Genomic DNA, 72089 nt, shown 5'->3' on the forward strand with positions numbered 1-72089 from the left:
TATTTATAATAGCCAGAAGCTGTAAAGAACCCAGATGCCCTTCAACAGAGGAATGGATACAGGAAATATGGTACATCTACACAATGGAATATTACTCAGCTATCAAAAATAATGACTTTATGAAATTCGTGGGCAAATGGTTGGAACTGGAAAATATCATCCTGAGTGAGCTAACCCAGTCACAGAAAGACATACATGGTATGCACTCATTGATAAGTGGCTATTAGCCCAAATGCTTGAATTACCCTAGATGCCTAGAACAAATGAAACTCAAGACAGATGATCAAAATGTGAATGCTTCACTCCTTCTTTAAAAGGGGAACAAGAATACCCTTTGCAGGGAAGAGAGAGGCAAAGATTAAAACAGAGACTGAAGGAACACCCATTCAGAGCCTGCCCCACATGTGGCCCATACATGTACAGCCACCCAATTAGACAAGATGGATGAAGCAAAGAAGTGCAGACCGACAGGAGCCGGATGTAGATCTCTCCTGAGAGACACAGCCAGAATACAGCAAATACAGAGGCGAATGCCAGCAGTAAACCACTCAACTGAGAATAGGACCCCCGTTGAAGGAATCAGAGAAAGAACTGGAAGAGCTTGAAGGGGCTCGAGACCCCATATGTACAACAATGCCAAGCAACCAGAGCTTCCAGGGACTAAGGCACTACCTAAAGACTATACATGGACTGACCCTGGACTCTGACCTCATAGGCAGCAATGAATATCCTGGTAAGAGCACCAATGGAAGGGGAAGCCCTGGGTCCTGCTAAGACTGAACCCCCAGTGAACTAGACTGTTGTGGGGAGGGCGGCAATGGGGGGAGGGTTGGGAGGGGAACACCCATAAGGAAGGGGAGGGGGGATGGGGATGTTTGCCCGGAAACTGGGAAAGGGAATAACACTTGAAATGTATATAAGAAATACTCAAGTTTATAAAATATAAATAAATAAAAAAAACAATAAAAAAAGAGAGAACGTAGTTGTTTTGATTTCATTTGTTTGTTTGTTTATACTAATTAATCAAATAAGGCACACTTAAATAGGGTTTCTGACCTTCTCCAAGGCAGTTTATGCTATAGTTACAACTAGATACAAGTTCATACCTCTAAGCCAGTATGTTCCCCTAATTTAGAAAGTTTCTTTATTATGAAACAATTATTTTAATTACTCTGTTCTGCATACACACACACACATACACACAAACACACACAAATACTAATGACCAGCTGCTTGTTCATAATTAAATAATCACACAAGTAGAAATAAGAAAAAAGTTTGTTTTTCAACTATTTACATTTAATTTTCATAATTATTCTGTAGAAAAGAGAACGAGGTTTTCAAACTAATTCCATCATTGACTCTAATTATATGGATTATAATTACATATACTTTATCAACTGTATTATAATAAACTTTACGTTGCTATAAAAAGAAAAATGCTAAAAAGATCATTGATAGTGTTTTCTTGACACATATTTTAAATCCCTCATTCGTGATTTGGACTGAGGTAATTCAGTCTACTTTCCCTCCATTTTACATTTTACTTGTTGAACTGGTTTTCTCTCTGTAGAAGCCTGCATTGTGTTGAGCGTGCTCTCCAAGCCTAGCCGATATAACTCTATCCACAAACCTGGAAGACCTTACAGAGTCTTCAAGTTGCCCATTACCGACAGGCAGGCTGATTCTCTCCTCCCTGAGATTTTAATTGATTTCTTTACGACCTAGGGAAATCAATTTGAATACGTTTCTAGTCTATCTGAAAAATTCTTTCTTTGTTGCGAATTTGTGCTGTTTTCATGTTTATTTTGAGGCAATGACTTAACTGCCTCACACAAAAGTTCCTAGGTACGTACTTATTTTACATCTCATGAAAGTGATTTATTACCCTTTTCTAAAAAATACCTGTGGCTGTTATACATCTTAAATTCATATAATATTTGGGAAATATTTTCTCTCTTTTTGAAAACATTTTTACTGGTTATTTTATTTATTTACATTTCGAATGTTATCTCCCTTCCCAATTTCCCCTCTACAAACCTCCATCCCCTCCCCCAGCCTCTATGAGGGTACTCCCCACCTGCCTACCCACTCCCACCTTAGTGCTATAGCATTTCCCTACCGTGGGTCATTGAACCTCCACAGGACCAAGGGTCTCCCCTCCCAGGGATGCCAGACAATGCCATCCTCTGCTACATATGCAGCTGGAACCATGAGTCCCCCCATGTATACTCTTTGGTTGATAGTTTAGTCCCTGGGAGCTTTGCAGGGCGGGAGTTCTAGTAGGTTGATATTGTTGTTCTTATGAGGATGCAAAACCCTTCAGCTCTTTCAGTTCTTGCCCTAACTCCTTTAATGGGGTCCCCATGCTAAGTTTGACATTTGGCTGCCTGTATCCTCATCTGTATTGATCAGGCTCTGGTAGAGCCTCTCATGGGACAGCTATACCAGGCTCCTGTCAGCAAGTGCATCTTGACATCAGCAATAGTGTCTGGGTTTGGGGTCTGCATGTGGGATGGATCCCTAGCTGGGGCAGTCTCTGGATGGCCTTTCCTTCAGACTCTACTCTTTGTCCTTGCATTTCCTTTTGATAGGAGGAATTCAGGATTGTCATTTTTGAGGTGGGTGGGTAGCTCAATACCTCAACTGGGTGCCACGTCTGTACACTGACTATGGTCTGTACAGGTTCTATCTCACCTTTGTTGGGTATTTCTGCAAATGTACTCCCTGTTGGGTCCTGGGAACCTTTTAGGTCCCTGCCATCTGGAACTTTCTAGTGGCTTCCTGACAGGTACCCCTCTCACAATGCTGCACACCACCTTTCAAATTCCTGACCTTCTGTACTTCTCCCCCATCTTAACGGAACTGGAACCATCTTAACGGAATTCTGTACATCTCCTCCATAACGGAACCGGCCCCCCTTTTCCCCTCCCGACCCCTCCCTCCCAGATCCCTCTGTCCCTCTACCTCCTGTGATTATTTTCTAACCCCTCTGAGTAGGACTATAACATCCACACTTTGCTGTGGTCTTCCTTCTTCTTGGTTTTCATATGGTCTGTGAGTTGTATCATGGAATTCTGAGCTTGTTCTTGACTAATATCCACTTTTCAGTGAGTACACACCATGTACGTTCTTTTGTGTGGTTACTCACTCAGGATGGTATTTTCTAGTTCCGTCTATTTGTGTGCAAATTTCATGAAGTTATTGTTTTTAGTAAATGAGTAGTACTCCATTGTGTAAATGTTCTACATTTTCTATATCCATTCTCCTGTTGAGGGACATCTGGGTTTTCCAACTTCTGGCTACTATAAATAAGGTTGCAATGAACGTAATGGAGCATGCGTCCTTGTTATATGTTGGGGAATCTTTTGGGTATATGCCTAGGAATAGTATAGCTAGGTCCTCAGGTAATACAATGTCCAATTTTCTGAGGAAAGACCAGACTGATTTCCAGAGTGGTTGTATCAGCTTGAAATCCCACCAAAAATGGAGGAGTGTTCCTCTTTCTCCACATCCTTGCCAGCATCTGTTGTCACCTGAATTTTTGATCTTAGCCATTCTAAATGATGTGAGGTGGAATCTCAGGGTTGTTTTGATTTGCATTTCTCTAATGATTAAGGATGTTGAGCATTTCTTTAAGTGTTCTTCAGCCATTTGAGATTCCTCAGTTGAGAATTTTCTCTTTAGCTCTGTACCCCATTTTTAAAATAATTTTAATATTTTTTAAATAATTTAGTTGTCTGGAGTCTAACTTCCCGAGTTCTTTGTATATTTTGGATACTAATCATCTACCAGATGTAGGATTGGTAAAGATCTTTCCCCAATCTTCAGGTTGTCCTACTGACAGTGTCCTTTGTCTTACAGAAGCTTTTCAGTTTTATGAGGTCCCATTTGTTGATTGTTGATCTTAGAGCATGAGCCATTGGTGTTCTGTTCAGGAAATTTTCCCCTGTGCCAATGTGTTCAAGGTTCTTTCCTGCTTTCTCTTTTATCAGATTTAGAGTATCTGGTTTTATGTGGAAGTCCTTGATCCACTTGGACTTTGCACAATGAAATAAGAATGGATCAAATTGCATTCTTCTACATGCTGACTGCCAGTTGAACCAGCATCATTTGTTGAAAATGCTATCTTTTTTCCACTGGATGGCTTTAGCTTATTCGTCAACAATCAAGTGACCATAGGTGTGTGGATTAATTTTTGGGTCTTCACTTCTATTCCATTGATTTACCTGTTAGTCTCTGTACCAATACCATGCAGGTTTTATCACGATTGCTCTGTAGTACACCTTGAGGTCAGGGATGGTGATTCCCCCCCAGAAGTTCTTTTATTGTTGAGAATGGTTTTTGCTATCCTGAGATTTTTGTTATTCCAGATAAATTTGAGAATTGCTCTATCTTTGTGAAGAATTGAGTTGGAATATTGATGGGGATTGCATTGAATCTGTAGGTTGCTTTTGGTAAGATGACCAGTTTTACGGTATCAATCCTTCCAATTCATGAGCATGGGAGATCTTTCCATTTTTTGAGATCTTCAATTTCTTTCCTCAGAGACGTGCAGTTCTTGTCAAACAGATCTTTCACTTGCTTGGTTAGAGTCACATCAAGATATTTTATATTATTTGTGACTATTGTGAAAGGTCTCATTTCCCTCATTTCTTTCTCAGCCCATTTATCATTTGATTAGAGAAAGGCTACTGATTTGTCTGATTTGTCTGAGTTAATTTTAACTTTGATGTTTGTTTATCAGCTGTAGGAGTTCTTTAACGGATTTTTTGGGGTCACTTGTGTATACTCTCATATGATCCACAAATAGTGATATTTTGACTTCCTCCTTTCCAATTTGTATCCCTTTGATCTCCTTTTGTTGCTTAGTAGCTCTGGCTATAACTTCAAGTCCTATATTGAATAGATAGGGGGAGAGTGGGCAGTCTTGTCTTGACCCTGATTTTAGTAGGATTGCTTCAAGTTTCTCACCAGTTAGCACAATTGGTTTGCTTTATATTGTTTTTATTATGTTTAGGTGTGGGCCTTGAATTCCTGATTTCTCCAATAGTTTTAACATGAAAGGGTGTTGTATTTTATCAATGACTTTCTCAGCACCTAAGGAGATGATCATGTGGTTTTTATCCTTTGAGATATTTGTTTATATAGTGGATTACATTGATGGATTTCCATATATTGATCCATCTCTGCAATCCTGGGAAAAAGCCTACTTGATCATGGTGATCGATGGTTTTGATATGTTCTTGAATTTGGTTTGTAAAAACTTTATCGAGTATTTTTGCATCAATATTCATGAGGAAAATTGGTCTGAAGTTCTGCTTCTTTGTGTGGTTTAGGTATTAGTGTTACTGTGGCTTCAGAGAATGTATTGGGTAGTGCTTCTTTTGTTTTTATTTTGTGAAATATTTTGAGAAGTATTGGTATTAGGTCTTCTTTGGAGGTCTGATAGAATTCTGCACTAAAACCATCTGGTACTGGGAATTTTTTGGTTGGGAGAATTTTAATGACTGCTTCTATTTCCATAGAGGTCTTGGGACTGTTTAGATGTCCAGAAAATCATCCATTTTTCTCCATATTTCCAGTTTTGATGAGCATAGGCTTTTGTAATAGGATCTGATAATTTTTTGAATTTCTTCAGTTTCTATTGATACATCTCCCACTTCATTTCTGATTTTGTTAATTTGAATACTGCCTCTGTGCCCTCTGTTTAGTCTGGCTAAGAGTTTATCTACGTTTTGATTTTCTCAAAGATCAGCTCCTGGTGTTGTTGATTCTTTGTATAATTCTTTTGGTTTCTACTTGGTTGATTTCAGCCCTGAGTTTGATTATTTCCTGCTGTCTACTCCTCTTGGGTATAGTTGCTTCTTTTTGTTCTAGAGCTTTCAGATGTGATGTTAAGCTGCTAGTGTATTCTTTTTACAATTTCTTTATGGAGGCACTCAGAGTTATGAGTTTTCTTCTTAATACTGCTTTCATTGTGTCCTATAAGTTTGGGTATGTTGTCCCTTCATTTTCATTAAATTCTAAGAAGTCTTTAATTTTTTTCCTTGACCAAGTTGTCATTGAGTAGAGCATTGTTCAACTTCCATGTATACGTGGGCTTTCTGTCATTTTTGTTGTTATTGAAGACCAGCCTTAAGTCTGTGGTGATCTGCTAGGATGCATGGAATTATTTCAATCTTCTTGTATCTGTTGAGGCCTGTTTTGTGACAATTGTATGGTCAATTTTGGAGAAGATATCATGAGGTGCAGAGAAGAAGGTATAGTCTTTTGTTTTAGGATGAAACATTCTATCAATATCTATTAAGTCCATTTGGTTTATAACTTCTGTTAGTTTCACTGAGTCTGTGTTTAGTTTCTGTTTCCAGGTTCTGTCCATTTATGAGAGTGGGTTGTTAAAGTCTTCTACTATTATTGTGTGAGGTTAAATGTGTGCTTTGAGCTTCAATAATATTACTTTTACAAATGTTGGTGGCCTTGCATTTCGAGCCTAGGTGTTCAGAATTTAAAGTTTGTCTTGTTGGATTTTTCCTTTGATGAGTATGTAGTGTCCTTCTTTATCTTTTTTGATAACTTTTGATTGAGAGTCTATTTTATTGGATACTAGAATCAGTACTCCAGTTTGTTTCTTGGGACCATTTGCTTGGAATTTTTTTTTTAGCATCTTACTCTGAGGTAGTATCTGTCTTTATCACTGAGGTGTGTTTCCTGTGTGTAGCAAAATGCTGGGTCCTGTTTATGTATCCAGCCTGTTAGTCTATGTCTTTTTATTGGGGGATTGAGTCCATTGACATTGAGAGATATTAAGGAACAGTGATTGTTGCTTCTTGTTATTTTTGTTGTTAGAGGTGAAATTACATTTGTGTGGTTCTCTTCTTTTGGGTTTGTTGTGAGAAGATTAGTTTTTTGGTTTTTTTCTTGGGAGTATTTTTCACTTCTTGTTTTGGAGTTTTCCTTCTATTTTCCTCTGTAGGGCTGGATTTGTAGAAAGATATTGTTTAAAGATATTGTTTAACAAAAAGGACCATAGAAAGAATCAACAGAACCAAAAGTTGATTCTTTGAGAAAATCCACAAGATAGATAAACCCTTAGCCAGACTAACGAGAGGACACAGAGAGTGTGTCCAAATTAACAAAATCAGAAATGAAAGGGGAGACATAACTACAGATTCAGAGGAAATTCAAAAAATCATCAGCTCTTACTATAAAAGCCTATATTCAACAAAACTTGAAAATGTGCAGGAAATGGACAATTTCCTAGACAGATACCAGGTACCGAAGTTAAATCAGGAACAGATAAACCAGTTAAGCAACCCCATAACTCCTAAGGAAATAGAAGCAGTCATTAAAGGTCTCCCAACCAAAAAGAGCCCAGGTCCAGACGGGTTTAGTGCAGAATTCTATCAGACCTTCATAGAAGACCTCATACCAATATTATCCAAACTGTTCCACAAAATTGAAACAGATGGAGCACTACCGAATTCCTTCTATGAAGCCACAAGTACTCTTATACCTAAACCACACAAAGACCCAACAAAGAAAGAGAACTTCAGACCAATTTCCCTTATGAATATCGATGCAAAAATACTCAATAAAATTCTGGCAAACCGAATTCAAGAGCACATCAAAACAATCATCCCCATAACCAAGTAGGCTTCATCCCAGGCATGCAGGGATGGTTTAATATATGGAAAACCATCAACGTGATCCATTATATAAACAAACTGAAAGAACAAAACCACATGATCATTTCATTAGATGCTGAGAAAGCATTTGACAAAATTCAACACCCTTTCATGATAAAAGTCCTGGAAAGAATAAGAATTCAAGGCCCATACCTAAACATAGTAAAAGCCATATACAGCAAACCAGTTGCTAACATTAAACTAAATGGAGAGAAACTTGAAGGAATCCCACTAAAATCAGGGACTAGACAAGGCTACCCACTCTCTCCCTACTTATTCAATATAGTTCTTGAAGTTCTATCCAGAGCAATCAGACAACAAAAGGAAATCAAGGGGATACAGATTGGAAAAGAAGAAGTCAGAATGTCACTATTTGCAGATGATATGATAGTATATTTAAGTGATCCCAAAAGTTCCACCAGAGAACTACTAAAGCTGATAAACAACTTCAGCAAAGTGGCTGGGTATACAATTAACTCAAATAAATCAGTAGCCTTCCTCTACACAAAAGAGAAACAAGCCAAGAAAGAAATTAGGGAAACGACACCCTTCATAATAGACCCAAACAATATAAAGTACCTTGGTGTGACTTTAACCAAGCAAGTAAAAGATTTGTACAATAAGAACTTCAAGACACTGAAGAAAGAAACTGAAGAAGACCTCAGAAGATGGAAAGATCTCCCATGCTCATGGATTGGCAGGATTAATATAGTAAAAATGGCCATTTTACCAAAAGCGATCTACAGATTCAATGCAATCCCCATCAAAATACCAATCCAATTCTTCAAAGAGTTAGACAGAACAATTTGCAAATTCATCTGGAATAACAAAAAATCCAGGAGAGCTAAAACTATTCTCAACAATAAAAGGACTTCAGGGGGAATCACTATCCCTGAACTCAAGCAATATTACAGAGCAATAGTGATAAAAACTGCATGGTATTGGTACAGAGACAGACAGATAGACCAATGGAATAGAATTGAAGACCCAGAAATGAACCCACACACCTATGGGCACTTGATTTTTGACAAAGGAGCCAAAACCATCCAATGGAAAAAAGATAGCATTTTCAGCAAATGGTGCTGTTTCAACTGGAGGTCAACATGTAGAAGAATGCAGATCGATCCATGCCTACCACCCTGTACAAAGCTTAAGTCCAAGTGGATCAAGGACCTCCACATCAAACCAGATACACTCAAACTAATAGAAGAAAAACTAGGGCAGCATCTCGAACACATGGACACTGGAGAAAACTTCCTGAACAAAACACCAATGTCTTATGCTCTAAGATCAAGAATCGACAAATGGGATCTCATAAAACTGCAAGGCTTTTGTAAGGCAAAGGACACTGTGGTTAGGACAAAACGGCAACCAACAGATTGGGAAAAGATCTTTACCAATCCTGCAACAGATAGAGGCCTTATATCCAAAATATACAAAGAACTCAAGAAGTTAGACCACAGGGAGACAAATAACCCTATTAGAAAATGGGGTTCAGAGCTAAACAAAGAATTCACAGCTGAGGAATGCCGAATGGCTGAGAAACACCTAAGGAAATGTTCAACTTCTATAGTCATAAGGGAAATGCAAATCAAAACAACCCTGAGATTTCACCTCACACCAGTGAGAATGGCTAAGATCAAAAACTCAGGTGACAGCAAATGCTGGCGAGGATGTGGAGAAAGAGGAACACTCCTCCATTGTTGGTGGGATTGCAGACTGGTACAACCATTCTGCAAATCAGTGTGGAGATTCCTCAGAAAATTGGACATTGAACTACCTGAGGACCCAGCTATACCTCTCTTGGGCATATACCCACAAGATGCCCCAAAATATAAAAAAGACACGTGCTCCAGTATGTTCATCACAGCCTTATTTATAATAATAGCCAGAAGCTGGAAAGAACCCAGATGCCCTTCAACAGAGGAATGGATACAGAAAATGTGGTACATCTACACAATGGAATATTACTCAGCTATCCAAAACAATGACTTTATGAAATTCATAGGCAAATGGATGGAACTGGAAAATATCATCCTGAGTGAGGTAACCCAATCGCAGAAAAACACACATGATATGCACTCATTGATAAGTGGCTATTAGCCCAAATGCTTGAATTACCCTAGATGCATAGAACACATGAAACTCAAGACGGATGATCAAAATGTGAATGTTTCACTCCTTCTTTAAAAGGGGAACAAGAATACCCTTGGCAGGGAATAGAGAGGCAAAGATTAAAACAGAGACTGAAGGAACACCCATTCAGAGCCTGCCCCACATGTGGCCCATACATATACAGCCACCCAATTAGACAAGATGGATGGCGCAAAGAAGTGCAGGCCGACAGGAGCCGGATGTAGATTTCTCCTGAGAGACACAGCCAGAATACAGCAAATACAGAGGCGAATGCCAGCAGCAAACCACTGAACTGAGAATAGGTCCCCCGTTGAAGGAATCAGAAAAAGAACTGGAAGAGCTTGAAGGGGCTACAGACCCCTTATGATCAACAATGCCAAGCAACCAGAGCTTCCAGGGACTAAGCCATTACCTAAAGACTATACATGGACTGACCCTGGACTCTGACCTCATAGGTAGCAATGAATATCCTAGTAAGAGCACCAGTGGAAGGGGAAGCCCTTGGTCCTGCTAAGACTGAATCCCCAGTGAACATGATTGTTGGGTGGAGGGCGGCAATGGGGGGAGGATGGGGAGGGGAACACCCATAAGGAAGGGGAGGGGGAAGGATTAGGGGGATGTTTGTCCGGAAACCAGGAAAGGGAATAACATTCGAAATGTAAATAAGAAATACTCAAGTTAATGAAAAAAAAATAAACCCTCAATGCATAAAAGTGGCCACCCTCAACATCCTCATCATCCACACTATCCCCATTATTCCCATGTGCAAAAAAAAAAAAAGATATTGTTTAAATATTGTTTTGTCATGGAATATCTTGGTTTCTCCCTCCATGGTAAATGAGAGTTTTGCTTGGTATAGTATTCTCTCTGGCATTTTTGTTCTCTTATGCTCTGTTTAACATCTGCCCAAGATCTTCTGGCTTTTAGAGTCTCTGTTGAGATTTCTGGTGTAATTCTGATGGGTCTCCATCTATTTGTTACTTGACCTTTTTTTCCTTACAGCTTTTAATATTCTTTTTCTGTTCTGTGTATTTGATGTTTTGGTAATACGTGACAGAAGGAATTTCTTTTCTGGTCCAATTTGTTTGATGTTCCATCAGATTCTTGTATGTTCATGGGCATCTCTTTCTTCAGGTTAGGGGAGTTTTCTAGTATAACTTTGTTGAACATATTTACTGACCCTTTGAGTTGGGAGTCTTCCTTCTTTTCTATACCTATTATTCTTAGGTTTGGTCTTTCCATTGTATAGGAGCTTTTTGCTTTTTGTATTTTTTTTTTTTTTACTGTTGTGTCAATGTCTTATATGGTATCTTCTTTGCCTGAGATTCTCTCTCCTATCTCATATATTCTGTTGTTAATTCTTGCATCTGTGACTCCTGATCTCTTTCCTAGGATGGAAAAACATCTCCATCATTGTCTCCCTTTGTGTTTCCTTTAATGTTTCCATTTCCATTTCTAGATACTGAATGGCTTTGTTCAAATTACCTGTTTGTGGTTTTTTTTGTATTTCTTTAAGAGATTTGTTTCCTCTTCAAGGCCTTCTACTTGTTTACCTGTGTTCTCTTGTATTTCTTTAAGGGAGTTATTTATATCCTTCTTAAAAATTCTTTATCATATTAATGAGATGGGCTTTTAGATATGAATCTTGCTTTTTAGGTGTGCTGAGGTATCCAGGGCTTGGTGTGGTGGGAGGTCTGGGTTCTGATGTTGTCAAGTAGCATTGGTTTCTGTTGCTTACACCTTGTGCTTGCCTCTCATCATCTGGTTGTCTCTAGTGCTAACTACCCTTCCTTTCTGTATCCATTCCTCTGTTGTTGGACATCTGGGTTGTTTTCAGCTTCTGGTTATTAGAAATAAGGCTGCTATGAACATGGAGGAACACATACCCCTGTGCCATGGTAGGGTATCATTTGGGTATATGCCCAACAGTGGTATAGCTGAGTCTTCAGGTAGATCTATTTCTAATATTTGTAGAAACCTCCAGATTGATTTCCAGAGTGGTTGTACCAGTTTGCAGTCCCACCAACAATGGAGGAGTATTCCTCTTTCTCCCCGTACTTACCAACTCAGGTGCTGTCACCTGAGTTTTTGATCTTAGTCATTCTGCCTGATCATCATCAAGGACTTTGAACATTTCTTTAAGTTCTTCTCAGCCATTCAAGATTCCTCTGTTGTGAATTCTCTGTTTAATTCTATACCCCAGTTTTTTTTTGATTGGGTTGCTTGTTTTTTTGGGAATTAGCTTCTTGAGTTCTTTATATATTTTGGATATTAGCCCTCTATGGGATGTGGGGTTAGTGAAGACTTTTTTCCCAATCTGTAGATGAAATGCCCTACAGTGGGAAGAGATATCTTGTAGAGTTCATCTCCAGTAGAAGACAAGGCATTAAGTGGGAAAGAGTGTGAGGGAAAGGGGTTCCAGTGACCAGCCCAATTTATGATCCAGCTCAGGGGGGGCCCCAGGACCTGACACCATTACTGTGCTTACAGACAGGAGCCTAGCATGACTGCCCTCTGAGAGGACCAAAAGCAGCTGAAAGAGTCAGATGCAGATCCTTACACTCAACCAATGGACAGAAGCCATGGAATGAATTAGGGAAAAGCTGAAAGAAGCTGAGGAGGAGGGCGACCTCATAGGAAGACCAGCAGTCTCAATTAACCTGGACCCCTGAGATCTCTCAGGCACTGAGCCACCAACCAGGCAGCATATACCAGCTGATATGGGGTGCCCAGTACATATACAGCAGAGGACTGCCTGGTTTAGCCTCAGTGAGAGAAGATAACCATTGAGAGTCTTGAGGCTCCAGGAATTGGGGAGATTTGGTAGGGTAGGGGTTGGGGGGGGATGAGGATATCCTCTTGGAGATGGGGTGGGGGAGGTGGAATTGATTGAGGAACAGTCAGAGGGCTGACTTGGAGGGCGATAATGTCTGGACTATAAAAAACAATTAAAGAATAAAAAAGTTTGACTCATTCTCTCAGTGTGCAGTGTTATTCAAGCAGAAGTGTTGAAAATAAACTTCAACGGTTCTGTAGATTTTAAATGATCTGCTTAGTGAAAACTTTGAAATTATTCAAGAAAATCATCAAGATTGGGCACTTAACACTCTATTGAAAGGTCAGTAAGAGTTTGTATTCAGTGTGCTTGGCAATTACAATGAATGTTAAACATGGCTATTGTAACTACTTGAAAAACATGCAGCAGAGGCAACCTTGTCCTTTGGGCTACTTATTAAACTCTTCCAAATTCTTTAAGCAGCTTCCTGTGGAGACAGTTATTGGAATGCCATAAAAATGTTCTTTCTGAAAGGCCGTGATTTTCTCAGTTGTTAGAAAAAATGGGATGTGTGACAAATGTTTCTCCTGCTATAGCTTACAGCATGACTTTATTTTACTCCTGGTGGTAACTTAAATAATCATACCAGCACGATGGAATATTAATTCTAAGTATGTGCTTGAAAATATTATTTTAAGAGTATTTCATATTCTTGCTAGATTGAATTGGCATTTTAAAAAGCCATTTTCACAGCCAGCACCTGTATTTAATGGTGTGGCTGATTATAGTAAATGTTTTGGGAAACTATTTTTGTCTTTCTCTTGTATAATTTTTCTTGCATAATTTTTCTACAGTTGATTATCTGATTTGACCAAAGCTTTAGTTATATATTTTATCATATTTTATAATGAAGAATGCTATATAACCTTGAAAACTCTTTATTTCCCCAACCTTGTAGCACTCCTTTGTATTACCAATTACATGCTGTTGTGGTCTGTTTGGAAATATTAGACTTGAGTTGTCTACTCGCCTGTTCACATCGTTTCCTATATTTCATATTTGAGAAGACTAAGATGTTTCAGGGACAGGACACAAAAGCCTTGGTGGCTCTACTTCCTCTTTACGATGTAGTGATTTGTTTTATGCTATAATCCTATGATTAAAAATATATTTTGGCACAAACTGAAGCAGTTTTATAGGTATGTGCATAAGTCTCCTTACAAACACATAATCTGTCTCTGTCTACAGGGCCACAGCCTATCTAGCATGGTTATGTTTGCAAACATTTACAAGTATTATTTCTTTTGTGATAGACAGGATTTATGCAAAGTAGCTGGATATAAAGTCTGGAAATGTGTTATCCAAAGAGATGTGACTTTTTTATTAGATATATTTCTTTACTTACATTTCTTTTTTTTTTTAATTTTTTTTTTTATTAACTTGAGTATTTCTTATATACATTTCGAGTGTTATTCCCTTTCCCAGTTTCCGGGCAAACATCCCCCTCCCCCCTCCCCTTTCTTATCGGTGTTCCCCTCCCCACCCTCCCCCCATTGTCCCCCTCCCCCCAACAGTCTAGTTCACTGGGGGTTCAGTCTTAGCAGGACCCAGGGCTTCCCCTTCCACTGGTGCTCTTACTAGGATATTCATTGCTACCTATGAGGTCAGAGTCCAGGGTCAGTCCATGTATAGTCTTTAGGTAGTGGCTTAGTCCCTGGAAGCTCTGGTTGCTTGGCATTGTTGTACATATGGGGTCTCGAGCCCCTTCAAGCTCTTCCAGTTCTTTCTCTGATTCCTTCAACGGGGGTCCTATTCTCAGTTCAGTGGTTTGCTGCTGGTATTCGCCTCTGTATTTGCTGTATTCTGGCTGTGTCTCTCAGGAGCGATCTACATCCGGCTCCTGTCAGTCTGCACTTCTTTGCTTCATCCATCTTGTCTAATTGGATGGCTGTATATGCATGGGCCACAGGTGGGGCAGACTCTGCATGGGTGTTCCTTCAGTCTCTGTTTTAATCTTTGCCTCTCTCTTCAACATCTTTAGTCATAAGGGAAATGCAAATCAAAACAACCCTGAGATTTCACCTCACACCAGTGAGAATGGCTAAGATCAAAAACTCAGGTGACAACAAATGCTGGCGAGGATGTGGAGAAAGAGGAACACTCCTCCATTGTTGGTGGGATTGCAGACTGGTAAAACCATTCTGGAAATCAGTCTGGAGGTTCCTCAGAAAATTGGACATTGAACTGCCTGAGGATCCAGCCATACCTCTCTTGGGCATATACCCAAAAGATGCCTCAACATATAAAAGAGACACGTGCTCCACTATGTTCATCGCAGCCTTATTTATAATAGCCAGAAACTGGAAAGAACCCAGATGCCCTTCAACAGAGGAATGGATACAGAAAATGTGGTACATCTACACAATGGAATATTACTCAGCTATCAAAAACAATGAGTTTATGAAATTCGTAGGCAAATGGTTGGAACTGGAAAATATCATCCTGAGTGAGCTAACCCACTCACAGAAAGACATACATGGTATGCACTCATTGATAAGTGGCTATTAGCCCAAATGCTTGAATTACCCTAGATCCCTAGAACAAAGGAAACTCAAGACGGATGATCAAAATGTGAATGCTTCACTCCTTCTTTAAATGAGGAAAAAGAATACCCTTGGCAGGGAAGGGAGAGGCAAAGATTAAAACAGAGACTGAAGGAACACCCATTCAGAGCCTGCCCCACAGGTGGCCCATACATATACAGCCACCCAATTAGACAAGATGGATGAAGCAAAGAAGTGCAGACCGACAGGAGCCGGATGTAGATCGCTCCTGAGAGACACAGCCAGAATACAGCAAATACAGAGGCGAATGCCAGCAGCAAACCACTGAACTGAGAATAGGTCCCCCGTTGAAGGAATCAGAGAAAGAACTGGAAGAGCTTGAAGGTGCTCGAGACCCCAAAAGTACAACAATGTCAAGCAACCAGAGCTTCCAGGGACTAAGCCACTACCTAAAGACTATACATGGACTGACCCTGGACTCTGTCCCCATAGGTAGCAATGAATATCCTAGTAAGAGCACCAGTGGAAGGGGAAGCCCTGGGTCCTGCTAAGACTGAACCCCCAGTGAACTAGACTATGCGGGGAGGGTGGCAATGGGGGGAGGTTTGGGAGGGGAACACCCACAAGGAAGGGGAGGGGGGAGGGTGATGTCTGTCCGGAAACCGGGAAAGGGAATAACACTTGAAATATATATAAGAAATACTCAAGATAATAAAAAAAAAAAAAAGAAATACAGGGAAGCACAACCAAACAGGTGAAGGAATTGAACAAAACCATCCAGGATATAAAAATGGAAAGAAACCATAAAGGGAGACAACCCTGAAGATAGAAAACATAGGAGAGAGATCAGGAGACATAGATACAAGCATTACCAACAGAATACAAGAGAGAGAAGAGAGAATCTCAGGGGCAGAAGATACCATAGAAAATATTCACACAACAGTCAAAGAAAATGCAAAATGCAAAAGCTCCTACACAAAATCCAGGAAATCCAGGACACAATGAGAAAACCAAACCTAAGGATAATAGATATAGAAGAGAGTGAATATTCCTATCTTAAAGGGCCAGTAAATATCTTCAACAAAATAACAGAAGAAAACTTCCCTAATCCAAAGAAAGAAATGCCCATAAACATACAAGAAGCACACAGAACTCCAAATGGATTGGACCAGAAAAGAAATTCCCCCCTTTACATAATAGTCAAAACACCAAATGCACAAAACAAAGAAAGAATATTAAAAGCAGTAAGGAAAAAGGTCAAGTAACATATAAAGACAGAGCTATAAGAATTATACCAGATTTCTCACCAGAGACTATGAAAGCCAGAGGAACCTGGGCAGATGTCATACAGACCCTAAGAGAACACAAATACCAGCCCAGGATACTATATCGAGCAAAACTCAATTAATATAGATGGAGAAACCAAGATGTTCCATGAAAAACCTAATTTACACAATATCTTGTAGGACAAACCCAGTCCTACAAAGGATAACAGATGGAAAACTCCAATACAAGGTGGGAAACTGTACCCTAGAAAAAGCAAGAAAGCAATCTTCTTGCAAAAAACCCAAAAAATATAGCCACACAAACATAATTCTATCTCTAACAAGAAAAATAACAGGAAACAACAATCATTGGTCCCTAATGTCTCTCAACATCAATGAACTCAATTCCCCAATAAAAAGACACAGACTAACAGACCGGAGACATAAAGAAGACCCAGGATTTTGGTGCATACAGGAAACCTCAGTGACAAAGACAGACACTATTTTAGAGTAAAATGTTGGAAATCAACTTTCCAAGCAAGTGGTCTCAAGAAAAAAGTTGGAGTAGCCATTCTAATATTAAATAAAATCAACCTGCAACCAAAAGTTATCAAAAAAGAAAGGGAAGCACACTTCACATTCATCCAAAAAAAAAAAAAAATCCACCTCACACAATAATAGTGGGAGACTTCAACACCTCACTTTCATCAGTGAATAGATAATAGAAACAGAAATTAAACAGAGACACAGAGAAACTAACAGAAGTTATGAACCAAATGGATTTAATAAATATCTATAGAACATTTCATCCTAAAACAAAAACTTCTCAGCACATTAGGGCACCTTCTTCAAAATTGCCCATATAATTAGTCACAAAACAGGCCTCAACAAATGAAAGAAGATTGAAGTAATCCCATGCATCCTATCAGATGACCACGGGCTAAGGCTGGTCTTTAAAAACAACAAAAGCAACAGAAAGCCCCTATACCGACATCACTGGCCCAAGAGGAAACTGTATACGGCCTATGGGTTCCCATAGATAAGGACGCAGGAGCAGCAGGTCCCCTGCGTCTGAGACACCGCCAGAACCTGAAGGGACCGACCAGATAAACAATTCTCTGCACCCAAATCTTGTGGAAGGGAGAGCTAAACCTTCAGAGAGGCAGACACGCCTGGGAAACCAGAAGAGACTACACTCTGCCCACATAACTGATTCCAGAGGAAAACACCAAATGCCATCTGGAACCCTGGTGCACGGAAGCTCCCAGAAAGGGCAGCGCAGGTCCTCCTGGTTGCTGCCCTCATGGAGAGCTCATAAGAAACACCCCACGAGCAAACTTGAGCCTCGGGACCACAGATAAGACCAAACTTCCTGCTCCAAGCTACCTGCCTGGTGAACTCAGGACACAGGCCCACAGGAACAGCTGAAGACCTGTAGAGAGGAAAAACTACACGCCCGAAAGCAGAACACTCTGTTCCCATAACTGGCTGAAAGAAAACAGGAAAACAGGTCTACAGCACTCCTGACACACAGGCTTATAGGACAGTCTAGCCACTGTCAGAAATAGCAGAACAAAGTAACACTAGAGATAATCTGATGGCGAGAGGCAAGCTCAGGAACCCAAGCAACAGGAACCAAGACTACATGGCATCATCGGAGCCCAATTCTCTCACCAAAGCAAACACGGAATATCCAAACACACAAGAAAAGCAAGATCTAGATTCAAAATCATATTTGATCATGATGCTGGAGGACTTCAAGAAAGTCGTGAAGAACTCCCTTAGAGAAACGCAGGAAAACATAAATAAACAAGTAGAAGCCTACAGAGAGGAATCACAAAAATACCTGAAAGAATTCCAGGAAAACATAAATAAACAAGTAGAAGCCCATAGAGAGGAGTCACAAAAATCCCTGAAAGAATTCCAGGAAAACACAATCAAACAGTTGAAGGAATTAAAAATGGAAACAGAAGCAATCAAGAAAGAACACATGGAAACAACCCTGGATATAAAAAACCAAAGGAAGAGACAAGGAGCCATAGATACAAGCATCACCAACAGAATACAAGAGATAGAAGAGATAATCTCAGGAGCAGAAGATTCCATAGAAATCATCGACTCAACTGTCAAAGATAATGTAAAGCAGAAAAAGCTACTGGTCCAAAACATACAGGAAATCCAGGACTGAGAAGATCAAACCTAAGGATAATAGGTATAGAAGAGAGTGAAGACTCCCAGCTCAAAGGACCAGTAAATATCTTCAACAAAATCATAGAAGAAAACTTCCCTAACCTAATGAAAGAGATACCCATAAGCATACAAGAAGCCTACAGAACTCCAAATAGATTGGACCAGAAAAGAAACACCTCCTGACACATAATAGTCAAAACACCAAACGCACAAAATAAAGAAAGAATATTAAAAGCAGTAAGGGAAAAAGGTCAAGTAACATATAAAGGCAGACCTATCAGAATCACACCAGACTTCTCGCCAGAAACGATGAAAGCCAGAAGATCCTGGACAGATGTCATACAGACCCTAAGAGAACACAAATGCCAGCCCAGGTTACTGTATCCTGCAAAACTCTCAATTAACATAGATGGAGAAACCAAGATATTCCATGACAAAACCAAATTTATACAATATCTTTCTACAAATCCAGCACTACAAAGGATAATAATGGTAAAGCCCAACATAACGAGACAAGCTACACCCTAGAAAAAGCAAGAAACTAATCGTCTTGCCAACAAAACAAAGAGAAGAAAAGCACACAAACATAACCTCATATCCAAATATGAACATAACAGGAAGCAATAATCACTATTCCTTAATATCTCTCAACATCAATGGTCTTAACTCCCCAATAAAAAGACATAGATTAACAAACTGGATACACAACGAGGACCCTGCATTCTGCTGCCTACAGGAAACACACCTCAGAGACAAAGAGAGACACTACCTCAGAGTGAAAGGGTGGAAAACAACTTTCCAAGCAAATGGTCAGAAGAAGCAAGCTGGAGTAGCCATTCTAATACCAAATAAAATCAATTTTCAACTAAAAGTCATCAAAAAAGATAAGGAAGGACACTTCATATTCATCAAAGGAAAAATCCACCAAGATGAACTCTCAATCCTAAATATCTATGCCCCAAATACAAGGGCACCTACATACGTAAAAGAAACCTTACTAAAGCTCAAAACACACATTGCACCTCACACAATAATAGTAGATTTCAACACCCCACTCTCATCAATGGACAGATCATGGAGACAGAAGTTTTTTTTTTTTTTATTAACTTGAGTATTTCTTATATACATTTCGAGTGTTATTCCCTTTCCCGGTTTCCGGGCAAACATCCCCCTCCCCCCTCCCCTTCCTTATGGGTGTTCCCCTCCCAACCCTCCCCCCATTGCCGCCCTCCCCCCAACAGTCTAGTTCACTGGGGGTTCAGTCTTAGCAGGACCCAGGGCTTCCCCTTCCACCGGATGGAGACAGAAATTAAACAGAGACTTAGACAGACTAAAAGAAGTCATGAGTCAAATGGACTTAACAGATATTTATAGAACATTCTATCCTAAAGCAAAAGGATGTACCTTCTTCTCAGCTCCTCATGGTACTTTCTCCAAAATTGACCATATAATTGGTCAAAAAACAGGCCTCAACAGGTACAGAAAGATAGAAGTAATCCCATGCATGCTATCAGACCACCACGGCCTAAAGCTGGTCTTCAATAACAATAAGGGAAGAACGGCCACATATACGTGGAAGTTGAACAATGCTCTACTCAATGATAACCTGGTCAAGGAAGAAATAAAGAAAGAAATTAAAGGATTCTTAGAATTTGATGAAAATGAAGGTACAACATACCCAAACTTATGGGACACAATGAAAGCTGTGCTAAGAGGAAAACTCATAGCTCTGAGTGCCTGCAGAAAGAGACAGGAGAGAGCATATGTCACCAGCTTGACAGCATACCTAAAAGTTCTAGAACAAAAAGAAGCAAATACACCCAGGAGGAGTAGAAGACAGCAAATAATGAAATCAGAGCTGAAACCAGCCAAGTAGAAACAAAAAGGACCATAGAAAGAATCAACAGAACCAAAAGTTGGTTCTTTGAGAAAATCCACAAGATAGATAAACCCTTAGCCAGACTAACGAGAGGACACAGAGAGTGTGTCCAAATTAACAAAATCAGAAATGAAAAGGGAGACATAACTACAGATTCAGAGGAAATTCAAAAAAATCATCAGATCTTACTATAAAAGCCTATATTCAACAAAACTTGAAAATGTGCAGGAAATGGACAATTTCCTAGACAGATACCAGGTACCGAAGTTAAATCAGGAACAGATAAACCAGTTAAACAACCCCATAACTCCTAAGGAAATAGAAGCAGTCATTAAAGGTCTCCCAACCAAAAAGAGCCCTGGTCCAGACGGGTTTAGTGCAGAATTCTACCAGACCTTCATAGAAGACCTCATACCAATATTATCCAAACTATTCCACAAAATTGAAACAGATGGAGCACTACCGAATTCCTTCTATGAAGCCACAATTACTCTTATACCTAAACCACACAAAGAGCCAACAAAGAAAGAGAACTTCAGACCAATTTCCCTTATGAATATCGACGCAAAAATACTCAATAAAATTCTGGCAAACCGAATCCAAGAGCACATCAAAACAATGATCCACCATGATCAAGTAGGCTTCATCCCAGGCATGCAGGGATGGTTTAATATACGGAAAACCATCAACGTGATCCATTATATAAACAAACTGAAAGAACAAAACCACATGATCATTTCATTAGATGCTGCGAAAGCATTTGACAAAATTCAAAACTCCTTCATGATAAAAGTCCTGGAAAGAATTGGAATTCAAGGCCCATACCTATACATAGTAAAAGCCATATACAGCAAACCAGTTGCTAACATTAAACTAAATGGAGAGAAACTTGAAGCAATCAGGGACTAGACAAGGCTGCCCACTCTCTCCTTACTTATTCAATATAGTTGTTGAAGTTCTACCCAGAGCAATCAGACAACAAAAGGAGATCAAGGGATACAGATTGGAAAGGAAGAAGTCAAAATATCACTATTTGCAGATGATATGATAGTATATTTAAGTGATCCCAAGAGTTCCACCACAGAACTACTAAAGCTGATAAACAACTTCAGCAAAGTGGCTGGGTATAAAATTAACTCAAATAAATCAGTAGCCTTCCTCTACACAAAAGAGAAATAAGCCGAGAAAGAAATTAAGGAAACGGCCCCCTTCATAATAGACCCAAATTATATAAAGTACCTTAGTATGACTTTAACCAAGCAAGTAAAAGATCTGTACAATAAGAACCTCAAGACTCTGAAGAAAGAAATTGAAGAAGACCTCAGAAAATGGAAAGATCTCCCATGCTCATGGATTGGCAGGATTAATATAGTAAAAATGGCCATTTTACCAAAAGCAATCTACAGATTCAATTCAATCCCCATCAAAATACCAATCCAATTCTTCAAAGAGTTAGACAGAACAATTTGCAAATTCATCTGGAATAACAAAAAACCCAGGATAGCTAGAACTATCCTCAACAATAAAAGGACTTTAGGGGGAATCACTATCCCTGAACTCAAGCAATATTACAGAGAAATAGTGATAAAAACTGCATGGTATTGGTACAGAGTCAGACAGATATACCAATGGAACAGAATTGAAGACCCAGAAATGAACCCACACACCAATGGGCACTTGATTTTTGACAAAGGAGCCAAAACCATCCAATGGAAAAAAGATAGCATATTCAGCAAATGGTGCTGGTTCAACTGGAGGTCAACATGTAAAAGAATGCAGATCGATCCATGCTTATCACCCTGTACAAAGCTTAAGTCCAAGTGGATCAAGGACCTCCACATCAAACCAGATACACTCAAACTAATAGAAGAAAAATTAGGGCAGCATCTCGAACACATGGGCACTGGAAAAAATTTCCTGAACAAAACACCAATGGCTTATGCTCTAAGATTAAGAATCGACAAATGGGATCTCATAAAATATGCAACGCTTCTGTAAGGCAAAGGACACTGTGCCTTACAAAATGGCAACCAACAGATTGGGAAAGGATCTTTATCAATCCTCCAACAGATAGAGGCCTTATATCCAAAATATACAATGAACTCAAGAAGTTAGACCGCAGGGAGACAAATAACCCTATTAAAAATGGGGTTCAGAGCTAAACAAATAATTCACAGTTGAGGAATGCTGAATGGTTGAGTAACCCCTAAAGAAATGTTCAACATCTTTAGTTATAAGGGAACTGCAAATCAAAACAACCCTGAGATTTCACCTCACACCAGTGAGAATGGCTAAGATCAAAAACTTAGGTGACAGCAAATGCTGGTGAGGATGTGGAGAAAGAGGAACACTCCTCCATTGTTGGTGGGATTGCAGACTGGTACAAGCATTCTGCAAATCAGTCTGGAGGTTCGTCAGAAAATTGGATATTGAACTGCCTGAGGACCCAGTTATACCTCTCTTGGGCATATACCCAAAAGATGCCCCAACATATAAAAAAGACACGTGCTCCACTATGTTCATAGCAGCCTTATTTATAATTGCCAGAAGCTGGAAAGAACCCAGATGCCCTTCAACAGAGCAATGGATACAGAAAATGTGGTACATCTACACAATGGAATATTATTCAGCTATCAAAAACAATGCCTTTATTAAATTCATAGGCAAATGGATGGAACTGGAAAATATCATCCTGAGTGATGTAACCCAATCACAGAAAAACACACATGGTATGCACTCATTGATAAGTGGCTATTAGCTCAAATGCTTGAATTACCCTAGATGCATAGAACACATGAAACTGAAGACGGATGATCAAAATGTGAATGCTTCACTCCTTCTTTAAAAGGGGAACAAGAATACCCTTGCCAGGGACTATAGAGGGAAAGATTAATACAGGCAGAAGGACCACCCATTCAGAGCCTGCCGCACATGTGACCCATACATATACAGCCACCCAATTAGACAAGATGGATGAAGCAAAGAAGTGCAGGCTGACATGAGCCAGATGTAGATCTCTTCTGAGAGACACAACTAGAATACAGCAAATACCGAGGTGAATGCCAGCAGCAAACCACTGATCTGAGAATAGGACCCCCTTTAAGGAATCAGAGAAAGAACTGGAAGAGCTTGAAGGGGCTCGAGACTGCATATGACACAACAATGCCAAGCAACCAGAGCTTCCAGGGACTAAGCCACTACCTAAAGTCTATACATGTACTGACCCTGGACTCTGTCCTCATAGGTAGCAATGAATATCCTAGTAAGATCACCAGTCTTCTTGCCTTTGGTCCTGCTAAGACTGAACCCCCAGTGAACGTGATTTTTGGGGGGAGGGCAGCAATGGGGGGAGGCTGGGGAGGGGAGCACCCATAAAGAAGGGGAGGGGGAGGGGTTAGGGGGATATTGGTCCGGAAACCGGGAAAGGGAATAACACTGGAAATGTAAATAAGAAATACTCAAGTTAATAAAAAAAAAGAATAGGAAAAAAAATCATTGGAAATGTACATCAAGGGGTTCATATTTTATCAGGTAGTCAAAAATCTGGGCCTAGGAAAGAGGTAGGGAGTTTTATGACAAGACACTAGGTTAATAAAAATATGTGTGTAATGTGGAGTTCTTGAAATAAAGAGTGATTTCTATGATTGTGAAGTTAAAAAAAAAAAAAAGACTCTCTGCTCCTAAACCCCGTGGGAGAGAGACCTGACCGCCTGATCAGGTGGGCACTCCTGAGGCTGCAGAGCGGAGGAGACCACCAACACTGCCCACCCCTGCCCACATCCCTGGCCCAAGAGGCAACTGTATAAGGCCTCTGGGTTCCCGTAGGGGAGGGCCCGGGAGCGGCAGGACCCCTGCGCCTGAGACACTGCCGGAACCTGAAGGAAACAGACCGGATAAACAGTTCTCTGCACCCAAATCCCGTGGGAGGGAGAGCTGAACCTTCAGAGAGGCGGACACGCCTGGGAAACCAGAAGAGACTGCACTCTGTGCACACCCAGGCGCCAGAGGAAAACACCAAACGTCATCTGAAACCCTGGTGCACAGAGGCTCCCGGAAGGAGCGGCACAGATTTTCCCGGTTGCTGCCACAGCGGAGAGGACTTAGGCAGTACCCCAGGAGCAAACTTGAGCCTTGGAACCACAGGTAGGACCAATTTTTCCCCTGCAAGAAACCTGCCTGGTGAACTCAAGACACAGGCCCACAGGAACAGCTGAAGACCTGTAGAGAGGAAAAACTACACGCCCGAAAGCAAAACACTCTGTCCCCATAACTGGCTGAAAGAAAACAGGAAAACAGGTCTACAGCACTCCTGACACACAGGTTATTGGACAGTCTAGCCACTGTCAGAAATAGCAGAACAAAGTAACACTAGAGATAATCTGATGGCGAGAGGCAAGCACAGGAACCCAAGCAACAGAAACCAAGACTACATGGCATCATCGGAGCCCAATTCTCCCACCAAAGCAAACACGGAATATCCAAACACACCAGAAAAGCAAGACCTAGTTTCAAAATCATATTTGATCATGATGCTGGAGGACTTCAAGAAAGACATAAAGAACTCCCTTAGAGAACAAGTAGAAGCCTACAGAGAGGAATCGCAAAAATCCCTGAAAGAATTCCAGGAAAACACAATCAAACAGTTGAAGGAATTAAAAATGGAAATAGAAGCAATCAAGAAAGAACACATGGAAACAACCCTGGACATAGAAAATCAAAAGAAAAGACAAGGAGCTGTAGATACAAGCTTCACCAACAGAATTCAAGAGATGGAAGAGAGAATCTCGGGAGCAGAAGATTCCATAGAAATCATTGACTCAACTGTCAAAGATAATGTAAAGCGGAAAAAGCTACTAGTCCAAAACATACAGGAAATCCAGGACTCAATGAGAAGATCAAACCTAAGGGTAATAGGTATAGAAGAGAGTGAAGACTCCCAGCTCAAAGGACCAGTAAATATCTTCAACAAAATCATAGAAGAAAACTTCCCTAACCTAAAAAAAGAGATACCCATAGGCATACAAGAAGCCTACAGAACTCCAAATAGATTGGACCAGAAAAGAAACACCTCCCGTCACATAATTGTCAAAACACCAAACGCACAAAATAAAGAAAGAATATTAAAAGCAGTAAGGGAAAAAGGTCAAGTAACATATAAAGGCAGACCTATCAGAATCACACAAGACTTTTCGCCAGAAACTATGAAGGCCAGAAGATCCTGGACAGATGTCATACAGACCCTAAGAGAACACAAATGCCAGCCCAGGTAACTGTATCCTGCAAAACTCTCAATTAACATAGATGGAGAAACCAAGATATTCCATGACAAAACCAAATTTACACAATATCTTTCCACAAGTCCAGCACTACAAAGGATAATAAAGGGTAAAGCCCAACATAAGGAGGCAAGCTATACCCTAGAAGCAAGAAACTAATCATCTTGGCAACAAAACAAAGAGAATGAAAGCACACAAACATAACCTCACTTCCAAATATGAATATAACGGGAAGCAATAATCACTATTCCTTAATATCTCTCAATATCAATGGCCTCAACTCCCCAATAAAAAGACATAGATTAACAAACTGGATACGCAACGAGGACCCTGCATTCTGCTGCCTACAGGAAACACACCTCAGAGACAAAGACAGACATTACCTCAGAGTGAAAGGCTGGAAAACAATTTTCCAAGCAAATGGTCAGAAGAAGCAAGCTGGAGTAGCCATTCTAATATCAAATAAAATCAATTTTCAACTAAAAGTCATCAATAAAGATAAGGAAGGACACTTCATATTCATCGAAGGAAAAATCCACCAAGATGAACTCTCAATCCTAAATATCTATGCCCCAAATACAAGGACACCTACATATGTAAAAGAAACCTTACTAAAGCTCAAAACACACATTGCACCTCACACAATAATAGTGGGAGATTTCAACACCCCACTCTCATCAATGGACAGATCATGGAAACAGAAATTAAACAGAGATGTAGACAGACTAAGAGAGTCATGAGCCAAATGGACTTAACGGATATTTATAGAACATTCTATCCTAAAGCAAAAGGATATACCTTCTTCTCAGCTCCTCATGGTACTTTCTCCAAAATTGACCATATAATTGGTCAAAAAACGGGCCTCAACAGGTACAGAAAGATAGAAATAATCCCATGCGTGCTATCGGACCACCACGGCCTAAAACTGGTCTTCAATAACAATAAGGGAAGAATGCCCACATATAGGTGGAAATTGAACAATGCTCTACTCAATGATAACCTGTTCAAGGAAGAAATAAAGAAAGAAATTAAAAACTTTTTAGAATTTAATGAAAATGAAGGTACAACATACCCAAACTTATGGGACACAATGAAAGCTGTGCTAAGAGGAAAACTCATAGCGCTGAGTGCCTGCAGAAATAAACAGGAAAGAGCATATGTCAGCAGCTTGACAGCACACCTAAAAGCTCTAGAACAAAAAGAAGCAAATACACCCAGGAGGAGTAGAAGGCAGGAAATAATCAAACTCAGAGCTGAAATCAACCAAGTAGAAACAAAAAGGACCATAGAAAGAATCAACAGAACCAAAAGTTGGTTCTTTGAGAAAATCAACAAGATAGATAAACCCTTAGCCAGACTAACGAGAGGACACAGAGAGTGCGTCCAAATTAACAAAATCAAAAATGAAAAGGGAGACATAACTACAGATTCAGAGGAAATTCAAAAAATCATCAGATCTTACTATAAAAACCTATATTCAACAAAACTTGAAAATCTTCAGGAAATGGACAATTTCCTAGACAGATACCAGGTATCGAAGTTAAATCAGGAACAGATAAACCAGTTAAACAACCCCATAACTCCTAAGGAAATAGAAGCAGTCATTAAAGGTCTCCCAACCAAAAAGAGCCCAGGTCCAGACGGGTTTAGTGCAGAATTCTACCAAACCTTCATAGAAGACCTTATACCAATATTATCTAAACTATTCCACAAAATTGAAACAGATGGAGCCCTACCGAATTCCTTCTATGAAGCCACAATTACTCTTATACCTAAACCACACAAAGACCCAACAAAGAAAGAGAACTTCAGACCAATTTCCCTTATGAATATCGACGCAAAAATACTCAATAAAATTCTGGCAAACCGAATTCAAGAGCACATCAAAACAATCATCCACCATGATCAAGTAGGCTTCATCCCAGGCATGCAGGGATGGTTTAATATAAGGAAAACCATCAACGTGATCCATCATATAAACAAACTGAAAGAACAGAACCACATGATCATTTCATTAGATGCTGAGAAAGCATTTGACAAAATTTAACACCCCTTCATGATAAAAGTCCTGGAAAGAATAGGTATTCAAGGCCCATACCTAAACATAGTAAAAGCCATATACAGCAAACCAGTTGCTAACATTAAACTAAATGGAGAGAAACTTGAAGCAATCAGGGACTAGACAAGGCTGCCCACTCTCTCCCTACTTATTCAATATAGTTCTTGAAGTTCTAGCCAGAGCAATCAGACAACAAAAGGAGATCAAGGGGATACAGATCGGAAAAGAAGAGGTCAAAATATCACTATTTGCAGACGACATGATAGTATATTTAAGTGATCCCAAAAGTTCCACCAGAGAACTACTAAAGCTGATAAACAACTTCAGCAAAGTGGCTGGGTATAAAATTAACTCAAATAAATCAGTTGCCTTCCTCTATACAAAAGAGAAACAAGCCGAGAAAGAAATTAGGGAAATGACACCCTTCATAATAGACCCAAATAATATAAAGTACCTCAGTGTGACTTTAACCAAGCAAGTAAAAGATCTGTACAATAAGAACTTCAAGACACTGAGGAAAGAAATTGAAGAAGACCTCAGAAGATGGAAAGATCTCCCATGCTCATGGATTGGCAGGATTAATATAGTAAAAATGGCCATTTTACCAAAAGCAATCTACAGATTCAATGCAATCCCCATCAAAATACCAATCCAATTCTTCAAAGAGTTAGACAGAACAATTTGCAAATTCATCTGGAATAACAAAAAACCCAGGATAGCTAAAGCTATCCTCAACAATAAGAGGACTTCAGGGGGAATCACTATCCCTGAACTCAAGCAGTATTACAGAGCAATAGTGATAAAAACTGCATGGTATTGGTACAGAGACAGCCAGATAGACCACTGGAATAGAATTGAAGACCCAGAAATGAACCCACACACCTATGGTCACTTGATTTTTGACAAAGGAGCCAAAACCATCCAATGGAAAAAAGATAGCATTTTCAGCAAATGGTGCTGGTTCAACTGGAGGTCAACATGTAGAAGAATGCAGATCGATCCATGCTTATCACCCCGTACAAAGCTTATGTCCAAGTGGATCAAGGACCTCCACATCAAACCAGACACACTCAAACTAATAGAAGAAAAACTAGGGAAGCATCTGGAACACATGGGCACTGGAAAAAATTTCCTGAACAAAACACCAATGGCTTATGCTCTAAGATCAAGAATCGACAAATGGGATCTCATAAAACTGCAAAGCTTCTGTAAGGCAAAGAACACTGTGGTTAGGACAAAACGGCAACCAACAGATTGGGAAAAGATCTTTACCAATCGTACAACAGATAGAGGCCTTATATCCAAAATATACAAAGAACTCAAGAAGTTAGACCGCAGAGAAACAAATAACCCTATTAAAAAATGGGGTTCAGAGCTAAACAAAGAATTCACAGCTGAGGAATGCCGAATGGCTGAGAAACACCTAAAGAAATGTTCAACATCTTTAGTCATAAGGGAAATGCAAATCAAAACAACCCTGAGATTTCACCTCACACCAGTGAGAATGGCTAAGATCAAAAACTCAGGTGACAGCAGATGCTGGTGAGGATGTGGAGAAAGAGGAACACTCCTCCATTGTTGGTGGGATTGCAGACTGGTAAAACCATTCTGGAAATCAGTCTGGAGGTTCCTCAGAAAATTGGACATTGAACTGCCTGAGGATCCAGCCATACCTCTCTTGGGCATATACCCAAAAGATGCCTCAACATATAAAAGAGACACGTGCTCCACTATGTTCATCGCAGCCTTATTTATAATAGCCAGAAACTGGAAAGAACCCAGATGCCCTTCAACAGAGGAATGGATACAGAAAATGTGGTACATCTACACAATGGAATATTACTCAGCTATCAAAAACAATGAGTTTATGAAATTCGTAGGCAAATGGTTGGAACTGGAAAATATCATCCTGAGTGAGCTAACCCACTCACAGAAAGACATACATGGTATGCACTCATTGATAAGTGGCTATTAGCCCAAATGCTTGAATTACCCTAGATCCCTAGAACAAAGGAAACTCAAGACGGATGATCAAAATGTGAATGCTTCACTCCTTCTTTAAATGAGGAAAAAGAATACCCTTGGCAGGGAAGGGAGAGGCAAAGATTAAAACAGAGACTGAAGGAACACCCATTCAGAGCCTGCCCCACAGGTGGCCCATACATATACAGCCACCCAATTAGACAAGATGGATGAAGCAAAGAAGTGCAGACCGACAGGAGCCGGATGTAGATCTCTCCTGAGAGACACAGCCAGAATACAGCAAATACAGAGGCGAATGCCAGCAGCAAACCACTGAACTGAGAATAGGTCCCCCGTTGAAGGAATCAGAGAAAGAACTGGAAGAGCTTGAAGGTGCTCGAGACCCCAAAAGTACAACAATGTCAAGCAACCAGAGCTTCCAGGGACTAAGCCACTACCTAAAGACTATACATGGACTGACCCTGGACTCTGTCCCCATAGGTAGCAATGAATATCCTAGTAAGAGCACCAGTGGAAGGGGAAGCCCTGGGTCCTGCTAAGACTGAACCCCCAGTGAACTAGACTATGCGGGGAGGGTGGCAATGGGGGGAGGTTTGGGAGGGGAACACCCACAAGGAAGGGGAGGGGGGAGGGTGATGTTTGTCCGGAAACCGGGAAAGGGAATAACACTTGAAATGTATATAAGAAATACTCAAGTTAATAAAAAAAATAAATAAATAAAATTATAGAAAATAAAAAAAAAAGAATGCCCCTATACCTTTTGAAGCTTAATGATGCTCTAATCAATGAAAACTTGGTTAAGGAAGAAATAAAGAAAGAAATTAAAGACTTATTAGAATTTGATGATAATGAAGGCACAACATATGAAGGAAACTTATGGGACACAATGAAAGCAGTACTAAGAGGGAAACTCAGAGCTCTGAGTGCCTGCAGAAAGAAACAGAAGAGAGAATATGTCACCAGCTTGACAGCACACCTAAAAGCTCTAGAACAAAAAGAAGCAACTGTACCCAAGAGGAGTAGAAGGCAGGAAATAATCAAACTAAAATCAACCAAGTAGAAACAAAAAGGACTATACAAAGAATCAACAAAACCAAAAGCTGGTTCTTTGAGAAAATCAACAAGATAGATAAACCCTTAGCCAGACTAACCAGAGGACACAGAGAGTGTGTCCAAATTAACAAAATCAGACATGAAAAGGGAGACATGACAGTAGCATCTGAGGAAATTCAAAAAATCATCAGATCCTACTACAAAAGTCCATACTCAACAAAACTGGAAAGTCTGGATGAAATGGACACGTTTCTAGACAGATACCAGTTACCAAAGTTAAATCAGGATCAGACTAAAGACTTCTTTTAATGAGCAGTCATTAAAAGTCCCCCAACCAAAACAAGCCCAGGACCAAATGAGTTTAGTGCAGAATTCTATCATACCTTCATAGAAGACCTAATACCAATATTCTCCAAGCTATTCCACAAAATAGAAACAGAATAAACACTACCCAATTTGTTCTATGAAGCTACAATTACGCTTATACCTAAACCACACAAAGACCCAACACAGAAAGAGAACTTCAGATCAATGTACCTTATGAATATCGATGCAAAAATACTCAATAAAATTCTCACAAACCAAAACCAAGAACATAACAAAACAATCATCCACCATGATCAAGTAGGCTTTATCCCACATATAAAGGGACAGTTCAATATACAGAAATCCATCAACAAAATCCACTATATAAACCATCTAAAAAAAAACCTACATGATCATCTCCTTAGATGCAGAGAAAGCATTTGGCAAAATATAACATCCCTTCATGTTCAAAGTTTTAGAATGATCAGGAGTTCAAGTCCCATGCCTAAACATGGTAAAAGTAATACACAATAAACCAGTAGTCAACATCAAACTAAATGGAGAGAAACATGAAGCAATCCCACTAGACAAGTCTGCCCACTTTCTCCCTATCTACTCAATATAGTGCTCAAAGTCCTGGGCAGAGCAATCATAAAATAAAGGAGGTGAAAGGGATACAAATTGGAAAGGAATAAGTCAAAAATCACTATTTGCAGATGATGTGATAATATACTTATTGATCCGCAAAATTCCACCAGTTTGGGACAGGATTCTTCTGGTTACCACCTGCACTGGGAGCTAATCTCATCCCACATCTCTCTGTACCTAGATCCAGCTGAAAGAAAACAGTCTACAGGAGTGCCGACACACAGGCTACCAGGATGGTCAAGCCACTGTCAGAGACAGCAAGACCAGCTAACAGCAGTGTCAACCAGATGGCCAGAGGAAAGCACAGGAATCTAAGTAACAGAAACAAAGACAATTTGGCATCATCAGAGACCAGTTTTCCCACCAAAGCAAATACTGGATATCCTAACACACTGGAAAAACAAGATTTGGATTTAAAACCACTTGTTGATTCTTGATCTCAAAGCATAAGACATTGGTGTTTTGTTTAGGGAAATTTCCCCTGTGCAATGTGTTCAAGGCGCTTCCATACTTTTCGTCTATTAGTTTCAGTATTTCTGGTTTTATTTGGAGGTCCTTGACTCACTTGGACTTGAGCTTTGCACAGGGTGATAAGAATGGGTTGATTTTCATTCTTCTCCATCCTGATCTCCAGTTGAACCAGCACCATTTGTTGAAAATGGTATCTTTTTCCACTGGATGGTTTTAGCTCCTTTGTCAAAGATCAAGTGACCATAGGTGTGTGGGTTCATTTCTGGGTCTTCAATTCTATTCCATTGATCTACCAGCCTGTCTCTGTACCAACACAATACAGTTTTTAATCACTATTGCTCTGTAATACAGTTTGAGGTCAGAGATGGTGATTCCCCCAGAAGTTCTTTTATTGTTGAGGATAGTTTTTGCTATCCTGGATTTTTGTTATTCCAAATGGATTTGCAAATTGCTCTAACTCTATGAAACATTGGGTTGGAATCTTGATGGGGATAGCATTGAATCTGTAGATTGATTTTGGCAAGATGGCTATTTTTACAATACTAATCCTGCCAATCCATGAGCACGGGGGATCTTTCTGTCTTCTGAAATCTTCAGCTTCTTTCTTCAGAGACTTGAAGTTCTTATCATGCAGATCTTTCACTTGCTTAGTTAGTGTTACATCGAGGTATTTTATACTATTTGTGACTATTGTGGAGGGTGTCATTTTCCTAATTTCTTTCTGAACCTGTTAATCCTTTGAGTAGAGGAAGGCTACTGATTTGAGTTAATTTGATATCCAGCCACTTTACTGATGTTGTTTATCAGGCTTAGTAGTTCTTTGGTGGAACTTTTGGGGTCATTTAAGTATACTATCATATCATCTGCAAATAGTGATATTTTGGCTTCTTCCTTTCCAATTTGTATTCCTCTGACCTCCTTTTGTTGTCTGATTGCTCTGGCTAAGACTTCAAGTACTATATTGAATAAGTAGGGAGAGAGTGGGCAGCCTTTTCTTTTTTTTTTTTCCCTGAAAAAAAATTTTTTTTAATTAACTTGAGTATTTCTTATATACATTTTGAGTGTTATTCCCTTTCCCGGTTTCCGGGCAAACATCCCCCTCCCCCCTCCCCTTTTTTATGGGTGTTCCCCTCCCCATCCTCCCCCCCTTGTTGCCCTCCCCCCAACACTCTAGTTCACTGGGGGTTCAGTCTTAGCAGGACCCAGGGCTTCCCCTTCCACTGGTGCTCTTACTAGGCAGCCTTTTCTAGTCTCTGGTTTTAGTGGCACTGCTTCATGTTTCTCTACATTTAGTTTGATGTTGGCTACTGGTTTGTTGTAAGTTGCTTTTACCATGTTTAGGTATGGACCTTGAATTCCTGATCATTCCAAGACTTTTTAACATAAAGGCGTGTTGAATTTTGTCAAATGCTTTCTCAGCATCTCATGAGATGATCATGTGTTTTTTCCTTTGAGATGGTTTATATAGTGGATTACATTGATGGACTTCAGTATATTGAATCATCCCTGCATCCCTGGGATAAAGCATACTCGATCATGATGAATGATTATTTTGATTGTGTTTTCTGGATTCTGTTTGCAAAAATTTTATTATTTTTGCGTTGATATTCATAAGTGGAAATTGTTCTGTAGTTCTCTTTGTAGGGTCTTTGTGTGGTTTAGGTATTAGTGTAATTGTGGCTTCCTAGAATTCTACTTTGTGGAATAGGACAGTATTGGCATTAGGTCTTCTATGAAGGTTTGATAGAATTCTGCATTAAACCCCTTTGGTCCTGGTCTTTTTTGGTTGGGAGACTTTTAATAACTGCTTCTGTTTCTTTACGAGTTATGAGACTGTTTAGATGTTTAGATGGTTTATCTGATCCTGATTTAACTTTGGTACCTGCCATCTGTCTAGAAAATTGCCCATTTCATCCAGGTTTTCCAGTTTTGTTGAGTATAGGCTTTTGTAGTAAGATATGATGATTTTCTGAATTTCCTCAGATTCTGTTGTTATGTCTCCCTTTTCATTTCTAATTTTGTTAGTTTGGATACTTTATGTGCCCTCTTGTTAGTCTGGCTAAGGCTTTATTTATCTTTTTGATTTTCTCAAAGAATCAGCTCCTGGTTTTGTTCATTCTTTATATAGTTCTTTATATTTCTGCTTGGATGATTTCAGCCTTGAGTTTGATTATTTCCTGCCTTCTACTCCTCTTGGAGTTACTTTTTTTTTTGATCTAGAACTTTTAGGTTTGCTATCAAGCAGCTAATGTATGCTTCTCCAGTTTCTCTTTGGAGGCACTCAGAGCTATCAGTTTTTCTCTTAGCACTGTGTTCATTGTGTCCCATAAGTTTGGGTATGTTGTGCCTTCATTACCATTAAATTCTATAAAGTCTTTAATTTCCTTATTTCTTTCTTGACCAAGTTATCATTGATTAGAACATTGTTCAGCTTCCATGTATATGTGGGCTTTCTGTTATTTTTGTTGTTATTGAAGACCAGCCTTAGTCTGTGGTGATCTGATAGGGTGCATGGGATTATTTTAGTCTCCTTGAATCTACTGAGGCCTGTTTTGTGACAGATTATATGGTCAGTTTTGGAGCAGGTAGCATGAGGTGTTGAGAAGGTATATTCTTTGGTTTAGGATGAAATGTTCTATAGATATCTGCTAAATCCTTTTGGTTAGTTTTCTTTCTGTTAGTTTCACAGTATCTCTGCTTGTTTTCTTTTTCCATGATCTGTCCATTGAGAGTGTGGTATTGAAATCACCCACTATTATTGTGTGAGGTGCAATGTGTGCTTTGAGCTTTAGTAACATTTCTTTTATAAATGTGGGTCCCCTTGCATTTGGAACATAGATATTCAGAATTGAGAGTTCTTTTTGGTATGGTTTTCCTTGGATGAATATGAAGTGTCCTTTCTTATCTTTTTTTTTTTTGATAATTTTGGCTACAAGTTGATTTTATTTGATATTAGAATGGCTCCTCTAGCTTTTTCCCCCCACCCCCTTTGGACCATTTGTTTGGAAAAGTTTTTCCAAGTCTTTTATTCTGAAGTAGTGTCTGTCTTTGTCACTGAGTTGCATTTCCTGTTTGCAGCAAAATGCTGTGTCTTCTCTACATATCCAGTCTGTTAGTCTATGTCTCTCTTTCGGAATTGAGTTTATTGACATTTTGTGGTATTATGGGTCATTGGTTGTTGTTTCCTATTATTTTTGTTGTTAGAGGTGGGATTATGTTTGTGTGGCTATATTTTTTTTGATTTAGTTGAAAGAAGATTTCTCTCTTGCTTTTTCTAGGGTGTAATTTCCTTCCCTGTGTTGGAGTTTTCCATTTATTATTTTTTATAGGACTGGGTTTGTGGAAAGATATTGTGTAAATTAAGTTTTTCATGGAATATCTTGGTTTCTCCATCTATCATAATGGAGAGTTTTGCTGGATATAATAGCCTAGGCTTGCATTTGTATTCTCTTAGGGTCTGTATGACATCTGTCCAGGATCATCTAGCTTGCATAGTCTCGGTGAGAAATCTGGTGTAATTCTGATAGGTCTTCTTTTATATATTACTTGACCTTTTTACCTTTCTGGTTTTAATATTCTCTCTTTGCTTAGTGAATTTGGTGTTTTGACTATTATGTAATGGGAAGAATTTCTTTTCTGGACCAATCTATTTGGAATTCTTTTATGCTTATGTTCATCTCTTTCCTCAGGTTAGGGAAATTTTCTTCTATAATTTTCGAAGACATTTTATTGGCCCTTTAATTTGGGAATCTTCATTCTCTTCTATGCCTATCACCTTTAGGTTTAATCTTCTCATCGTGTCCTGGATTTCCTGGATGTTTTGGGTTGGGATCTTTTTGCATTTTGCATTTTTGTTGAGTGTTGTGTCAACGTTTTCTGTGGTATTTTCTGCCCCTGAGATTCTCTCTTTTCTCTCTCTTGTATTCTGTTGGTGATGCTTGTATCTATGTCTCCTGATATTTTTCCTAGGTTTTATATCTCCAGAGTTGTCTCTCTTTGTGATTTCTCTATTGTTTCTACTTCCATTTTTAGATCTTGGATGGTTTTTTCAATTCCTTCCTCTGTTGCTTGTCTTTTCCTGTAACTCTTTAAGGGATTTTTGTGTTTCTTCTTTTAGGGCTTCTACCTGTTTACCTGTGTTGTCCTGTATTTCTTTAAGGAAGTTATGTATGTCATTCTAAAAGTCCTCTAACATCATCATGATATGTGGTTTTAAGTCATAATCTTGCTTTTGCTATGTGCTGGGAAATTCAGAACTTGCTGTGGTGGGAAAACTGGATTCTGAAAATGCCAAGTTGCCTTAGTTTCTGTTGCTTAATGTTTTGCACTTGCCTCTCCCCATCTGGTTATTTATTGTGTTAGCTGTTCTGACTGTCTCTGACAGTGGCTTGTCCGTCCTGTCAGTCTCTTCTGGGAGACCAGCTCTCTCATGGTGGGATCTAAGCACAGAGAGCTGTGCCACATTGTCAGCTTCAGCCACAGACAGAAACTGGAAAGATCCTGTCCCAGACTGCTTCTTGGTTTCTGTGTCCTGAGGGCTCAGGTGGGTCCCTCAAGCAGAAGTGGTGGTCTCCCCTGTTTTCTTCCATTTGTTTTGTCCTATTCCAAATGAATAGTTTTTGTTTTATCTTATATTACATCTTATTTTATTTTGTTATTATGCCTTAGAAACTTGTTTGTTTCCTAATAGAAGATAGGAAGTGGATTTGGATGAAAGGGGATGGTGTGAAACTAGGAAAAGTAGAGAAAGGGGAAACCATAATCCAATACATTATGTGAGAAGAAATTATTCTCAACTAAAGGGAAAAGAAAGATGGGCTCTTTTACTAAGGAACATCCCTCCTCTTCCTCCTTCTCCTTCTCCTTCCCGTTCTCCTCCTCCTTCTCCTTCCCCTTCCTCTCCTCCTTCTCCTTCCCTGTCTCCTCCTTCTTTCCTTCCCAACTTCCTCTCCCTCCTCCTCCTCTCCCTCCTCCCTTTCTTCCTCCTCTTCTCTTCCTTCCCCTCCTCTCCTTATTTCCTCACTTTTTCCCACTCCTACCATACCTCTTCTTTCTTTCCATTCTCCCCTTCCTTCTCCTCACTTCCTCCTCCTGTCTTCTCCTTCCATTATCTCCCCCTTTCCCTGTTGTCCATCTTCCTCCTCCTCCTTCCTTCTACCCTTCTGAGGTAACTTTTATTTTAACTATGAGAGGATGTTGTGATTAACATTCACTAAACCACCCTATTAAATGGGGACTGTATGAATTTTAATGAAGAATAAATGCAATTCCCCTTGCAAAATTTATTATAAAATTTATCACTTTTCACACAACTTAATATACATTGCTGCTTTGAATATAGGAATAAAACCCATAGAGACTTTAATATTATATTTATGCATAAGAAAAGACATTTCAAAATATCATCTCACTCCTCACTGCAGTGATGACATTTATCAATTGAAGTAGGCTTTATTAAATTGTGTTCTTTATTAATCCTCTGTTAGATCTTGTTTAATGTAGTTAAGAAGTACAACTGAAATTAATTTCAGTGTTCTCTGTGTATCTCAGAAGGGGAAGCACATCTGAGAAAAGGCTTGAAGAATTGGCATTTGTTTTGAGACATGAATATTTAGAGGATTCTACATCTTCATAGAAGCAGGGGGAGGGAGGAAGGAAGATGGTAGAGGGGGGAAAGGGGATGACATTTGAAATGTAAATACATAAAATATCCAATAAAAAGAATAGTTATTAAAAAAGAAGATTCTCATCACAACATCACGTTGATAGGAGAGACTCCAGAATGCAAACAGTCCTGGGAATTAGCTGACCCACAGGGACAGGAAGAAGTACATGTCCGAACCTATGGGGCCACAGCAAGGAGTCCATGGCACCTTAAATATTTTTAAATTTGTTTTTAAAATTTCACACACGCATATAACAGTGTTTAGTCACTTTCATCCTGTCTTAATTCTCTTGTCTGATAAGTGCCCATGGAATGTTCTAGAGGAAAGTGAGTTCCATCTGATAAAAGTGGAGGCTTCAGGTTGGATGCTGAGTTAACAGGGGTCTAGAATCAAGAAGAGGCTTGAGTCATATTATCAACAAATGGAATAGCACTGAGGTGTTCTTCTAGGTCACTCTTTCAGGGCTTGCTAGGAAAAAGCATTATAGGAAAGATGAGGGTGTGTGTATAATTTACTCTCCAAACAAGGACACTTTAAACTAAAATGAGGCAATTATTATTAAGCCAGGATGAATGGTATAAATCAGGCATATCTTTGCCCCAGATTTAAGAAAAAAGAACTACATGTTTGGGTTTTATTATGTATGCAGGGGCGAAGGAATGTTTATAAGGAAGCTACAAACTTGTGGTTTGATGAAATTTGGAGGAGCAGCTGAACATTCTCTTCTGGAAGTGCTGCTGGAGACACAGACATATGGCATTCTCTGTCAAGGTCCCAATTATAGGGTTGGGTTTAGAGGTTTAGAATACACTGTTGACAGTGTGCATTACTGTTCTATTTGGGGGTTTCCTCTTAACTTGCCAAAATAACTGGGCCATACTTTACAGTTTAATATTCCGAATTTAATGAAAAAGAATCAGCAGCAATGCTACTTCTTAAGGAATGATAAGAAAGAGATTATAATTAAGTATATCAAAATATATTTTGTTTTTTCATATTTTTCCTTTGTAATCTTGTTTGTATATGCCTAGCTTGTCAATTCAAAATTGGAATGAGAAATATATACAGTAGCTAAGTTTGATATTTTCTTTCTTCTAAGGAACTCCAGTGATATTTAAAACTCTGTCAAAATGAGCACTAGCATTTAGACTTTCACGAATATCTACTCTTTTGAGACATAAATACATAGTTAAAGAATGGGTGTTCACATTAGACTGATCACGGGAACCCCAATGGAGGAGTTATGGGAAGGACTGAAGAAGCTGAAGGGGATTTCAACCCCATATGAAGATATCAACTAGCCAGACACCCCAGAACTCCGCGGGACTAAACCACCAACCGAAGAATACACATGGAGGGACCCATGGCTCCAGGTGCATCTGTAGCAAAGGATGACTTTGGCATCAATGAGAAGAGAGGCTCAATGCCCCTGTGTAGGGGAATGGTAGAGCAGAGAGGCAGGAGTGGTTGGGTGGGTGGGGGAGCACTCTCATAGAAGCAGGGGGAAGGGGGTGGGTTAGGAGGTTTGTGAAGGAGAAACCAGGATGGAGGAATAACATTTGAAATGTAAATAAATAAAATAACTAATAAAAATAAAAACCAAAAACCAAAAGAGAAAAATGGAGAAAAACTGAAAAAAAGGAAGAAAAAGAAAAAAGACCTCAAACAATAAAAAGGAAAAATGTGTTCAATAAAAACAAGTTTTGAACCCTTATACTTCACTTTAAGCTGAGGACACAAATTCAAGGTAGATGCCAGGTATTGTCTCATAGCAATGGTTTCCTAGCATTTCCTAGAAAATAAAACTTAGGAGCTCAGCTGTTCTAGGGCTACCGCTGAGCTGCAGTCCTATCCGTAGACATAAGAATCTTTTTTTTTTTATTTAGATTTGAATCCATTTTTTATTTTATGTCTTAGTTTTTTCAAAAAGGGACTTTACATAGATTTTTTTTTTCTTTATTAACTTGAGTATTTCTATTTACATTTCGATTGTTATTCCCTTTCCCGGTTTCCGGGACAACATCCCCCTAACTCCTCCCCCTCCCCTTCTATATGGGCTTCCCCTCCCCATCCTCCCCCATTACCGCCCTCCCTCCAACAATCACGTTCACTGGGGGTTCAGTCTTAGCAGGACCAAGGGTTTCCCCTTTCACTGGTGCTCTTACTAGGCTATTCATTGTTACCTATGAAGTTGGAGCCCAGGTAATAAGAATCTTAATTCCTGGATTTAAAAGTATTTCAGCGTTTTGACCTTCTATGCTGTCTTTGAAGAGCAAATTGCGCCACACACATTTTTAAATAGTACATTGTAACCGTCGCCACTAACGAAGAGCAATGTGTACACATGGGGAAATGAGTCATTAGAGACCATGTCTTTGTTAGGGTTTTACTGTTGTCAACAGCAAACATGACCAATGCAACTCTTGTAAGAACGACCTTTATTTGGGGCTGGCTTACAGGTTCAGAGGTTCAGTCCGTTATCATCAAGGCAGGAGCATGGCAGTGTCCAGGTAGATGCAGGGATGGAGGAGCTGAGAGCTCCACTTCTTGTTCCTAAGGCTGCGAGTAGAAGACTGGCTTGTAGGCAGCCAGGAAAAGGATCTTAAAGCTCGGAACAAGGGGATACTACTGCTCCAACAAGGCCACACTTCCCAGTGGTGACACTCCGTTGGTCAAGCATATTCAAACTACCAGAGACTACAACGTGGGAAGTTACTTTATTTTTCAGTATCTGTGCGAGATTGTAGCACAAACACATTTGATGAATTTGTTAAAAAGTTCACTTTAACAAAGAAAATAATAATTAACGTGATAGTGTCAAAACTAATGTATTGAGTAGGTTATTAAAACATTAGAACCATAAATTTTAATGACAGAATAATAATGTATTATCAAAATGTGTTTGCAAGGCTTAGTTGCAACAACATTTACATAATATAATTTATGTAATCATAATGAAGAGCATGCTTTATGGCATTGTCATAAAATTAAGGAGGCAATCATTCCATTTTATGAAAAATAGATGAACTCTTTTTAGATGAACTTCAATTCTTACTCAAATGCCATAATTTATCCCATAACTCTTTTCAAGTTACTTTACTATTTCTGTATTTTTTTTGCTGCAATATCAGCTTCTTGTCTCTAATAGATTTGTAAAAATGTGTTTCATTGCCAAGTATGATCTTTAAAAAACTCTAAGGATCACTTTGTACTGAGCAATCTCTTTGATATTTATTACGAACTATTTGTTCCATATACTTAAAACTTGATAAAAATTAATGTTTCTCTATAGCATTAATAAACAACAGAAAAACTTGTAGAATGTTTTCAGTCACTCAGTGCTTTGGAGTTCATCTTGGTTCTCACCACCATAACTATTATCAATTATACTTCACTGAAAAGATACCATGCTTGCTTTCTGTTTGTGATCTTTATATCTTATATACCCTGGTGAATATAATCCTTCACCTAGATCTTTGATTACATGATTATCTAGAGCAGAAGGGGAATTTCTGCAACATTAGAAAAGAGATGAAATATTCTACAATGTTACAAGGAAGTGACCAGAGAAAATTAGTACCTGACTTCTTATAATGTTATTATAAGAAGTAATCTTGAGAAATCTTTTTTAAAAAATATTTCTTTTTTATTAATCATTTTATTTGTTTACATTACAAATGTTATGCCCCTCCCTGGTTACTCCTCCACAACCACCTCCTCCTACCATCCCCTTCCCCATCCCTTTTGCCTCTATGAGAATGATCCTTCACCCACTCACCCACTCCTGCCTCACTGCTCTATCATCCCCCCCTTCCCTGGGGCATTAAACTTCCACAGAACCAAGGATCTCCCTTCCCACTGATGACAGATAAGGTCATCCACTGCTATGTATTCAGCTGGAGCCATCAATCCCTCCATGTATACTCTTTAGTTGGTGGTTTAAACTCTGGGAGCTCTGGGTGGTCCAGTTGGTTTATATTGTACTTCCCATGGGGTTGAAATCCCCTTCAGCTCCTTCAGTCCTTCCCCTAGCTCTACCACTGGGGTCTCTGGGCTCAGTCCAATGATTGGGTGTGAATATTTGCATCTGTGTTGGTCAGGTGCTGGTAAAACTTTTCAGGGAACAGCCGTACCAGGATCCTGTCATCAAGTGCTTCTTGGCATCAGCAATAGCATCAGCATTTTGTGTCTGCAGATGGGATGGATCCCTAGGTGGGACAGTCTCTGGATGGCCTTTCCTTCAGTCTCTGTTCCAGTTTTTGTCCCTGTCTTTCTTTTGGACAGGAATATTTCTGGGTTAACAATTTTGAGGTGGGTGGGTGGTTCCATTCCTCACTTGCGGGTCACGCCTATATACTGGAGGTGGTCTCTACAGGTCTATCTCCTCTTTGTTGGGTATTTTGGCTAAATTCATCCCCATTGGGTCCTGGAAGACTCTCTCTTCTATGGCATCTCCAACTTTCTAGTGCCTAACTCCAGTTCCTCATCCCCTACAGCTATATATTTCTATTCAATTTCCTGACTCTTTGTAGTTCTCTCCTGTCTCTTCCAATACCTGATCCTGCCCCCTTTTCCCCTCCCCACCCTCTCTCCATCCAAGGTTCCTTCCTCCCTCTACCTCCTGTGCTCCCCATTCTATGTTGGATTGAAACATACACACTTTGGTTTTCTTTCTTTTTAAGCTCCATGTGGTTTGTAGGTTGTATCATGGGTATTCTGAGATTTTGGGCTAATATCCACTTATCAGTGAGTATATACCATGTGTGTTCTTTTGTGTTTGGGATACCTCACTCAGGAAGATATTTTCTAGTTCCAACCATTTACCTGCAAATTTTATGATTTTTTTGATAGAAGATAGTTTCCATGTTATGATCAAACTCATATACAAGATACACTAAGAAAGTCATGAGCACAGGTTAGGCACATAAGCAAACATTTTAAGTTCTGTTAACATGTTGCTCATAACCATGCATAAACCATGATCATCTGATAACCAGTTAATCTAAGGGTCCACTAGAACCACTCAGTACCTTCCATGGTGATGTGATTTTGGGGGTGGATGAGTAGAGATCTTTTCTAAATATGTATATCTTTGGATTTTTAGAAAACGTTTCTCATTCTTTGCTAAATGCCTGCCGTAAAGTCATCTAGAAAACTTCATCAGTGTTTCCTCATAGTAGACATCCTCAATTCAAACACAGCTGCCTAAGACTCTGAATGATTGCCACATTGGTCTTATTTCTACTACAAATTTAACTATCATGGATGTAGGGAGCGGCACGGCGAAGTAAAGATGGCGTGGACAGCCAGCCTCGTCCGAATGTGAATAACTTACCACACATGCGCAGGCTTGTCCCCTGTCAGGGCAGCTGTATGATAATGAGGTGAATCTGGCGCCCTCCTGTGGTGAACAACAGTACTGCGCATGCGTGGGGTTTTGCACCTGACGTCAGTCTGGCTGGGGCGGTACTATGCTAATGGAAGTTCATGCCACACCAATCCCTGTAGGACAAGTAGTGGGGTGATCCATGCCCCACCAATCCCTGAAAGAATATTAGCATACTGTTGTGTATATAAGGCAAGCGGCTTTGCCGCTCGGCGCGGTAACATTTGAAGCGGTAACATTTGAAGCTGTAACACTTGGAGCTGTAACACTTAGAGCTGTAACACTTAGGGCTGGCTGCTGCCGCCACTGCCTCCCTGTGTCAACAATGAAGGTATCCTACAGTAAAGGCTGTTGAGAAGAATCCAACCGTGTTGCGTCTTCCTTGCCGGCCGAGGTGGGCGTGACACATGGAGGTATAATTAATCAGATCATGAGCAGGACTATTGTAGTTTGAACCTAAAATGTCCCCAAGGGATATTGGGGGCTTGGTCCCCAAATGAGAGGAAACTTTATAAAACCTTGAAGAGATGGAGCCAACAGGAAAGAAGGAAAGGTCACTAGCTGATGTATCCTTCAAGGTGATGTTAGGGCCTTGGCTGAATCTGTTCCTTTATTTCTTTTTGAATTCTGGCTACTAGGAAATAAACCAATGTTCTCCACTATATGATTTCATTTCATTCTGCCTCATAATAAGCTCAGAGCTTAATCATTGACATTGGACTGAAGCTATGAGCTATAATACACCCTTCCCCTTAAATTGATTTTGTCTTGATATTTTTCCTAACATAAATGTGTAACAGCTTTCCCTTTTGACTTCATGTGCAAAGAACAGTAGTCGTATGGTGCTAAAATGTGAGGAAGCAGTTGTGTGCATAACAACCAGTATCTACTAAAGCCTTCCTATAGGAACAGAAGAAGAATATGGAAAGTTCAAGACATTCCAGAGGGGCACTGTGACCTTGTTCCAAGAGTAAAGGGGTGGCTTTATTTGAAATGGCATCAATATCACACAGTGACTTGAGTTTCCCATAGCTGGTGGGATGTTTGTGACACTAATAATCTTCCTAGAAACAAAGATTAGTGGACCCTGCTTAAGAATGTTGCTGATTGAGTTGGCGCACAAACCTCACTGATCCCAGTCCACAGCTCCCTGCTCCTAAACCCTGTCGGAGAGAGAGCTGAATGCAGAGAAGGGTGGGCACTCCTGAGACTGCAGGGCAGGAGAGACCTCCAGTACTGCCCACCTTTGCCCACATCCTTGGCCCAAGAGGAAACTGTATAAGACCTCTGGGAACAGGAAGATAGGAGCACTCAAGCTGCAGGAGCCTTGCGGTCTAGAATGCGTCCGGATCTGAAGGGAACCAGTCAAACAACTCCCTGCACCTAAATCCCATGGGAGGGAGAGCTAGACCTTCAGAGGGGGAGACATGCCTGGGAAATCAGAAGAGACTACTCTCTGCCCACATTTCTGATTCTAGAGAAAAACACCTAGCGCCATCTGGGCCCCCTGTGCACAGGGACTCCAGAGAAGCGGGGGTAGGCCCTTCTGGTTACTGCCATCACAGAGAGCTGGAACCCAGCCTGAGGAGTGACTTCAGGCCTGAGACCAGAGGTAAGACCAAATTTTCTGCTCCAAGTGAGCTGCCTGGCGGACTCAGGACACATGCCCACAACAAGAGCTGAAAGGAATGACTACATACCTGAAAGCAGAAGACTCTGTTCCCATAACTGGCTGAAAGAAAACAGGAAAACAGGTCTAGAGCACTCCTGACACACAAGCCTATAGGACAGTCAAGCCACTGTCAGAAATAGCAGAACAAGGTAACACCAGAGACAACCTGATGGCGAGAGGAAAGCATAGGAACACAAGCAACAGAAACCAAGACTACATGGCATCATCAGAGCCCAATTCTCCCACCAAAGCAAACACTGAATATCCAAACACACCAGAAAAGCAAGATCTACAATTAAAATAACATTTGATCATGATGATGGAGGACTTTAAGAAAGACATAAAGAACTCCCTTAGAGAAATGCAGGAAAATACAATCAAACAGGTGAAGAAATTAAAAATGGAAATAGAAGCAATAAAGAAAGCACAAAGGGAGACAACCCTGGATATAGAAAACCAAAGGAAGAGACAAGGAGCCATAGATACAAGCATCACCAACAGAATACAAGAGATAAAAGAGAGAATCTCAGGAGCAGAAGATTCCATAGAAATCATCAACACAACTGTCAAAGATAATGTAAAACGGAAAAAGACACTGGCCCAAAACATACAGGAAATCCAGGACACAATGAGAAGATCAAACCTAAGGATAATAGGTATGGAAGAGAGTAAAGACTCCTAACTCAAAGGAGCAGTAAATATCTTCAACAAAATCATAGAAGAAAACTTCCCTAGAAGAAAGAGATGCACATAAACATACAAGAAGCCTACAGAACTCCAAATAGATTGGACCAGAAAAGAAACTCCTCCTGTCTTATAATAGTCAAAACACCAAATGCACAAAACAAAGAAAAATATTAAAAGCAGTAAGGGAGAAAGGTCAAGTAACATATAAAGGCAGACCTATCAGAATCACACCAGACTTCTCACCAGAGACTATGAAAGCCAGAAGATCCTGGACAGATGTAATACAGACCCAAAGAGATCACAAATGCCAGCCCAGGTTACTGTATCCAGCAAAACTCTCAATTAACATAGATGGAGAAACCAAGATATTCCTTGACAAAACTGAATTTACACAATATCTTTCTACAAATCCAGTGCTACAAAGGATAATAAATGGTAAAGCCCAACACAAAGAGGCAAGCCACACCCTTAAAAAAGCAAGAAACTAATCATTTTGCAACAAAATGAAGAGAAGAGAAGCACACAAACATAATCTCACCTCCAAATATGAAGATAACAGGAAGTAACAATCACTATTCCTTAATATCTCTCAGCATCAGTGGACTCAATTCCCCAATAAAAAGACATAGATTAACAAACTGGATACACAATGAGGACCCAGCATTTTGCTGCCTACAAGAAAGTCACCTCAGAGTCAAAGACAGACACTACCTCAGAGGGAAAGACTGGAAAACAACTTTCCAAGCAAATGGTCTGAAGAAGCCAGCTGTAGTAGCCATTCTAATATCAATTAAAATTGATTTTCAACCAAAAGTCATCAAAAAAGATAAGGAAGGACACTTCATATTCATCAAAGGAAAAATCCACCAAGAAGAACTCTCAATCCTAAATATCTATGCTCCAAAGACAGGGGCACCTGCATACATAAAAGAAACCTTACTAAAGCTCAAAGCTCACATTGCAACTCACACAATAATAGTAGGAGATTTCAACACCCCACTCTCATCAATGGACAGATTACAGAAACAGAAATTAAACAGAGAAATAGCCAGACTAAGAGAAGTCATGAACCAAATGGACTTAACAGATATTTATAGAACATTATACACTTTCTTCTCACCACCTCATGGTACTTGCTCCAAAATTGACCATATAATAGGTCATAACACAGGCCTTAACATGGTTCTTTGAGAAAATCAACAAGATAGATAAACACTTAGCCAGACTAAGCAGAGGACACTGAGAGTGTTTCCATATTAACAAAATAAGAAAGATAGAAATAATCCCATGCATTCTATCAGACCACCACGGGCTAAAACTGGTCTTCAATAACAATGAGGATAGAACGCCCACATATACATGGAAGTTGAACAATGCTCTACTCAATGATAATCTGGTCAAGGAAGAAATAAAGAAAGAAATTTAAGACTTCTTAGAATTTAATGAAAATGAAGGTACAATGTACCCAAACTTGTGGGACACAATGAAAGCTGTGATAAGAGGAAAACACATAGCTCTGAGTGCCTGCAGAAAGAAACAGGAGAGAGCATATATCAACAGCTTGACAGCACACCTAAAAGCTCTAGAACAAAAAGAAGCAAATACACCCAGGAGGAGTAGAAGGCAGGAAATAATCAAACTCAGAGCTGAAATCAACCAAGTAGAAACAAAAAGGACTATACAAAGAGTCAACAGCACGAAAAGCTGGTTCTTTGAGAAAATCAACAAGATAGATAAACACTTAGCCAGACTAACCAAAGGACACTGAGAGTGTGTCCATATTAACAAAATCAGAAATGAAAAGGGAGACATAACTACAGAAACAGACGAAATAAAAAAAAATCATCAGATCCTACTACAAAAGCCTGTATTCAACAAAACTTGAAAATCTGGAGGAAATGGACATTTTCCTAGACAGACACCAGGTACCAAAGTTAAATCAGGACCTGATAAACCATTTAAACAATCCCAGAACTCTTAAAGAAATAGAAGCAGTCATTAAAAGTCTCCCAACCAAAAAGAGCCCAGGTCCAGATGGGTTTAGTGCAGAATTCTACCAGACCTTCATAGAAGACCTCATACCAATACTATCCAAACTATTGCATGAAATTGAAACACAGGGAGCACTACCAATTTCCTTCTATGAAGCTACAATTACTCTTATACCTAAACCACACAAAGACCCAACAAAGAAAGAGAATTTCAGACCAATTACCCTTATGAATATTAATGCAAAAATACTCAATAAAATTCTTGCAAACTGAATCCAAGAGCACATAAAAACAATCATCCACCATGATCACGTAGGCTTCATTCCAGGCATGCAGGGATGGTTTAATATATGGAAAACCATCAACGTGATCCATTATATAAAAAAACTGAAAGAACAAAACCACATGATCATTTCATTAGATGCTGAAAAAGCATTTGACAAAATTCAACACCCCTTCATGATAAAAGTCCTGGAAAGAATAGGAATTCAAGGCCCATACCTAAACATAGTAAAAGCCACATATGGCAAACCAGTTGCTAACATTAAACTAAATGGAGAGAAACTTGAAGCAATCCCACTAAAATCAGGGACTAGACAAGGCTGCCCACTCTCTCCCTACTTATTCAATATAGTTCTTGATCAAAAACTCAGGCAACAGCAGATGCTGGCGAGGACGTGGAGAAAGAGGAACACTCCTCCACTCTTGGTGGGATTGCAGCCTGCTACAACCATTCTGAAAATCAGTCTGGAGGTTCCTCAGAAAATTGGATATTGCACTACCTGAGGACCCAGCTATACCTCTCTTGGGCATATACCCACAAGATGCTCCAATATATAACAAAGACACATGCTCCACTATGTTCATAGCAGCCTTATTTATAATAGCCAGAAGCTGGAAAGAACCCAGATGCCCTTCCACAGAGGAATGGGTACAGAAAATGTGGTACATCTACACAATGGAATATTATTCAGCTATCAAAAACAATGACTTTATGGAATTCATAGGCAAATGGATGGAACTGGAAAATATCATCTTTAGTGAAGTTACCCAATCACTGAAACACACACATGGCATGCACTCATTGATAAGTGGATATTAGCTCAAATGCTTGAATTACTCTAGATGCACAGAACACATCAAACTCAAGAAGGATGATCAAAATGCGCATGCTTTACTCCTTCTTTAAAAGGGGAACAAGAACACCCTTGGCAGGGAATAGGGAGGCAAAGTTTAGAACAGAGGCAGAAGGAACACCCATTCAGAGCCTGCCCCACATGTGGCCCATACATATACAGTCACCAAACTAGATAAGATGGATGAAGCAAAAGAGTGCAGGCTGACAGGAACCAGATGTAGATCTTTCATCAGAGACACAGTCAGAATACGGCAAATACATACACGAATGCCATCAGCAAACCACTGAACTGAGAACAGGATCCCAGTTGAAGGAATCAGAGAAAGGACTGAAAGAGCTTGAAGGGGCTTGACACCGTATATGAACAACAATGCCAGCTAACCAGAGCTTCCAGGGACTAAGCCACTACCCAAAGACTATACTTGGACTGACCCTGGGCTCCAACCTCATAGGTAGCAATGAAGAGCCTAGTAAGGGCACCTTGGTCTTGCCAAGGCTGGACCCCCAGTGAACAGGTTTCTTGGGGGTGGGCAGCAATGGGGGGAGGTGAGGGAGTGGAACACCCATATAGAAGGGGAGGGGAAGGGGTTGAGGATGATGGCCTGGAGACCGGGAAAGGGAATAACATTTGAAATGTAAATAAGAAATACCCTATTTAATAAAGGTGAAAAAAAAAAGAATGTTGCTGATTGCCTCTGTGCCCTGAGTTAGCATCCTTAAGTGTTCTGTTGTTTCTGTACAGAATGTTAGGAGTATGTTTATTCTCAGGCAGTATAGTCCAGGCTAAGGGGTAAGGATTACCTTTTCTTATCACTCATAGTTGCTGTATTCAGAATTTGATTCCCAAGAACATATTTAAGTAGGGAATATTATTGAATACCTTTGGATGATCAAGATAAGGAGAAATACACAGAATCCTATCTGTAGACCGAGAATGCAAATAATAATAGGATTAGGAAACGCTCCTTTGAGATTTTATGCTTTGTTGCCACTACTCAATCTGTGTTATTTGTAACAAATTCTTTACTGTTCCCATGAACACACATCCTGCAATGAGGGTTTTGTTGTTGCTGTCGCAAAATATTTTAGAAACCTATTTAGGCGAAGGGCGATTTACTTTGGCAAGGTGGGTATTCTTGCACCAGATTCTTCTCTCCCTCCTTTATTCCATCCCTATCTCTAACATTTTACGTGATAGTTGAAACCTTTAGGGCTCATCTCCCTTAATCCTCTCTAGAAGGTCAGGGGTTCACCATAAATAGAAGGCCTTGATCTTCTCCTCAGCATTATGCTGTATAGAACTCTTTCCACTGAGAGTGTTCAATTGGTTTTTAAGTATTTTATAGCTATGTTTATAAGGAAAATTGGTCAGTAGTTCTCTCTTTTTCTAGAATATTTGCATAATTTTTTGAATATCTGTGTAACTTTGACCTTATAAATTAATATGTCAATATTTCTTCTGTTTCTATTTTGTTAAACAACGAGTAGCTCTTCTTTGAAAGTCTTATGGAATTGTGTTCCTGGTTTGTTTTCATTTTTATTTTTTGTTTGGCAGACTCTTATTCTATTTCCTTAATGGCTATCGGTCTATTTAAATTGTTATTATTAAATTGTCCAATCTTGATTTAACTTTAGTAAGTAGTATCTATGGAAAAATTATCCATTTCTTTTAGATTTTTCAATTTTGAGGACTATATGTTTTTAAGTGATGTCCTTTCATTCTTTGAATTTCCTCAGTGTCTGTTGTTATGTTTCCATTTTGTTGATTGTTTTAAAATTTTGATATTCTCTGTCCTTTACTTAGTTTGGATAAGGGTTTGTCCATCTTGCTGATTTTCTCAAAGAAGTAAGTTGGTTTCAGTGATTCTTTGTCTTGTTCTGCTTTTGTTTTATTGATTTCAACCCTCAGTTTGATTATTTTCTGCCATCTACCTCTTGGTGTGTTTACTTCTTTTTGCTCTCGAGTTTTCAGGTGCACTGTTAAGTTTCTAGTATGAGATCTCTCCATTGTTTTTTAAATGTAGGCACTTAGTACTAAGAACTTCCCTGTTAGTACCATCTTCATTTTGCCCCATAAGTTTGGGTATGTTGTGTATTCATTTTCATTGAGTTCTAGAAAGTCTTTAATTTTTTTCTTGACCCAGATTTCATTCAGTAGAGAGTTGTTTAGTTTCCATGAGTTTGTAGGCTTTCTGTTGTTCAGGTGCTTTTGAAATTGAGCTTTAATCCATGGTGGTCTGATGGGATGTAGAGAATAATTTCAATTTTCTTGTATCTATTGAGACTTGATTGTGACCAAGTATATAGTCAATTTTAGAGAATATTCCATTAGATGCTGAGAAGAATGTGAATTCTTTTGTGTTTGGGTGAAATGTTATATAGATATCTGTTAAGTCCATTTGATTTATAATGTCTGTTAGGTCCAGTAATTCTCTGTTTCATTTTTTGGCTTGATGATCTGTTCATTGGTGAGAGTTGTGTATGGAAGTCACCCACTAACAATGTGTTATGGTTAACCTGTGATTTAAGCTTTAGTAATGTTTCTCTTATAAACCTGTCTGCTTGTGTTTGGTACATAGATGTTTAGAACTGAATGATCATCTTGGTGGATTTTTTACTTGATGAGTATAAAGTGTCCTTCCATTTTTTTTGTTTAATGTTGATTTTGTCTATCTTGTTAGATTCTAAAGTGGCTATACAAGCTTGTTTCTTAGCTCCATTTACTTGGAAAAATCTTTTAATAATCCTTTACTCTGAGGTAATGTCTGTCTTTGATGTTGAGTTGTGTGCTTTGTACATAGCAGAAGGATGGATCTTGTTTTTGCATCCATTTTGTTAGTCTTTTTTAATTGGCGAATTGAGACCATTGATATTGAGAGATATCAATAACCAGTCTTTGTTAATTTCTATGCATTGTTGCTGTTGCTGTGTGTGTGTGTGTGTGTGTGTGTGTGTGTGTGTACACACATGCTTCCCTTCTTTTGTTTTAGTTGCTGTTAGATTGTTATTTCCTGTATTTTCATGGGTCTAGTTAACCTTGGGTTGGAGTTCTTTTACTAATACCTTCAGTAGAGCTGGACTTGTGGACTGATGTTTAAATTTGAATATGACATGGAATACCTTGTTTTTCTATCCATGGTAATTAAAATTTTTGCTGGGTATAGTAGTCCGGGATGGTACCTGTGGGACATTTTTCCAGATCTTCCGGCTTCTAGAGTCTCCATTGAGAAATTCGGTATAATTCTAATAGGCTTTTCTTTTTATGTTACTTGGCTTTTTTTCCGTTCAGCATTTAATATTCTTAGTTCCATATCTTTAATGTTTTGGTTATTGTATGGCAAGGGAACTTTCTTTTCTAGCCTAATCTTTGGTGTCCTGTAAGCTTCTTGTACCTCTATAGGCATCTCCTTCTGTGGTTTGAGAATTTTTTCTTCTATATTTTGTTGAAAATATTTTCTGGGTTTTGAGCTGGGATTCTTCTCCTTCTTCTATTCCTATTATTCTTAGATTTGGTCTTTTCATAGTGTCCCAGATTTACTAGATTTTTTGGGGGGTGGGTCAGAAACTTTTTAGATCTAACATTTTGTTTTTGATGGATGAATCTCTTCTATCATGTCTTCAACATCTGAGATTCTCTCTTTCATCTCTTGTATTCTATTGGCTAGGATTGCCTTTTGTGTTCCTGTTCACTTACCTAGAATTTTCATTTCCAGAATTCCCTCAGTTTGTGTTTTCTTTATTGCTTTTATTTCCATTTTTAGGTTTTAGTTTCATTTGTTTCCTTCAACTGTTTGGATTTTTCTTTTAGGGGTTTATTCATTTTTCTTCCCTTCTACTATGTTGGAATATTCAGTACTTGCAGAAGTAGGATAGCTGGGCTCTGGTGGTAATGTATTTCTTTGGCTGTTTTTGACTGTGTTCTAGGAACCTGATTTTGGGGTGGTTATAGGCCTAGGTGCCAATTTCTGAGTTTGCCTTTGTTGAATGTATGTTTTGTTCCTTGGTCTCTGTTTTCTAGCTGGTCTTCTAGCTGGTGTAGTCTGTGGTTGAGCAGGGTTCTCTACTCAAGTTGATGGCCTATGTGGCCTCTGGTTAAACAGGTTGTCTCTGCCTGAGTTGAGGGTTAGGACAAGAAATTAGGAGGCATTGTAGAATTAGGGCTAGGGCTAGGGGGAACTAAAAAAGTGAGATGGGTCATGGAAAAGCAGCCTATCTAGACTTTTTGCAGCAGATGTGGTCTCTGGTCCAGCACGGCATCTCCACTGGAGTTGGGAGCCAGGACACAGTGAGAAAGAAGGGAACAGCAATTGGGAATAGGGTGGGTGGCCACTGAGAGAGTGGGTGTGGTCCACAGGCAAGCAGCCTTTCTGGAGTTCTGGCAGCTGGTGTGACCTCTGTTTGAGTTGGTATTTGGGCTTATGTTATTTTTTAACTCCTGGGTGAGGCATTATTACCATAAGTGGCATAAGTTAATTTTAATTTACACACACACACACACACACACACACACACACACACACACACTCACATTTATATGTATTATATATGTATTTGTATACATACTTTAAGTAAGCATAAAATATTTGCATAGAATTTTCAATTATCCTTGATATTCTTTCTCCTTCCGAATTTGGTCTATTTCAATGTTTCCCTTCCTCTATCATTCCTAGATAAAGTTGAAGATTTTCAACCCAAATGGTACCATAAGTCATATAGCAACAAAACTCTGAGGTTATAAAGAGACACAATTTGGAGTGTTAAATGATATGTATTGAGGAAGCTGAAAGCTGTGGTTCAGAGATGAGTGTGGTAGTGAGGACATCCCTGAAAGGAAAAGGTACTGGGCACAAAAGTGCAGGTAACAGCCTTTAGTGTAGAGCCAAGGGCAGAGGTCCAAAGTTGCTCATCTGAGAGCACAGCTGCTGAGTGAGAACACACTGCTGTGGTTTGGGAAGGTCATGTTCAGCCTTGTCTGTGTGAGGAGCGGGCTGTACTTGTGAGTGAGTTACTTCCTGCCTGTAGCTGGAAATAAGACTGCAATCCTTAAAAGGGTGGCTGGGAAGTAGGCCAGGCCAGCAAAGTTGAGTTAGAAAAACTCAGCATCTGCCCAGCTACAGCACAAGAAGCTTATTAATAAATAAAAAGATGTCTGTGTCATTTTTCAGGAAAAGGGGTGCATATAGAAAAACCTGCACCTTTACAATCAGGCCAAGGTCCCTGATAGGGCTACAAGGAATTAAATCAGGCCAGTTGGAGGGACCACAGCGCAATTGAGGCCAGGACAATTTTGTTGAGATCAATCAGACCTGTTATACCTTTATCAGAAATAGAATATAATAAGATTTGCCAGGATTAATATAGATGTAGTTGCCAAGATGCAGTGACCTTTGCAAGCTATACAGGGTACACGAGATTAATGTCTAAGACCAATTGCCCTGTCAAGCTTCCATGTTTCCTTGACTTTCAAGGGAACAGGCAGAGAAACACAAAGTGGTCTGAGTGCTTCACTGCCTGAGGGAGGGCATCATTATGGGCTCTAACCTGAAAAACCTATGACACATGCCTTTCAAGGCAGCTAGGCCAGGCCAGCTCCATGGTTCCCTGAAATTCTTCTCTCTTTTGCCCTGATTTTGTTCTTGGTATTCAGCTCTCCTTGGCAGATATCCCATGGGTCTGGAACATCTAATTTTCTGGGATCTCTTAACTGAAGTTAAGAGCAGCCCAAATGAAACAGGTTACACTTTCAAAATTTCACACATAGGCTCCATAGAGAAAATCTCCCACCAAGTGCCTGGATTCAGTAGCTTCCTTTAACCATGAAAGATTTCACAGCCCCTGACTCCTGTATCCTTTATGACTCTAAAACCAGAATGACATGAACAACACTTTCATGTTTGACTGCCCTCCTGGAATGTAGCAAAGGTCCTGCATTTACAGCATCTTTCCTTTATTTGTGCCTTTTATCGGCAGCAAATTCCTTAGGCCTTTTCTTTGTGTAAGAACTTTAGCTGGGTAAGGTGTGGCCCTGAGAGCCCCTTCTCCTCCCTTTGTTACATTTCATATCAGATCTCTCCTTATCTCTTTTAGCACAAGCCTTGTCTCCAACATTAAATTTATGGTGCTTATTTTCACTTCAAACTGTACATTTTGTAATTATTTTTATCTTACTTTATGCCAAGAATACACCACAATGTTATTTGATGGGAGTCTAGATAATTGCCACTACTATGCCTTGGGTTAAGCCCTTTTATAGCAAGAGCTAGAATTTTCATATTTAAAACCATTTAAAATGGGAGAAATTAATGATAGTAGAAAAAGTTGCTTCAAAATGCAGTTATTTTCTCATTTATGAGGTTGGCAATGTTTGTTGGTACTGAAGAATAGCTCCCTAGAAGGGAGAGAAGTGTTTTCGAAAGTTGACAGAGCCAAGAGAGCTGACTGATAAATTGCATATTGCTGTTTTCTTACAAGCTCAGAGAGTGAAAAGAACAGTATATTTTCTCTTGCATTTATACAAGACATATTTTTTCATCTGTGTTCAATTTGGAACTGAAGGAAAAAAAGAAGAAATGGAGGCCAGCACTAACACTGACAGCCCCATTCAGCAGGGTTGCCAGCAGATCAATTGTTAAGAACTAAGCAAACACTGTTAGAGAGTATTGCGTCTCTTCAAAAGAATTTTTATAGGAACATAGGCCAGTCAGTCTAACAACAAACCAGCAATGCCAGGGCCATGGTGCTTGAGCTCCTAGTGATGAGGTTTGTTCTGTTGCTATGTACTGTAATGCTAAATCTAGGCCCCCAAGATCTGGTTGCCCCAGAGAGGTGAGGGTCCACTGGTAGACTGAAGTGATACTATGTGACCTTTTCCCCAAGTTATTTCTGATTGGTGAATAAAGATCTGACATCCAATAGCTTGGCAGAAGAGACATAGGTGGGTTTAGGGTTCCTGGGCTTGGAGTTGGAAGAGAACCACAAGGATGGGAGGGGTGCAGGAGTTGGGGGAGAAGAAGAATGGAGAATGTATGTGGAGCAGAGTTATTGTTCCTCTCAGTGGATAAGATACAAGCAGCAAGTTACCTTTACCATAGCAGAAAGCCATGATGCGCAAGGGTTTGTTAAATAATTATCACACCACTTACATGGTCAGGATCAACTCTGATATGTTTTTGGAAATTTAAATTGTTGGGATCTGCGAGTAGCTAAAGAATGATACCTCAGACTCAAATAGTATGTCAAAGCAAACAGTGTTTATTGAACAAATTCCTACATGCAGGGGCTTAATTCCTTTGGGATTGAAGGACCCAGAGTGAATTCGAAGATTCAGTTTTTAAAGCCAAAAAGAGGAACATTAGGGAGGGGTAGGTGATCTATATCTTGATTGGTAGGTTTGATCTCTGGGGGTCTGGGTGATGCTATGATTCAGACTAACTGCTCTTTCTTCATGCAGAGGAGGGGTAGCTCTTGACCTCTTAGCTTCACGTTTGGCTAACTGTCTTCTTACAAGCTGTGGAGGGAGAGGGATCCCTTTTATATAAGACTGCAGTTGTTCCAGTAACTGACTTGTCCAGTTCTGGGCAGTAGAAACTCAGGCCTGGTCTCCTGAACTGCTAGTTTGCAGCCTATTCTGGAGCCAGCCTGTCTTAGGCCAATCCACTCCTTTTAAAATGTACACATCACATAAGTGATTTGAGATTTCAGTTTGCATCAATCTGTTCATTTGTCTTCAGAATAAAGAGGTTGCCCTGGGCTGCATTTCTTCAACTTTACTTTCCAGGAAGATTTAAAGTCAAAATTGGATGTAAACATTTTTATACTTTTCTCACCCCCCCTCTCCCCAAAATAAAACTGAGGAAGTGAGCAAGACAGTATGGTGTTAAATACACACTGAGGATAAGTCCATATTTTTTTCTATTTCATTCTCAGGTAAGATACTAAAAACTAAGCAACTGTTACTAACATCACTGTAGTTATACTTTGCCCCTAGAAGTCACATGACTATCAGGGTAACATTCTTGATAAACAGTCAAGACTTAGCAACAGAGGGACCCTATCCATCTCAATGAATAACTGGTTTTGAGGTAACATACATTAAGTTTTCCTTCCGTTAGAAAGTGTATTTGGAAAACAGGCTGGATGTTTTTTGTCCCCTTTCTGATGTGCTCACATTGAATAAATCTTCTCTTTTTGCTTCCTACTTTTAATTTGTCTTTTTTAAGTTGGCATATTGAAGTGTAGGTTGTCAGACGGCTGCACTTGATTTGGGGTACAGGTTGTGGTTTGAAGTTCATTTGATAACAAATTAAAGACCACGGATAGCAAAGGAACAGTTTGGGGTGGGAGTGGGGCTGTGGGTGGGGGTAGGGGTAGAGGTCTGCCTTTCAAAATGGGCTGACTCCAAATGGAGAGAAAAGGTGGAAATTTTCAGCAACTTCAAAAGCCATTTTATTCCAGGTACATTTTTCTGTTGAATGACAAAGTTCTACAGATTCCTTGATAGGAAGAGAGTGAGAGGGGCCATGATTAGGTGCTCAGATTCTTCCTCACCCTCCTAGCCTGAGACAAAAGTACTGCAGCTTAAAACAAAGGCCTTGTGGGCTTTTCTTTCTGTCAGTAGGGGTCTTCCTGAAGGGCTGGCTCAGTAAGTTCAAGGTGAGATCAGAACACAATTATGAAACAGCTGTGCTACAGTTGTGCTAGGGGCCACACACTAGCCCGTGTATGCTCTTTGGTTGGTGGCTTAGTCTCTGGGAGCTCTGAAGGATCTAGGTTAGTTAACACTGTCTTCCTATGACGTTGCAGTCCCCTTCAGCTCCTTCAGTCCTCCTCCTAACTCTTTTATAGAGAGGTCTCTTACCTCAGTCCAAGGATTGACTGTAAGAACCTGCATCTGTCTCAGTCAGCTGCTGGTAGAGTCTGGCTTCAGTGGGAGAAGAGGCTCCTAATCCTAACTTGATGCCCCTGGGGGGGTGGATCTTAGAGGGGGGTGAGGTGAGGTGAGGTGAGGGTGGGTGGGCTGGGGAATCACCCTCTCAATAGCAAAGGGGAAATGTGGTGAAGAGCTCAGGGAGGGTGGATTGGGAAGGGGGACAACATTTGGAATGCAAATAAATAAAATAATTAAAAAAAAACACATTGTGGACCATCATGCCTTTCTTCAAACTGACCACCTCTAAATTAGGGGACGAAACTTTTACAAAGACTTTAAAGACCACCTCCCTGAAGGAGAAACAGTGCTTTGTCTTGCTGAGTGATCCCACACAGAGTCCTTTTCTCTTTGTACTCTTTGTGTAAGAGTATTTCTTCAACTGTAATAAAAGCCTTTACCTATTGGTTGATTCTGTCTGCTGTGTTGAAGAATTTCCTGGCCTAAGAGTTAACAGTTCATCCTTTAACTGGAAGGGAAACAAGAACAAGAACAAGAACAAGAACAAGAACAACAACAACAACAACACACCAACCCAATGGAGACTCACAGATGTAACACTTATTGCCTTTAATTGATGAAACAGAAAAATGGATTGGATTACTGCTCTATTGCTGTGAAGAGACACTACAACCAGGGCAACTTATAGAAGACTGCATTTGGGGGATTGCTTATAATTTCAGAGAGTTAGTCAATAATTATCGTGGTGGCTGGGAGAAGGTGGATGAACATGGGTTATGGGCACAGCTAAGTTTACATACTATCTCTGGTTGAGAGAAAAATAAGATTACAGAATTTAGGAGTGATGACTTAGTTGTGTGTCAAGACTTCTCCCTGGGAGACACAGCACACATGCCAACTCACCACTCAAAGAAGAGATACCACCAAAGCCCAACTTTGCCAATCACAAGGCTTATTGGGGTTGCTTTGTGGCGCATAGGTGAGCGGTTATTTACAGGAGCAAAAATGAATCAAAGACAGCTGAATCACCCAAGCCTACCCTAGCACAGGGGACAGTTCACAAAACCTGAGAACCTGGAGCTTGATGAACAGCCTGCAGGCAGCTTAACAGGTTGGAGAGTATCCTTTCCAAGTGACTCAGTTGTCTAAACCTCTTCCAGGTGTCTCAGATGGTTTCTGGCTAGAAACACTTAAAATTAAAAAGGTTAGCCTCAGGGTTTTCTTATATATAGAGAGATACTTTTGAAATGGTAGGATTTAATTTGCTCTAAACTATTCAGTGGGCATGGGGGCACTTCTTACTACTGCCCCAATGTTGATATTGTGGATTCAATTAAATGAAATACAAACACGCATATGCACATGCACATGCACATGCGCGCACGTACACACACACACACACACACACACACACACACACACACACATCGCCTTAATTTTCAATATGCTGTAAGCAGCTCAATGGCTAGGCCACTCTCAAACTTCCATGTTGCTGATGCCACCTCTCTGATACTCCTGAATTACTGCTTACTAAAATCTATATTCCATCTTTGCTACCCCAGACATAAATGGGGGAGGGGCCCCTGGGGCAGCTTTTCCATGGCTTTCACATGGCTGAATGCTTTCTCTCCCACAGCTCCTAAGCATGACCTTCCTGTTTTCCCTGCATGGCGATTCTAAATCTTCCTCCTTCCCATGGTCCCCTTGCCTGGGAAATCTAAAGTCTCATCTTGTCTCCCTGCCCAGCCATTGGCTGGCACTTTATTCACCAATCAAAGCGAATCATGGGCAGGGAGCCTCAGCATCTTATAGGCAGATATTCGGATTCCCGTGTAATTTTGGGAGCTGAATTAACACAAATAGTCTTAGAACCAGTCCACAAAAACTTTTGTCTTGTTCATTTAAAAATATTCATATGTTAACAATTTTGAGATGTGCTAACTTTGGAAATACTTACCAACAATTAATGCACTGCACTATAAATGATGTATTCTAATAACTAGATATATGGCTGGGGTTCCCTTTCCTGGTTCTTAATTGCCTTGATATAAACATTTGAAATGAGATGAGGGGAAAGCTTGAAGACCATTTAGTTTGGGAAAGAAAAGGTTGAGGGAGTAGGAAACCAACGGAGATATGTTATTGGTGCTTGTAGGTCCTAGTGTCTGCAACGTCTATCAAAACAAATTTGTAAAGAGTAACTGATACATAGGATAGTTTTCTGGCTTGGGAGAATGGATTAGAGACCATATGCAGTACCCAATTTCAAAATGGGAGGGGACCTGGGATTTTTCATGAGAATAGACTTTTAAAAACAATGAATTTGGGAAGTCCCACACCCGAGGATCCCGGCCCGCAGCAGCTCTCTGCTCCCAGACCCGGTGAGAGAGAGACCCAACCGCCTGGTCAGGTGGGCACTCCTGAGGCTGCAGAGCGGGAAGAGACCACCAACACTGCTCACCCCTGCCCACATCCCTGGCCCAAGAGGAAACTGTATAAGGCCTCTGGGCTCCCGTGGGGGAGGGCCCAGGAGCGGCAGGACCCCTGCCTGAGACACCGCTGGAACCAGATAGAAACAGACCGGATAAACAGTTCTCTGCACCCAAATCCCGTGGGAGGGAGAGCTAAACCTTCAGAGAGGCAGACAAGCCTGGGAAACCAGAAGAGACTGCTCCCTGCAAACACATCTCGGACGCCAGAGGAAAAAGCCAAAGACCATCTGGAACCCTGGTGCACTGAAGCTCCTGGAAGGGGCGGCACAGGTCTTCCTGGTTGCTGCCGCTGCAGAGAGCCCGTGGGCAGCACCCCACGAGCAAACCTGAGCCTCAGGACCACAGGTAAGACCAAATTTTCTGCTGCAAGAAAGCTGCCTGGTGAACTCAAGACACAGGCCCACAGGAACAGCTGAAGACCTGTAGAGAGGAAAAACTACACGCCCGAAAGCAGAACACTCTGTCCCCATAACTGACTGAAAGAGAGGAAAACAGGTCTACAGCACTCCTGACACACAGGCTTATAGGACAATCTAGCCACTGTCAGAAATAGCAGAACAAAGTAACACTAGAGATAATCTGATGGCGAGAGGCAAGCGCAGGAACCCAAGCAACAGAAACCAAGACTACATGGCACCATCAGAGCCCAATTCTCCCATCAAAACAAACATGGAATATCCAAACACACCAGAAAAGCAAGATCTAGTTCCAAAATCATTTTTGATCATGATGCTGGAGGACTTCAAGAAAGACATGAAGAACTCCCTTAGAGAACAAGTAGAAGCCTACAGAGAGGAATCGCAAAAATGCCTGAAAGAATCGCAAAAATCCCTGAAAGAATTCCAGGAAAACATAAATAAACAAGTAGAAGCCCATAGAGAGGAGACACAAAAATCCCTGAAAGAATTCCAGGAAAACACAATCAAACAGTTGAAGGAATTAAAAATGGAAATAGAAGCAATCAAGAAAGAACACATGGAAACAACCCTGGATATAGAAAACCAAAAGAAGAGACAAGGAGCTGTAGATACAAGCTTCACCAACAGAATACAAGAGATGGAAGAGAGAATCTCAGGAGCAGAAGATTCCATAGAAATCATCGACTCAACTGTCAAAGATAATGTAAAGCGGAAAAAGTTACTGGTCCAAAACATACAGGAAATCCAGGACTCAATGAGAAGATCAAACCTAAGGATAATAGGCATAGAAGAGAGTGAAGACTCCCAGCTCAAAGGACCAGTAAATATCTTCAACAAAATCATAGAAGAAAACTTCCCTAACCTAAAAAAAGAGATACCCATAGACATACAAGAAGCCTACAGAACTCCAAATAGATTGGACCAGAAAAGAAACACCTCCCGTCACATAATTGTCAAAACACCAAACGCACAAAATAAAGAAAGAATATTAAAAGCAGTAAGGGAAAAAGGTCAAGTAACATATAAAGGGAGACCTATCAGAATCACACCAGACTTCTCACCAGAAACTATGAAGGCCAGAAGATCCTGGACTGATGTCATACAGACCCTAAGAGAACACAAATGCCAGCCCAGGTTACTGTATCCAGCAAAACTCTCAATTAACATTGATGGAGAAACCAAGATATTCCATGACAAAACCAAATTTACACAATATGTTTCTACAAATCCAGCACTACAAAGGATAATAAATGGTAAAGCCCAACCTAAGGAGGCAAGCTATACCCTAGAAGAAGCAAGAAACTAATCGTCTTGGCAACAAAACAAAGAGAATGAAAGCACACAAACATAACCTCACATCCAAATATGAATATAAAGGGAAACAATAATCACTATTCCTTAATATCTCTCAATATCAATGGCCTCAACTCCCCAATAAAAAGACATAGATTAAAAAACTGGATACGCAACGAGGACCCTGCATTCTGCTGCCTACAGGAAACACACCTCAGAGACAAAGACAGACACTACCTCAGAGTGAAAGGCTGGAAAACAACTTTCCAAGCAAATGGTCAGAAGAAGCAAGCTGGAGTAGCCATTCTAATATCAAATAAAATCAATTTTCAACTAAAAGTCATCAAAAAAGATAAGGAAGGACACTTCCTATTCATCAAAGGAAAAATCCACCAAGATGAACTCTCAATCCTAAATATCTATGCCCCAAATACAAGGGCACCTACATACGTAAAAGAAACCTTACTAAAGCTCAAAACACACATTGCACCTCACACAATAATAGTGGGAGATTTCAACACCCCACTCTCATCAATGGACAGATCATGGAAACAGAAATTAAACAGTGATGTCGACAGACTAAGAGAAGTCATGAGCCAAATGGACTTAACGGATATTTATAGAACATTCTATCCTAAAGCAAAAGGATATACCTTCTTCTCAGCTCCTCATGGTACTTTCTCCAAAATTGACCATATAATTGGTCAAAAAACGGGCCTCAACAGGTACAGAAAGATAGAAATAATCCCATGAGTGCTATCGGACCACCACGGCCTAAAATTGGTCTTCAATAACAGTAAGGGAAGAATGCCCACATATACGTGGAAATTTAACAATGCTCTACTCAATGATAACCTGGTCAAGGAAGAAATAAAGAAAGAAATTAAAAACTTTTTAGAATTTAATGAAAAATGAAGATACAACATACCCAAACTTATGGGACACAATGAAAGCTGTGCTAAGAGGAAAACTCATAGCGCTGAGTGCCTGCAGAAAGAAACAGGAAAGAGCATATGTCAGCAGCTTGACAGCACACCTAAAAGCTCTAGAACAAAAAGAAGCAAATACACCCAGGTGTCGCGCGCCCAATGTCCCGCCAGCAAGAATGACACGCGGCAACAGGATTCTTCTGCGAGCAAGCCTTTACTGTGTTACAGCTCTTCTTAGTGTTACAGCTCTTCTCAGTGTTACAGCTCTCTTGAACAGGGACTCCGAGCAGCAAAATCGCTCGGCTTATATAGACAACAGTATGCTAATTATCTCTCAGGGATTGGTGGGGCTTGGATCACCCCACTACTTGATTGGCGGAGAATGAATCACCTCATTAGCATATTAACGGTCAACTGACACCTGGTGCATAAACCGCACATGTGCAGTACCGCTGTTCAACCACTAGAGGGAGCCCTAGCAAGGGGACAAGCCTGCACATGCGCAGTAAGTCGTTTATATCCAGACAAGGCTGGATGTCGGCGCCATCTTTGTTTCGCCGCGCCGCTCTCTACACCCAGGAGGAGGAGAAGGCAGGAAATAATCAAACTCAGAGCTGAAATCAACCAAGTAGAAACAAAAAGGACCATAGAAAGAATCAACAGAACCAAAAGTTGGTTCTTTGAGAAAATCAACAAGATAGATAAACCCTTAGCCAGACTAACGAGAGGACACAGAGAGTGCGTCCAAATTAACAAAATCAGAAATGAAAAGGGAGACATAACTACAGATTCAGAGGAAATTCAAAAAATCATCAGATCTTACTATAAAAGCCTATATTCAACAAAATTTGAAAATCTTCAGGAAATGGACAATTTCCTAGACAGATACCAGGTATCGAAGTTAAATCAGGAACAGATAAACCAGTTAAACAACCCCATAACTCCTAAGGAAATAGAAGCAGTCATTAAAGGTCTCCCAACCAAAAAGAGCCCAGGTCCAGACGGGTTTAGTGCAGAATTCTACCAAACCTTCATAGAAGACCTCATACCAATATTATCCAAACTATTCCACAAAATTGAAACAGATGGAGCCCTACCGAATTCCTTCTACGAAGCCACAATTACTCTTATACCTAAACCACACAAAGACACAACAAAGAAAGAGAACTTCAGACCAATTTCCCTTATGAATATCGACGCAAAAATATTCAATAAAATTCTGGCAAACCGAATTCAAGAGCACATCAAAACAATCATCCACCATGATCAAGTAGGCTTCATCCCAGGCATGCAGGGATGGTTTAATATACGGAAAACCATCAACGTGATCCATTATATAAAGAAACTGAAAGAACAAAATTACATGATCATTTCATTAGATGCTGAGAAAGCATTTGACAAAATTCAACACCCCTTCATGATAAAAGTCCTGGAAAGAATAGGAATTCAAGGCCCATACCTAAACATAGTAAAAGCCATATACAGCAAACCAGTTGCTAACATTAAACTAAATGGAGAGAAACTTGAAGCAATCCCACTAAAATCAGGGACTAGACAAGGCTGCCCACTCTCTCCCTACTTATTCAATATAGTTCTTGAAGTTCTAGCCAGAGCAATCAGACAACAAAAGGAGATCAAGGGGATACAGATCGGAAAAGAAGAGGTCAAAATATCACTATTTGCAGATGACATGATAGTATATTTAAGTGATCCCAAAAGTTCCACCAGAGAACTACTAAAGCTGATAAACAACTTCAGCAAAGTGGCTGGGTATAAAATTAACTCAAATAAATCAGTTGCCTTCCTCTATACAAAAGAGAAACAAGCCGAGAAAGAAATTAGGGAAATGACACCCTTCATAATAGACCCAAATAATATAAAGTACCTCGGTGTGACTTTAACCAAGCAAGTAAAAGATCTGTACAATAAGAACTTCAAGACACTGAGGAAAGAAATTGAAGAAGACCTCAGAAGATGGAAAGATCTCCCATGCTCATGGATTGGCAGGATTAATATAGTAAAAATGGCCATTTTACCAAAAGCAATCTACAGATTCAATGCAATCCTCATCAAAATACCAATCCAATTCTTCAAAGAGTTAGACAGAACAATTTGCAAATTCATCTGGAATAACAAAAATCCCAGGATAGCTAAAGCTATCCTCAACAATAAAAGGACTTCAGGGGGAATCACTATCCCTGAAGTCAAGCAGTATTACAGAGCAATAGTGATAAAAACTGCATGGTATTGGTACAGAGACAGACAGATAGACCAATGGAATAGAATTGAAGACCCAGAAATGAACCCACACACCTATGGTCACTTGATTTTTGACAAAGGAGCCAAAACCATCCAATGGAAAAAAGATAGCATTTTCAGCAAATGGTGCTGGTTCAACTGGAGGGCAACATGTAGAAGAATGCAGATCGATCCATGCTTATCACCCTGTACAAAGCTTAAGTCCAAGTGGATCAAGGACCTCCACATCAAACCAGACACACTCAAACTAATAGAAGAAAAACTAGGGAAGCATCTGGAACACATGGGCACTGGAAAAAATTTCCTAAACAAAACACCAATGGCTTACGCTCTAAGATCAGGAATCGACAAATGGGATCTCATAAAACTGCAAAGCTTCTGTAAGGCAAAGGACACTGTGGTTAGGACAAAACGGCAACCAACAGATTGGGAAAAGATCTTTACCAATCGTACAACAGATAGAGGCCTTATATCCAAAATATACAAAGAACTCAAGAAGTTAGACCGCAGGGAAACAAATAACCCTATTAAAAAATGGGGTTCAGAGCTAAACAAAGAATTCACAGCTGAGGAATGCCGAAAGGCTGGGAAACACCTAAAGAAATGTTCAACATCTTTAGTCATAAGGGAAATGCAAATCAAAACAACCCTGAGATTTCACCTCACACCAGTGAGAATGGCTAACATCAAAAACTCAGGTGATAGCAGATGCTGGCGAGGATGCAGAGAAAGAGGAACACTCCTCCATTGTTGGTGGGATTGCAGACTGGTAAAACCATTCTGGAAATCAGTCTGGAGGTTCCTCAGAAAATTGGACATTGAACTGCCTGAGGATTCAGCTATACCTCTCTTGGGCATATACCCAAAAGATGCCTCAACATATAAAAGAGACATGTGCTCCACTATGTTCATTGCAGCCTTATTTATAATAGTCAGAAGCTGGAAAGAACCCAGATGCCCTTCAACAGTGGAATGGATAGAGAAAATGTGGTACATCTACACAATGGAATATTACTCAGCTATCAAAAACAACGAGTTTATGAAATTCGTAGGCAAATGGTTGGAACTGGAAAATATCATCCTGAGTGAGCTAACCCAATCACAGAAAGACATACATGGTATGCACTCATTGATAAGTGGCTATTAGCCCAAATGCTTGAATTACCCTAGATCCCTAGAACAAAGGAAACTCAAGACGGATGATCAAAATGTGAATGCTTCACTCCTTCTTTAAATGAGGAAAAAGAATACCCTTGGCAGGGAAGGGAGAGGCAAAGATTAAAACAGAGACTGAAGGAACACCCATTCAGAGGTGCCCCACATGTGGCCCATACATATACAGCCACCCAATTAGACAAGATGGATGAAGCAAAGAAGTGCAGACCGACAGGAGCCGGATGTAGATCGCTCCTGAGAGACACAGCTAGAATACAGCAAATACAGAGGCGAATGCCAGCAGCAAACCACTGAACTGAGAATAGGTCCCCTGTTGAAGGAATCAGAGAAAGAACTGGAAGAGCTTGAAGGGGCTCGAGACCCCAAAAGTACAACAATGCCAAGCAACCAGAGCTTCCAGGGACTAAGCCACTACCTAAAGACTATACATGGACTGACCCTGGACTCTGACCCCATAGGTAGCAATGAATATCCTAGTAAGAGCACCAGTGGAAGGGGAAGCCCTGGGTCCTGCTAAGACTGAACCCACAGTGAACTAGTCTATGGGGGGAGGGCGGCAATGGGGGGAGGGTTGGGAGGGGAACACCCATAAGGAAGGGGAGGGGGGAGGGGGATGTTTGCCCGGAAACCGGGAAAGGGAATAACACTCGAAATGTATATAAGAAATACTCAAGTTAATAAAAAAAAAAAAAAAGAAATACTCAAGTTAATAAAAAAAAAAAAAAAACTGGAGGCCCCCAGAAAAAAAAAAAACAATGAATTTGAAGAATATTCTCATTCTTTAGTTGAAGTTATTTAAGGGTCAAAATTTGCTCTGATTCTCCTGGATTTTTACAGGCAAAGGGTGGCACATCTCTGAACACAGAGCACTGGGTAGAAACAGAGCTGTCATATCAATGATGCTGACAGGTGAGCCAATGTGTAAATCTGAAGGAGGGTTTGTTTGCTTTGGATGTCAATGGTTAGTAAAGGAAACATTTGTTGTCTGATAAAATATCTCCTTATTAAATTTTTGTTTTCTGTTGCTTATAAACTTCAATCTATCATCTTACAGTAAAAACATCATTCACAAAAGAGGGAAAAAGAAGAAAAAAGGAAGCTCCTCTGGTTCACATCCTGCCTTGGAGAAAGCGGGCACTCAGGGAAGTTACCAGTATTTTGTAGACATGTCAGGGAGGGGTGCTCACTCACAGGACAAGATACTATCCAGGCATCTTAAAGAGAATACAAGACACCTTATTCTGGAATGTGTTTGAATGACCATGGCCTGGGAACACAGAATTATGTTACCCCAAATTTCATATTCCAATGTGGAAGCAGTTTTTATAATTTTACAGAACAAAGAGAAATTTATAAATCAAGGCAAGTTTAAAATATATTGGCAGTTCCACCACAGAAGCAGTTACAGAAAGGTATTGGAAGCTTTTCTATAGCCCCAGATGCTATCTGGTGTGGAAGCCAGCGGTGTTCTAAGTTAGTAGATCCCAAAAGGTTTCTATTTATTAACCACAAGATGTTAGTTCCAATAGTGGAGGTGGGCAGGGAATGGCTATACTAGTGGGGCAGAACTACCCCTAGATAAGGTAATTAGCCTGAGGACTTGCAGCACTCCCATGCCTCTGCAGTACTTCAGTCCTAGTCAGTCAGTCTCTGCTTCTTTTCAGGAGACTTTGTGCAGAGCTACTTCTACTGGACCAGCATCACATCCTGTGCATGCAGGGGCCTCATATTAGTTATTGAACACTGTAAGAGCACTTGTAGCTAGGAAGGCTCATTCCCAGGGTCTGGTGGAAAGTTTAGAGTAGGCGGGAAGGCAGACTTCAGAAGACAGTGATAACTGGTAAAGGGATAAAGAAAAAACAAACTGGATTATTTTAAAACTATTAGCCATCCTGATCCTGATCTGAAGGATTGTACAAAAAATTAAGTATATAAAACTGTATCTAAAATTCAGAACTTAAGAATACAGTTTGAATGAAAGAAACACAAGATAAATATAACTAAATAACCAAAAATTATGTTTTGACTAGCTTGAATATATGTCTTTCTCTGTCTCTGTCTCTCTGTGTGTGTGGTATCTCTCTGTGTGTACGCCCCCACGCCTAGTATTTACAGTTATTTGCTGTACAAACTATCTCACCTATATTTAAATGGTTAGAAATGGGGCTGTGGAATGAGTCATTATAGTATCACCCATGTCTTTTAATTTTTAAAAGTGTTATTTTTAATGTTACAGAAATAATATATACTTTCCCTGTGAGAAATCACTCCTCATACTTAGAAATTATTAAAGGAAAGTATCTTTTATAACATACATCTGGTTCTGGCTAATGTTCAAGAAGAATCCAGTCCCCAGAAGAAGATTCTATTAATATATATAGTTATCATACACATTATTCTATAATCATTGTAATTTATTCCATAGCTTATATATAAACCTTCAGCTTATGTGACATATGCTGTTATCCTTAAATTTATTTTAGGTTTTGGCTTTCATTATACTCTGAAGAATTTAAATAGAGATAGGAGGAGACTGCAAGTCTAGCCACTTGGGTAGATTGGAAATCCACACAGGAAAATATGTTGCCAGAACTGTTTCTTAAGTACACCAATGTTACTCTTTCATAATAGCCATTACCCAAGTTCATCTTGCCCACCTGGCAGAATCATAATGTTCTTGATAAGAGCAGAAGGGACTTAATGGCCACCCAGGACTTGATGATTATTTTAACCTTTTGCTGACCCCCTAAATTGCCAGCTTGAGAAATGTTCTTCGATATAGAGATGTAGCTAATGGTGGGTTATAAGTCTGGGTTGTCTCCTTTTGTTATGGGAATGGAGACTAACTGGAGGTCAGTCTTGGTAAATAAACAGCAGCAGAAACTTTCTCAGCAATCTTAAACTTTAATTATGGTACAGACTTTTCTTTCCCACAGTTCCTAACAAGCTCGATTACTATATAATTTATCTTCTGGTTAGATTGGACACAGCACTCCTTAGCTCCCTTCTACTTCATGTAGTTTAATATTCCCTAAGCAAGTTTATTAGATAATCCTTCATATCATCAATTTATTACTTCAAGTTTCTCCTGTATCATTTAGAGATTGATATCTTTTAAAAATGAGAATGAATTAACCCAAACCATTGAGTGTCTCTAGTTAGAGTAAATGAAGTAAACAATTTATATAAATTATACTGAATAATGAAAACTATATAAATAAACTTTACTCTTTCAGACATTAGTTTTGAATAAGGTAGGAGTTTAGGCTATTCAAACATAACAAAAATGTATGGTCAATGAAAGCATATAATATTTTCATTTGTACCTTCATTAAAATCACAGTTACTCTTTTATTATTTATAAACATGCCAGGTATAATATTAGGTATCATAAACAATTGCAAAAATTGAATTACAAAAACTATTTAAGTAACAGTGAGAAAAATGTTTAGTTACTGTGAGAACTTCCTGCCCGTTCTCATGTGGAGGAAGAATATCATGGACCATGTTCAAAGTTCATATAAATGTGCTCTGAGAGGTGAGAAAGGTCACTGCCTCCAAGGAGTGAGGCAGACGTAACTCAATACAGTCCCGACCCTTTAATCAGAATAGAGGTTTTAATGTGATGTCTTTAGTTTTCTTTGTTTTGCTTGATAAAGTCTTTGGGTTTTTCATGTTTTTTGAGAAAAACTCCATAGCTAATTTTGCATTTTAGTTATCAAAGTTAAGTCTTTTACAATACCATGTGTTATTTGTTCATCTAATAGATTAAATTTATAAACAGATTTGAACATTTTTTCTTTAAACAAATTTTACAATGATTATTTTAATAAGCATATTCTAAGCAGGCGTCCCTCTTTAAACAGAATGTATTGTTGTTAATGTTATGCTGAATACCCCAAACACAAAGCCTTTGTCCAATAAGAATACATCAAAATCTAAGAGTTAGTCATAGGTTTTTAAATGTCCATTTAGTAAAAGGATGCTTTGTGTTAAAAAGACACTTTCTGTAGGTAGGAAAGTTAAAAGAAAAAAAAAGCACTCAAGGAAAACTATATGATTTGTAAAATATAAAGAGGCAAGGTCATAGAAGGAAAGAAGAGGGGGTTATTTTAGACTTTATCGTAAGTTCTGATAGAAGCTCTGAAAAGTTTTTAACCATTTTTTTTATTTTAACATTAAATTTAACTAACGTATAGCTTTTCTGAAGAGCTCTTTTTCATTGTGAATTCCCAATTTTATATTTTTACAGACCATTTTACATTTTAATTATAGGATGCTATGTATTTGAGTTCTAAATTTTATTGTCTAGAACTTTTGTTAAGTGTGCAAGTTAAAGCACTTTGAAGGTAATAATGTTTCCCCGCATTTCCCCAAGTACTTCCAAGTTAGTAATTATCACACATAAAGCCAGCTATTATACCAGATGGCTCTTTATCACCAACCCTTTTCTCCTTTTTGCAAACACAGGAAATGTGTTTTGGGTCAGTTTTATGTGTTGCTTTTGGGATCAACATTCTCAGTTTTTACCCTGACATCACCTTTTCAGGGTTATCTTGCACATTTATGGAAACATGTGGAGATTCAAGACACTGGGTGACCACTCTTCACATGCGTCAAGGAGAAACAATTCTAACCTAAGAATGTCATTTGTGGGTTGGGTTTTTCTATGAGCCCATTGCACATTGTGGGGTATTCTCCCTGACACATCCATGCATCGAGGTTGGAGGTAACCAATGCTGTTCAATGTCTTTATAATCAGTTGCTCATAGAATTCCTAAACTAAAGGTTTAGCAAGGTCACAGGAGAAGCAGCAGGATGTTTGAAAAGGAGTGTTAAGGGTAGGACGATAATAAAACAAAAACAAACAAAATAAAAACAAAACAAACAAAACAAAACCCAAAATGCTAGACCACAATGTTTTCAAAGCAAACAACAATATATACTCAGAGGCAAACAATTTCAAATTAAAGAAAGTATCCAAACAAATACAATCCTAAGCTTCATAATAACCAACAGTATCATCTACCAAACCAAGGGAGGACCTGAGCTCTGGAAGGAACTCACCAACAATCCCTGTAGGAAGAAGACCAGATGGCTTGGACTCAGTTGATCGATGGATGTACCTGGCTTCCAGTCAGGTGATTCTTTTGGTAAAAGGTGATCGTTCTTGGAAGTCCCATGTTATGGTGCCGCAATTGTCAATATAAAACCCGCAGCTCTCATTTTTAAGGAAAAAAACATAGTTTATTCTGGAGCAATTTGAGTGAACAGGAACTGGGAACACAGATTTAGATTACCTCAAATTCTGTTCCAACATAGAAGCAGTTTCATGGAGTTGTACAGTTTTGTAGAACAGGAAAAATGTAATAAATCAAAGCAAGTTTAAAATACACTGGCAGATAAATGAGAGCCACAGCAAGATGGAGAAAGCTTTCTATATGTCTAGATGTTATCTGGTGACATTCTCAGCTTTGGGTTGGTGAGGGCTAGTGGCCTACTACCTTGATAAATTATAAAATATCAGTTAATCACAAGATGTTAGTTCTGATACAGAGGTGGATAAGAGTGACTATGCTGAGGGCTAGACTAGACCAAGATAAGGTAGAAGTTCAAGATAGTTTTTGGATCTGCAACATTCCAACATTCCACAGTTCTGAAATTCTAATCAGTCAATTGGCAGGCACAGCTTCTTTTCCGGTGTCTTCTGCAGTCCCAGCAAGCACCATGGCAGGCAGCAAGATGATCTGCATGGAGACTTGAAGTAACTCGATTCCAAATTGTCTGAGAAACTGCCATA

Source organism: Rattus norvegicus, chromosome 5 (genome assembly GCF_021556685.1).
Source record: "Rattus norvegicus strain SHRSP/BbbUtx chromosome 5, alternate assembly SHRSP_T2T, whole genome shotgun sequence".
Taxonomy (NCBI): domain Eukaryota; kingdom Metazoa; phylum Chordata; class Mammalia; order Rodentia; family Muridae; genus Rattus; species Rattus norvegicus.